The following is a 71,657-nucleotide window of genomic DNA, read 5'->3' on the forward strand; positions in this document are numbered from 1 at the left end:
AACCATCTCTTCTCCAGGCGAAACATACTTAGCTCCCTAAGTCGTTCCTCATAGGACATAGTTTCTAGACCCTTCACTGTTTTAGTCACTCTCCTCTGGACATGCTCCAATTTGCTGGCTTTCCACTTGTAAAGACTTCCTTTAACCATGGAAGACCATTCAGTTGAGGGATGGCCAACGCTGCGTCAGAAATGGTACAGTCAGTTGGTTTTTAAAAATGCATTTCAGAGGCCTGCGAACCAGCATGGCATAGCTGTTTGAGCATTGGGCTATGACTCTGGAGAACAGGGTTCAATTCCTAGCTTGGCCACGGAGTCCATTGAGTGACATTGAGCAGATCACCCTCTGTCAGCCTCAAGGAAGGCAATGGCCAACATGGCTATGTCTTTGAATTCTGCAAATCTCAGCATTCTGTAGGATGCACCTCTGGCCATTAAAGTGATGTCAAACAGCATAGTTTTGACTGTGTAGATGCACCCAGATCATAGAATGCATGTCTGACTATGCCTGGCTTCTCCTTTCCACTGTATAACAAACTCCAGAACATGATCACTCACCTAAGGATCCCACAACTTGCATCCCATTAACCAGGTCATCCTAGTTGGTTAGGATCAGATCCAAAATAGCTGACCCCCTTGTTGCCTCTTCCACCTTTTGGACCATGAAATTATCTCCAAGGCAAGTGAGGAATTTGCTAGACCTTGAGGATCTGGCTGAGTTTGACTTCCAGCAAATATCAGGGTAGTTGAAGTCGCCCATCACTACTACATCTCCCCTTTCTGTTCTAGAAAGGCATCATCCAATTCCTCCATCTGACTTGGAGGTCTGTAGTAGATTCCCACCATAACATCCTTGTTGTTTCCCTCCCCTTTAATTTCTATCCAGATGCTCTCCACCTGGCTTCCAGAATTTAAGTCCTGGATCTCTTCACAGGTGTAAACATCCCTGACATATCATGCTGACATATGTGCTTCTCCTGAGGCAGGATCTCAGCTGTGGCCCTAAAACTGATTTCTTCTTGGAGGGGAAGAATTGCCCAACTCTTCACTTGGAGTTCCCTAGAGCCATGGCCTTCTTAGCAACATCAATGGGGATCTGCAGTTCAAATTGTCTACACAGGCTTTCTATGTGACATCATGGGGAATTTAAAATGCTAGCCTGGCATGTGGGCAGAGGGTGAGGGCAGGAGTTTGGTCAAGCGTTGGCAGGCTGCTTGATTGTGCCAGTCGTAACCATTACAATATCTTCTTGCAGTTGCGCCACATCAGAGGCTTTACTGGCATCCTCCCAGGATGGTCCCTCCAACTGTGAAGCACTAGGTCTATGTACTCTGCTCCAAGGAAGACTTGACTTGGTGGCACGCCTGGAACGGACCCGTCTGTGCCCATCTTGGCATTGGCCCACAGCTCCGTGCCCTTGAGGAGTGGCACAACCGAACCTTTGGGGCGACTGGGAATCCTGCACAGACTTTGCGTGGGCATCTCAAGCGAGCAGACATTACCCTCCAGAGAGGAATAATGCCAGTCTGCGTTGCCCACAAGTGGTTTGTTCAACGTAGCTGTTTGCTCCTGGAAGGGAGTGCGGCTTGTAAATAGAAACTTATTCTCATTTTCTCATCATAGCCCAGTTCCATATTGATGTAAAGATATATTTATGGGCGGGTATGTTAACAATGTCGTCTGGCTCGCTACTCAAAATAGCCCTATGGTATTTTGTAGACGTCTGGATGTAGTAGGAGGGTTGAGAAGCACCTGTATGGACCGGTGAATCAAATCGGGTTGAGTAACACACAGATGGGCCACTTGGCAGAGAGGGTTGGAGAGTAAGGATGGGCACACATTTCGTTTTCGGATGCCAGGAACTTAAGATATAAAACAGGGGCATAGAAAGCTTGTTCCAAAAGAGCCAATAGATATTTTCGTTTTGGCCGTCTTACCTCGATCAGGCCAAGAAAATGTGACTTGACCAGGGTTAGGGAAACATAGAGGCAACGTATCTTGGCAGATGGGTTGTAACTAAGAGTGGGGTGAGTGTTTTTACACACCGTAAGGTGGAGCATCTCATGCCTCTCACTGAATCATTGAGTCTAAAGGAACTGAACTTCATATCTGCTAAGAACGGATGTTCTGCACCTCTGCTCTTTGTGGGTAAGTTTTCGGGGATGGCAAGTCTCCCACCTAAGTTTTAACCAGGGCTGACCCTGCTTAGCTTCCCAGATCAGATGGCATCCAGTGCCTTTAGAGCATTTAGGCCACAATCAACGTTTGTTTCAACCGTTCAGGCCTTTCCCTACAATTAAATAATTTAAAACGAACGATTTTCTTGATCTCATCCAATTTTGGTTCAACTAGAACCAACCTGCCCTTGATGCTCAGTTTGAATCCCTTCGTCGCCCGTTTTCAGAAGCCAAACTCGCTGCTGTCACCGTGATTTTCTCAACATGCCATGACTTTCGCAAATGACTTTTATGAAACTGGAACGCTACTATAGTTGCCTTGCGGAGTCGGGAAGGAGAGAAATTGCCATGTTATCTTGTGCATATCAAAATGTATTTATATTTATATGCGTATATATATATATATGTATTGATACGTTATGAAACCCTTCTACCGAGGTCTTTCTTTCAGTTGGTCTCAAAGGTGCCACAAGGAAGGTGCGTTTGTGAAACCCTGCCAATGGAGGTGGCAAGACTTTTGCAATACACAACGAAACACAAAATAGGAAGGAAAATAAATTGGGCTTTCCTAAATTAAACAATTTTTTGTGGGTTTTTTGGGTTATGCGGCCATGTTCTAGAAGACTTTATGCATGACCTTTTGCCAACATCTATGGCTGGCATCTTCAGAGAATGCTGGCATGGAAGAGAGTGGGGTATTTAAATGTAGGGCATACTTTTTAATGGGGGACACACGACCAACTTAAAAAAACGAAAGGGCCATGTCTTCCAGTTTGTTATTCAGGGCAGCAGGGTTTAACCCTTCAGGATGCCCAGGACCAAAGCCTTGGCTCTCCTGCCTCATCATCATCATCATCATCATCATCATCATCATCATTATTATTATTTATTATTATTATTATTATCATTATTGACCAAAAGATGCCAGCCCTGAGTTTCCTAAACCCAGGAGCCAAGAATCCTGAGCCCTTTGGAGCCTGAGAATAATGAGCCTGCAACGCTCCCTTTCCGCCACCAGAGGGCGCCCCAAGACAGGGAAGAACCATAGCGATATTAATAAGCGCCAAGGAGCCGAAGTGAGAGAGAGGCGCAGGGGTCGAGCAAGAGATCGAACTAAGGAGAACCAGGATGGAGAGCGCGAAAGCGCCTGAGAGCGGAGTTGCGAGAGGAGTTCTGCCATTGATGCCTCGCCTGCTCCTCCTCACAGCAGCCACAGGAGGGCGCCCGAGAGACGCAGTGAGAGCGAGCCAGGAAGGGAAGGAGCCTGGCTGCCGCTAGAGGGCGCCCCAGGACAATAGGGATTCATGGAGAATGGGGTCCCTGCCCCTGGCGCCCTTAGCAGAGAGACTTAGTTTTGGAGGACTACAGTTCCCATCACCCCCAACTAACCCACATGGCCCTGGCTCTGGAGGAGTCTGGGGTTTTCAAGAAAGGAGCTTGAGGAGAAAGGGGGCCAAGGGTGCAGACAGGCTGCATGGCCTGCGGATGATGGGAATGGGACTTCTTAGTTTTGGAGGACTACAATTCCCATCACCCTCAACCAACCCACATGTCCCTGGCCCTGGAGGATTCTGGGGATGGGGCCAAGGGTGCAGACAGGCCTCCCCCCCACCTCTCCATGGCCTGGGGATGATGGGATATATATAATTAGAATAAATACAATATGAATAATAATAAATAATTATATATGTGTATGAGCGATGACTCCCTAACATCTCCTCCTGCGCATGCGCAGCAGCCAGAAGAGGGCGCCTGGGAGAGAGCGAGAGAGAGAGCGAGGAGGAACGGGAACCTCGAGGGGAGAAGTCGCCCTTCCTGCTGCCGCCAGAGGGCGCTCCAGAGCAATAGGGAAAGTAGGTGGGGCACTCTTAGCGAGTGCAGGGACTGCGTTTGGGACTGCAATTCCCATCACTCACATGAACACACACATTGGGGAGCATTTGCCCCTAAAGAAACATTATATATGTGTGTGTTTATCTCTCTGTGTGTATATATGTACACACACACACATATATATACACACACACACACACACACACATATATTTAACAGGTTTTGCTGCAGAATGGGCCTTTCAGGAGAGCCCTGGGAGGGAGGGATCTATCTCTCTGGCTCGATCTAGAGGCTGCATTACCCTGAGGACCCACCTCAGTGTCTCTCTCTCTCTCCTTAGTTCGATCTCTTGCTCGACCTCAGTGTCTCTCTCTCTCTCTCTCAGGATGGAAGGCAGGGTTCAGTCTTTGTGGCCCCAAGCTCTGCTTTTGTTTCCATGAGTCCAAGGCACAGAGGGAGCCTTGGGTCCCCAACTCCATGGAGGCATTAGTCTTAGTATGGGGGTCTTGGTATCCACTGGGGTTTGGTTCCAGGACCTTCCATGGATCCCGAAATCCATGGATGCTCAAGTCCCATGATATGCAATGGGATATTGTTGTTATTTTTATTAGGGAAACCTTCAAGACTAAGGCTCCCTAAAACTGGTGGACCTCTGCCTCTGGGTTCCCAGGAGAACGAAGAAGCAGTGGCCAGTGGGCTTGACAAAAGGAAGCTCCCAGAAGGTCCATGGCTTCAGACAGCAGCTTTTCCCCAGTGTGCCTCTCTCCATCTTCCATTGAGGCCAATGCTGCTAGAAAGCCTTACAGCTGGATGGAGGAGGAGGAGGAAGAAAAAGGGCCCTTGGCTTTGTCAAGCGAGGGATGCCTCTGCACTTAGCACTTCCATGTGTGTGTATATGCATAATAAATGCATGTTTTGCTGCAGATTGGGCCTTTCAGGGGAGCCCTAGGAGGGGAGGGATCTGTCCCTCTGGAATCGATCAATCTCCCAATTTTCCTCCCTGGATCGATCTAGGGGCTGCAGTGCCCTGAGTATCCACAAGAGGGCGCCATTGTATCAGGAATGTTCTTTATTAGCCACATCTTAATAAAACCGAAGTCTATGGGGACTCATCTGATTTTCCCATTGGCTCCCCATTCCTGAGGGGGTGTGGCCTCCATCCCTTGACCTGGACCTTCCTCCACTCCCATTGGCTGCCTATTCCCGTGGGGCGTGGCCTCCTTCTTTGCACATCTGAACCCTTGGCCCCCTCATGCCCCTTTCTGGAAATTCCCAGAATCCTTGAGCTCTCCAGGGCAATGGCCATGAGAGTTGGGGGGCGATGGGAATTGTAGTCTGAGGACTCTCGCTGGCTCCTGTGTGTGTATACAACACAACCACGAAGTCATAAAACACGCACACTCTGCCTCTGCTCAGCCCCCTTCCCTTCGTCAAGAAGGGGATGAAGAAGAACTTGGAGCAGTTGAAGAGGAAGGGACAGCGTTCTGCGGAGGGAGAATGGCCTCTCTCCCTCTCTCTGTCCCTCTCCTTCCCTGCTGCACCTTCTTCAGAGGAGCCTGGCCAGCGAGCGATGGACGGAGAGGGGCTCCAGATGACCAGCTCCGGGACTTTCCTTTTGGGCGGGGACATTCCCTAAGCCCCAAACCATGCAAGTCCCGGGTAAAAGGAGGACATGGCAACCCTACTCCCAAGACACTTTAGCCCACTATCTTCCCATAGATGTCCACTCCTGCCATTTTATTGTCATCATTTCACATCTGGTCATAGATAGGTAGCCATCTCTGATACAATGCACAATGTGCAACACGCTCATGTGGTGGGTAGACTTTGAGTACTCTCCGGGGAGGTAAGGAATCACAACTCCTACATTAGCCCCCATAGGACATCCATATACATAAAGGAAAAATATAACGTTGCATAGTGTGTAAGTGATGTAGGTCTCTGGCATCATAATGTCACGCATTGCAGTCCACAATGCAAGATCTCATCTGTGGCCTTCAAACTGACACTGAGCAATTATTCTTTTGGTGGATGTCCAACCGTCTAAAAAAGTGTCATTGGAAATAATGTTCTTCCTCCACTTCACCCAATGTTGTCTCCTGTTAACCGTCTGCAAAGTGTGGTTTGATCCAGGGGCTGCCACTCGCTGGCCTCAGCTTTGGAGCAACACACACAGAAAGGTGCATCCGCAGTGCAGCTCTGTTGCATGTTTTTCCACATCTTCAGATTGTAGCTCCCTAGAACCCGGGTCCTTAAAAAACAGGGGTCTACTTTCAACATAGAAGTAGCTTTAGAAGCGACAGCACCCAGGTTCACAGTCTCAGGTGCTGTGCATTGAGTCATATCCAAAAATGTCTGGTGTGATCCTTCCTATACGTCTGTTTCTATGCGCAGCCTCTCCATGCGCTGCACATTGCGTTCCACTGCACTACGATTGGTGATCTCCTGAGCGCAGCTTTGAGGGAACCAGCCTTTTTCCCCATCACGCAGACGCTCTCCTAAATACCAGCCTAGGTAAAAGGAGTGAAGAAAGGCAGACATATCAGCAACAAGAACGTAGTGCTGCCAACTTCTTTCTTTCAGTTAGTCTCAGTGGTGCTACAAGATCTCGATACACACTGACTCTACAGACGAACAAAGCTACAGTGGTGCCTCGGGTTACGCCATTCCTTTCGTAACCCGAAAATTTCGTAACCCGAAACACTTTTCCGTTAGCACTGGAAAGCCTATAGCTGCACTTTGCAGCATTTGAATTTCGCGCCGAAATGAATTTCGTAACCCGAAAAATATTTCGTAACCCGAAACAGTTTTTGCCAATTCAACTTTTTCGTATCCCGGAAATTTCGTAACCCGATCATTTCGTATCCCGAGGCACCACTGTATATCTTTGAATTCTGTACTTAAACACATCATTCCCTGCTTACCTTGAATATTACTTCTTAATTTTTAACAAGCAATGGGTCTATAGTTTATGGTGCATGTGTTGGAGTTGGGGAGAAGTGGTAAGAAGGAAAGGGAGATGCAGGTCAGCAATAAAACTATACTGAACCAGTTGTAGGATGTCAGGTTCTTGGAAAGCCTTTTCCAACCTGGCAGTTTCCAGGTTATGTTGGATTTCCATCATTGTCAATAAGCCTGCTATGGAAAACTACAATCCACCTGGAAGAAGATGGCAGCCTTGCGGAAGTGAAGTCCAACGTGTCAAAAAGGATCGAACAAAACGCAGCCCTGTGACAACCTTCATGCTATTCTCTGCAAACTACCACAAATCGGTCCATGCAAATAAATAAATGCATACAAATATTTCAATGGCCAGTGTTGAATTAATGTCTCCATTTCTAAACCCCAAGTTAACACTTGATCATGGAAAAGATCATGTCCCTTGTAAGGCAAGGGTGGCACAAAGTGGTTTCATCTCCTTTGACTTACAAGGGACACGTCCTTTTCCATAAGCAAGTCTTTGTGTATTCTGTAAGGAAACAATAGAGGATTATATATCCTTATAGTTATTTAGTAGAACGAGAGAACATTTCTACCAGCTTCATTCCCAGGGCTTGAACTTGTCCAACTTTGTTTTACAGCAACAATTTAGGGTTGCAAAAAATGTGCCATTTCAGTGTGCATTCCTGGTGGAAAGGCATCTTCCGGTGTACTTTCGAATGCAGTACAAATACCAAATTCCCTTACCCCAAGGAGATAATATATTAAACTGCTAGAAAATGACAAGGGTCAAAAAGCATCTTCTGGCAAGATCAAATAGCAATAGCTTTTCGGGGGTTTTGGGGGCTATGTGGCCAGGTTCTAGAAGAGTTTATTCCTGACGTTTTGCCAGCATCTGTGGCTTTGGCATCTTCAGAGAATGCTGGCATGGAAGAAAGTGGGGTATATATACTTCCATGCCAGCATTCTCTGAAGATGCCAGCCACAGATGATGGCGAAACGTCAGGAATAAACTATTCTATGACATGGCCACGATCCTGAACCCCCCCCCCCAAAAAAAAAAAAACTATCCTTGCTCTTGTCTGGTTTTAATCTCACAGTCAGTTGTGAGTTGGGTGGGCTGAATAATGTGACTGAAGGTTATTTTCTGAGCTTTCAATGCAACATTCGCATCTCATTCTCTTACAATACAGAGGGAACATAGAGCCAAGGGATCCTATCTAGGCTCCCAAACCTGGGCCGTTCTCCTTCCTCCATAAACTTGGTCAGGTCTTTTTCCAAGACGTACTCACCTCCTCTCTGGCAGGACCAAGACAAACGGTCTGCTGAAGGAAATCTCATCGGTTGCTTGGCCAGATAAGCCCGAGTTATCTCCACTTGCTTGAGATCTTGGGAAAAAGGAAACAAAGGGGGGTTAAAAACAGCGCAGAGGAATCTAAAGAGCAAAGAGGAGAGAATGCAAGCACTTCTTTTCCGTCGTCGTTTTAAGGCGAGGGGGGCATCCGAAACATATTTCTAGTGGTTCAATTGTATAAACCCAATCGTGGAACCAGTAACAAAATTGATAGACTATGGGAATATGTTGCAAAGTGTGCACAGAATCTGTTGGTGGCATCATCATCATCATCACCATCATCAATTTATGGTTTGAGCATTGGAGTATGACAGTGTCTCTGGGGAAGTCACAGGCTCTCAGCCTCAGAGGAAGCAATGGCCAACTCCCTCTGAACAAAACCTGGCCAAGAAACCTATGCTAAGGCTGGGGACTTGAAGGCACACAACAGCAACAACACTAAAAACTGTGAAGTCGAAGGCTTTCATGGCTGGCATCCAGTTTTGGGGGGTTTCAGGCCATGTTCTAGAAGAGTTTGTTCCTGACGTTTCGCCAGCATCTGTGGCTGGCATCTTCAGAGAAAGAAAGTTAGGTGACTATCCCTCCCTGCTAATATCCTAAGAATAGAAGTCAAGGCACTTAAAGGAGAGCCATTGACATTGGCATGCCTGGCATTCTTTGAAGAGCAGCAGCCACCAACCGAATGGCGAATGGCTCTTCTCCTTCAGGTAAGAGGTTAAGTTGGACTACGTTCAGATTTAATTCCTTTCCTTAAATAAAGCCAACTTACAAATAGCGTTGGCAGTCAAGGTGTGGAATCTATGCCCCTAAAGATGATCCTGGACTGCAACAACCATCAGCCCCAGCCAGTATAGCCAATGGTGAGAGATGACGGGAGCTGCAATTCAACATCAGAGGGACCTTGATATTCCCCATCCCTGCTTTAAGTTCTCTAGAGTTGGAAGAGACCCCAAGGGCCCTGATCCAGTCCAACCCCATTCTGCCATGCAGGAACTCTCCATCAAAGCATCCCCATTGACAGATGGCCATCCAGCCTCTGTTTAAAGACCTCCAAGAAAGGAGACTCCACTACAATACACTTGTAAGCCAGGTTTAGAAATGCTGCCCCAACTCAATTTTCTATTTCAACCAAACAAGAAAAGAAAAGCCTGTTTTCAAACCCAAAAGCTGTACCTCCTTTGTTTGCAGCGTTAGTCTCCTTGTCTTCCCTATGCATCAGTGCCATGACCCACCGAGCGCGATCGCTCCTGCCAAAAGCAAAGGGAACAAGTGTGTTATTGTGGATGTATAGCGACCCTAAGGAGAACCTATCATGGGGGGTTCTTGGTAAGATTTGTTCAGCGGAGGGTTGCCAAACCTGCAAAAGTGGGTTTCATGGCTGGGCTGGGAATCGAACCCTGGTCTCCAGAGTCATAATCTGACATCCAAACTGTCAGAATATGCCAGTATGCATAGTAAGATGTGACTGGATGAAGGTGTAGTAAATGGCAGGTGTTACCAAGGTAAGGTAAGCCTGCATTACCTTAATTACTAATTAAGAGAGCAATTGGCCATTTAGTCCAGGTGGCTATGATAGCCAATCTGCAGACTATAACTGCTGTGGATGTCTGCTGAGAGTTTGGAAGTATAGTATGTGTTGTTTATGCTGGCTGAAAACATAGAGGGATCTATGTTACTCCATGTTGGTACATGCTGCTGGGAATGGGAATGCTATTGCTATCCATGCTGGGTTAATATGTTGATGTGCAAGAAGCTATGCTATGTGAGGTTGAAGGCTTTCATGGTTCTGTGGCCATGTTCTAGAAGAGTTTATTCCTGATGTTTTGCCAGCCTCTGTGGTTGGCATTTTCAGAGAATGCATCTCTAAAGATGCCAACCACAGAGGCTGGTGAAACATCAGGAATAAACTCTTCTAGAACATGGCCACAAAGTCTGAAAAACCCACACAAAACTAAGCTATGCTATGTTTATGTTTTGCATTTTTATACTGAGCCATTCTGCTATGTTTTTGCTTCAAAGGTTTTATGACTCTGTGATGGTTTTCCTCAACACCAACACCAACTACTATGCCACCCAAGTATATTAGTAACAAAGCAAAATGTCTACCCTAGAAAACCAAGCAGAGAATGCATTTTTGGAGGGTGCTGGTGGGGACCACAAACTAAAAATATTCTTGTTGGGTTCATATCAGACCTCCTTCTAAGGATATAGATCCCTAGAGTTGGAAGAGACCGCAAGGGCACTCCAGTCCAACCCCATTCTGCCATGCAGGAACTCTCAGTCAAAGCATCCCTGACAGATGGCCATCCAGCCTCTGCTTAAAGACCTCCAAGGATATGGGTCTCGGCAGATACTACCTGGTGATTCTGTCCCAACACATGGTACTCACAGGGTTTCTGCAGCCAACACAATCACTTCTGGTTTGCCTTCGCTGTCCCTGTTCATGGCCACCCGGAAGAAGTGGGCACCACGGCAGATGCCACTTGGGCCTGGCTTGCCCGACGGAGAAGAAGGAGCACTTGGGTTTTCCATTTTCTCCACTGAGAGCTGGTCCAGCATGGCATAGTTGAGGACTGTGTAACTTTCCTCACTGCAAGAAGGAACAGAAACGGGAAAGGATATCAGACAGAACTAGGACAACTGATAGAATTAGAAAGCAAAATGAAATCATAGAATCATAGAATCATAGAGTTGGAAGAGACCACTAGGGCCATCCAGTCCAACCCCATTCTGCCATGCAGGAAATCCAAATCAAAGCATCCCTGACAGATGGCCATCCAGCCTCTGTTTAAAGACCTCCAAGGAAGGAGACTCTATCACCCTCCGAGGGAGAGCATTCCACTCACGAACAGCCCTTACTGTCAGGAAGTTCCTCCTAATGTTCAGGTGGAATCTCTTTTCCTGTAGCTTGCATCCATTGTTCAGAAATCAGAAAAGTATACAGTTTGGCACAAGGAAGCAGCATCTGGATGGTTATGGTTTTGCCCCAAGTACCACCAATGCCATTCATTATGTAAAGTCGAAGACTTTCATGGCCGGCATCCATGGTTTTTTCTGAGTTTTTAGGCTCTGTGTCCATGTTCTAGAAGAGTTTGTTCCTGACGTTTCGTCAGCATCTGTGGCTGGCATCTCCAGAGAAGGCTGGCATGGAAGAGAGTTGGGTATATATATTGTTGGTTCGGAAGAAGTAATTTACATGTTAATCTCTGTATTGTTCTGTTGCTGAATGGTAAGGTCTACAGGGTGTCTATTGCCATTCAACAGAACAATAGACAGGTTAACATGTAAATCACTGCCTCTCAACCAACAGTATATATACCCAACTCTCTTCCATGCCAGCGTTCTCTGAAGATGCCAGCCATAGATGCTGGCGAAACATCAGGAATAAACTCTTCTAGAACATGGCCACAGAGCCTGAAAAACCCACAAAAAGCCATTTGTCATGCTTGCAACTCAGACTATACAAATACTATGCCCACCGTATTCTACTAACTCCCTGTTTTGGGACTTTGAAGCCAGTATGAGATCTCGGTTGGCACCCTCTTTGTACCCCGTTCCACATTTTATAAAGGGGGCACGCGTACACAGCCTTCTTGACCACAGATATCTGCCTGCCCACCAAATACCATCTTCAGAAGAAAGGAAGTTGGAAAGCTGCCTTTAACCAATGCCCATCTTGCCCAGTAAGGTCTGTGCCAACTGGTGGCAAACCACAATGTCTCAAGTAGACAAAGGTCACTCCTCCAATCACCCGAGCCTTTTAAACATCTGCATTCAGATCAGGACTTGAATCTAGGGGCTTTTTCCCAGCAGAGAATGTGGTTCTTTGATTGAGAGTTCCTGCATGGCTGGGGGTTAGACTGGATGGCCCTTGGGGTCTCTTCCAACTCTATGATTCTACGACTGTCCCTCCATAAGGATTTGGGTGGACACCAGACAGAAGAGGGAGATGATGCTCCTTCATTAGAATGCTTTCACTCCAGGCCTAGCATCTAGTCCTGTCGTCTGGGAGGCATCATGCAAAGTCAATGTTGTACAGCGGACACAGCATTGGATGGAGACCTCTAATATTGGGTACAAATACTTCCTAGGCCATGTCTAGGAAAGCTCATGCTACCATCTTGTTTCTTGGTTAGTCTCAAGGGTGCTACAAGATCCCTTTGCATACTAATGCAGCTATGTCTTTGCATTCTCCCACATTAAATAACTGTTCAGGAATCAACGGGCCACAAGTGGCCTCTCCGTCCACAGACGGTTCCCACATAAACCAGTCCCTTGCCATTCCAGAGCAAATGTACAACAAGCATTCCCAAGGCAAACTAAAAGCACTCCCCCAAAATGACATTTCTGTCACCCTGGGAAGAGCAAAGAGGAAAATAGCTGCAGAAGAGAATGCGGTTAGGGACCGGAAAGCAGTCAGCAAATGCTCACATCCAGTTCCAGGACACTCTCCCATAGTCTTGCAAAATACAGCTGCCAAGGAATCCAATGACCCTTGCATTCCACCACAAATTCCACAGCTCCTTATCATCATAAAATATACATGTTTCTCTAGTGTCTATGCCTTAGTATGTGTCCAGAAAAATGTCCTCCGTCACCCCAAATACTCTGTGTCTTCAAATGATGAATCCAGTGGACAAGAGGGGCTGGTAGCTGCACAGACGGATGCAACAGAAGTAAGTCGAAAGGTCAGAATGAAAAGAAAGGCATGGATTCCTTTGGACACTGTTTGGGGGCAAAGAGGGGCAGACCTCCAGGGTTAGGAACCTCTGCCTCTAGTTAAGTCCATACATGATATTGCTGTCTGGGGCTGATGGGAACTATAGTCTGCCTCATCTGGAGGGTCACATTACAATTCTAAAGTGGAGATACCAAGGCATTTTGGATGCAAAACTAATTTCTATCTCCTCGCCCAACAACACAGATAAGGAGCAAACTGAAATGGGTCTTCCCCAGGCTACCAGAAATACATTGGATTCTTGGATCCCACTCCAAATATTGTGTTATTTGAACTTGACTCTATCCACTTGGAAACAATGAAGACAAATGTGGCTGCAAGACAGTTGGCCCAATGCTTAAACAGCATCAAAATCCAACATACAAGAAGAAAAGTGCCTTCCCTTTTGGCTCCTGCAGGCATTTTATCTGAAAGGGGAGAATCAGTTTTCCTTCATGCCAGGGACCTCTGGGACATGATAGATAGGTTTTCCCCATCACAGTGTTACGTTTCACCCTCCCCGAAATGATCTGCAAAGCCTTTTTCCACTATTTCTTCTCCTGTGCATGGACGGAGTTCAGTTGCTTTTGAGCCATTGTCTGGAAAACCTCAAATGAATGAGAATTTTGGAAGGTGATGCATGTCATGAAAAATTCAGTGTCTTGACAAATTGGTCCTTAAAACACCTAAGATTTCAATTTCTCCAGTAAGGGATGAGAAGCATGTGGTGCTCTAGACATTGTAGTCCAGCCGGCAAGGCCTGGATCAGGAATAATGGGAGCCATAGTTCAGCACCATCTCCAGAGCCATAGGTTGCTGAACCATACCCGATTCTAAGGACCTTATCACACGCAGGGATTTACATGGCGAAACGGCATCCAAACGTTGCAGAAGTGCCAGGGGTGTGATCACCCATCATGCTTCTAAAGTGTATCTGAGTCTTCTCACTATGTTCTCATCATGGAATTATTCACTGGGAGCCATTTCCTCGTGAGCGATTCCATCATAGCGGGAAGCCTCAAATACACTTTAGAAGCACGACGGGTGATCACATCCCTGCAACGTTTGGATGACGTTTTGCCCACGTAAGTCCCTGCGTGTGCTAAGATCCTAAGTCCTGCCCAATGCATTTGCCATGTACACACTCCCTCACTCACATGCAACCTTGCCTCTCAGCCTAGATCATCTTCCAGGAGCAAATACTAGAGGAGAAATTTGGGGTAGCAGAAAATGTGGACCACAAAGAAACAAACCAGAGTCTAAGATTCCTGTTGCCAAGTGCATGAAGTTAAGCCTATTGAGTCCACCCTGAGCCATTTTACTTTGAAGAAAATTCTTGACGGACCTTGGCGGGGCAAAATGTTGCCCAAGAGTTTCAATAAGACCATAGAATTGGAAGAGATGCCAAAGACAATCTAGTCCAATCCCCAAGAGGAGCCATTGCTGAGCAACCTTTGGGTTCAGTCTATCAACCAACTACAAACTCACCTAACAGTTATATTTCTTGGTACTTATGTCAGGCTTAATGGGATATAGTTATTTGGGTCCTCTTTTTCTCCCTAGTTTTGCTCTAGTTACGTCTTTACGTTTTATGATCATGTCCAGATCTTTCATAGCTGCCTTTCCCAATCCTAGCCTTCTTCTGATTTCTGGACTGCTCTGATCAATATTCGAAGATGTCCTTCTCTTTCGCTCACCTCTTTTTCTTGGTGATGATCAGGACGTCATTGAACACGAAGAGGTAGCAGTTTCCGCGTCCGGAACCCTTCCGGAAAATCCCACCTTCTTCCACCAAAGGAAGGGAGAGTTCCCCTCTTTTCAGAAGCCACCGAGAAGCAGAAATCAGTGGGAAGTTCTAAGGAAAACACAGCAATGAGTATGTGGCTGAGACTGGCCCTTGGCTATGCCAAAGTCGCCCATCTCTGGTTTAGATCTTAGTGATATCTCACCTTGATTTTGCCAAACTCGAGCTGCTTTTGTAGGGTGTACATCTGCTCCGTCCTCTCCATGGTATGCGCACCTTCGTTGCACTGCTTGACAAGCTGGGAAGCAAGAGATGCAAACACATTTTTATTTACACACATTTGTGTAGAATCGCATTGGCCTTTTTAGCTGTTGCATCACACTATTGACTCATGTTCAATTTATACATCTTCCATGGTCAATATTTTGTTTTGTTTTGTTTTTTAATGTTCAGCATTAATCCAACCTTGGCCATTTCCTCCCTTCCGTAGCTGCTCCAGGTCTTTGCTTGTTTCAGTTAGGAGCATTTTGTCACCTGTATATCTTAAGTTGTTCATGTTCTTTCCTCCTAGCTTCACTCCTCCTGCCTCCGAGTCCAAGCTTGCTCTGCATGTGATATTTTCTCTACACAGGTTGAATAAATAGGGTGATAGTTTGCAGCCTTGCCTGACTGCTTTTCCAATTGGGAACCATCCTGCTTCTCCATATTCTGTTCTGATGGCAGCCTCTTGTCCTGAGTATCAGGACTATCAGATGCTACAGCATTCCCATTCCTCTAAGTGCAAGCCATAGCTTTTTGTGATCTATGCAAAGCATGTCTGCAGACCCTGAAATGGGTGCCAGAGATGTTCAGGACACATTGCACCTCTGCATAGACTCACTCAACAATCATCATGTTTCCTGAACATCTCCTACTTCTAGCAAATCAGTCAACTACCTGGAAATAGCCGACATTTCTGCACCTCGCGGTAGCAGATCTTTTACCTTGCTTATGGCCTTCAGAGCTTGGGTGGCAGCTTCATAAACTGCAGTGTTCATCTGCGTCTTCTGGCAGACAGTCTGAAAGCAAAGAGGACATTCAGTGCTGCATTTTCACATTATAGGCTGACAAAGTTTGAATTGGGTACATGTCCAAAACTTGACCCAGCTTTCTAATCTGTTAAAGTCATTTTGAATTTTGGTCCTGTCCTCTGGAGTATTAGCTATTCCTCCTAATTTGGTGTCATGTGCAAATTGGATAAGCATGCCTTCTATTCCTTCATCCATTGATAAAGATGTTGAATAGCACTGGGCCCAGGACAGAGCCCTGTGGGACCCCAATGGTCACTTCTCTCCAGGATGGAGAGGAGCCATTGCTGAGCACCTTTTGGGTTCGGCCGGTCAACCAATGACAAATCTACCTAATAGTTCTATTGTGTAACCCACATCCAGCAGAAGGTGACCATAGACTCACTCTGGAAGATCTACAAATGCCTAGAGAAGTGTTTTTATTAGGAAATCTCTAGGTCAGGGGTAGGCAACCTTTTTGAGGCGGGGGCCGGGTTGCTGTCCCTCAGACAACAGGGGGGCTGAACTCAAAATGGCGCCTGGAGTGGCGCAAAAGCTGCGGCGGGGGCGGCAATCAGCGGCAGGACTGGGCTAGGGCTGGTCCCAAGACCTTGCCGGGCCGGATCCGGCCCGTGGGCCGTAGGTTGCCGACCTCTTCTCTAGGTCCTCCAGTGTTACTTTCTGACCAACTTCTGGCAGAGATGCACTGGCAGACGTAGCTATCCATAGAGAGAACATATTAACCAAATTCACGGATCATCAAAGCTGCAAAAGTCAAGGTGGCAAATGTGGAGGGCTTTTAAAAATACACGTTCCAAGTTTGGTTCCTGTTGCTTCGACTCACATCCATGAGAAGAGGCAAGCGTGTCACTCTCTGCATGGGGAGGATGAGGAAGGAGATCAAGGGAAGGCTGCCGCATTCTGGCTTCTGCTCAATCTGCTTCAAGGTCTCCTTAAAAGCAGGGTTTGTGGCTCTGCAACAGAACGGGAAAACAGGGTGCTATAAATAATGTTCTTTCTGTTCAGATTGCCATATGCATTTCTCTGCACCTTAAAAAATTAAGCATCAAGACCAAATGTAACTCCATTCAAAAGCATCATGGAGTTGACAGGTGAGAATGAATACCTGACTCCTATGGAACTCTCCTTCCCAAAGACGCTCATTTCACCTCTCAACTACTAGCTTTCAGAAAACTGTTCAAAGGAGGAATATACCGTATGTACTCTACTACAAGTCGACTTCAAGGATAAGTCGAGGATACGTTTTGGGGTTCGAGACATGATTCAATTATGGGACATCTCGACTTGTACAGGATTAACAGCCACTATGCTGCATCTACCCTTATAGGGTTGGAGATATCTTTTTAAAATGGTGACCTAGGTAAGGATGTTTAGGACCAAGCGAAGAAGGCTGTGGCCACTCACAAGAGCTTTTGAAGGGTCCTCTGCTGGTAGACTTCGTTGGAGCAATAGATGATGTACGGGTTGAAATGTTTGGTGGCGTGATCCTCCACGATGTCGCTGATGTCCGGGATCAAGACATGCTCCTGGTGCCTCTTTTCCAAGTCCTCAAAAAAGCTGGAGACACACAAAATAAGACGGGGAAGTAAAATAAACTGATTTACAGGGGAAGGTAGAGCTTGGGAAAAGTTACATCTTTGGACTACAATATGCCAGCCAGCAAAGCTTTCCTCCCCTTGAGATTTACCTCTTGCTGACAGCCAAGATGTCCCCAATGTTGGAGAAGAGGTGATGATGGTCCGTCTGGGTCATAGTGTCCTTCAGTGCCTCCGACTTCAAGAAGTGGTTGACCAGGATTTCTAGACTCCTCATGTAGGAATACTCCGAAGTGACAATCTCAAAAATGGCCTGCGTAACACAAATATAGACAAAGAGGTGAACATGACTCTGGGGCTACTTTATGTTTTGCTGTTGTTCACAATGAGAACTCTTTGGCGGAAGACCTGACTTGGGAAGGGAGGGACGTTTCTCTTAAACACAGACGCTATTTAAGCAGAGGCTGCGGAGTGACTTTTTACAGTTGCCTCTTCGGCAATTCAGTGATTTTATTAAAGGATGGTGCATTCGCTTCCATGCAAAGTATTTAAACAGAGCCAAAACAGACATCTATCATGGGTATGAGTATGTGAAAGAGCGTAGATGAGTGTATAAATAAGTGGATAGTGATAGTAAGGGTGAAACGGACGAGGAAGGAGTGAGAGTTATAGATGGAATTAGAGGGAGGAAGAGAAAAAATGAGGGAAGATCAAAGAAGACAAGGTTAGAGAGAAGGGAAGTTCAAAGAAGGGAAGGTTAAAGGAAAGAGGATAAAGAAAAAGAAAGAGAAGAGAAGTGAGTAATTTCTTCTTCATTCTGTTTTATAAAAAGGATATTGGAGAATAGGTAGGAACAGAATGCGATTGGTATGAAAGGATACAGCTGAAAACAACAGAATAGTAATTGCCTTCTAATACTGAATGGTTGATACATATGTATGTTGGATCCATTCTTTCAATCCTTGAATCATACTTCTCTCTTTGTTTATATATAATACTTTACGTCTCAAATAAAACTCTTGTTTTCTCCTATATATATATTTCAGGGAATTTCTGAATGAATATATATATATATATATATAGAGAGAGAGAGAGAGAGAGAGAGAAACAGCTTCTTTCTCAAGAAGGGACTGTGCTCAAGACGCAGCAAATGTCTGAAATGAGTCTGTTGCTATTCTAGTTCACTGCTCAGCTCTCTCTCCTGAATTGGCATCTCCAAGCATTGGCACACCTCCTGGCATTGGTTTCTACCCAAAATGGACAGTTAAAATCTTCCAAGTAGCTCTCTCTTTGGAAGAAGTTCTGCACAATGGACAGTCACCCAGAACAGGCCAATTCTCTGGGTTTCCTAATATTTGCAAGTTAAGAAAAAACCAAGTTCTGTGAACCCAATTGGGTTCTTTGTTTGGTGCCCACGGCTTCCCTTACCTCTTGCCTCTTGCGTTCTTCTGGGGAGATGAACTCCAGGATGCCTGCTTCCAGCACCTGCAAAAGACAAGCCTGAGTGACTCACAACCCTTGTACTATACTGTCATAAGAAGATGGTTTTCATTGTTTCAAAACTGTTATTGTAACATTATTAATCAATTTTATATGTGAGCTGCTTTTTGAGTCCCTTTCCAGGAGAAAGGCGGCATAAAAATAAAACAAACAACCAAATAAATAAGTATGATAATAGTGGTCTGAGCACTCAAATTGCAACTTTGGAGACCAGGGTTCGAACCCACACTCAGCCACAGAAATCCACCGGGTGATCTTGGGCAAGGCACACTCTCTCAGCTGCATGGGGGACACCTGATTGAATGAAACTATGTGTGAAAGGGATCTAGGAGTCCAAGTAGACCATAAGGTGAACATGAGCCAACAGTGCGATGCGGCAGCTAACAAGGCCAATGCAATTTTAGGCTGCATCAGTAGAAGTATAGTGTCTAGGTCAAGGGAAGTAATAGTGCCACACTATTCTACTCTGGTCAGGCCCCACCTGGAATACTGTGTCCAGTTCTGGGCAACAATTGAAAAAGGACATTGAGAAACTGGAGCCATGTGTCCAAAGGAGGGCGACTAAAATGGTAAAGGGTCTGGAAACCATGCTCTGTGAGGAATGCCTTAGGGAGCTGGGGATGTTTAGCCTGGAGAAGAAAAGGTTAAGGGGTGATATGAGAGCCCTGTTTAAATACTTGAAGGGATGTTATATTGAGGAGGGAGTAAGCTTGTTTTCTGCTTCTCCAGAGAATAGGACCTGGAGCAATGGATGCAAGCTCCAAGAAAAGAGATTCCAGCTCAACATTAGGAGGAACTTTCTGACACTGGCCTTGTAAGGTGTTTTCTTCTATGATAGCTCCTTGCTGGGGCATTTCCCTTCTCCATGTTATTGCTCCATCTATGGCCGAAACAAAAGGCAGCACTGTGTTTTCAGCAAACCTGATCAATCCTGCTCAGACATTTGCACCTGAGAGGTGGAGGTACTATTCCAGGAAGAAATCTTTAGACTTTATGGAGGCGAGGGGGAAAGGTGAGGAAAGGCAGGTATGGGTCAGATAAGAGGCAGGTGAGCCTCAGCCACAGCCACTCCTTAAGTCACATCAGCTGAATGTTGCACCACAATTGTTTCAGTTATGGCTCCCGAAGGGAACTTCCAAAGAGAGTCCCTGCAACAGCCAAGCCGCGCCTATGGGAAGGGCAGGGAGACAGTTGGGTCAATATTGACTAAAGGAACTGTAGCGCTAACAGGTTCCCAGTTGGATTCTGGGTGAGAATAAAGGCAAGCTGTGGCTTGGACTCAAAGTCTGGAAGGAACACCTGTGTTGACAGCACATTGCCTACATGCTGAGGTCAGAGCATGGAAAGGTTATGTTTTTGCACCTTGTTGTTGTTGCCTGCCTTCAATTCAATTCTGACTTATGACAATCGTAACATGAACCATGTGTTTTCCTGGAAAGATGTGTTCAGAGGGAATTTAGCCCCTGTCCAAAACACACTGCCAAAATAATCCAGTCTGACACCACTTTAACTGCCCTGGCTCAATGGTAGGGGATTCTGCAAACTATAGTTCTGTTAGTCTTCTCTGTCAGAGGGCTCTGGTGCCACGACAAACTACAGTTCCCAGGATTTCCTAGCACTGAGCCAAGGCAGTTAAAGCAGTGTCAAGCTGGATTATTTCTGCACTGTGTTTCGGACCCTAGTTCAACATTCAAACCATTTTGCTGTAATGGGTATCCCATTTTAGCATTACCGTTCCCAGAATACCTTCTAGTTCTCCTGGAACAGTAACAATGCTCTCTTGCTGAGATAATATAAGTTGAGTTTCCCTTATACAAAATGCTTAGGGCCAGAAGTGTCTGGGATATTTATTTGGATTTGGGAATTCCTGTATTTGCACATTACATACAGAATGAGATACCTTGGAGATGGGACTAGGCACAACATTCATGTATGTTTCATATATACCCGACACACATTGAAATTCCAAACAAATCGTTGTAAAGGTTTAGTTTTTTGGGGGGTGTTTTCGGGCTGTTCTGGAAGAGTTTATTCCTGACGTCTCGCCAGCATCTGTGGCTGGCATCTTTGTTCTCTATACTTTTAACTCATAGAAAGGGAGCCATAAGGCTGATAGCCAAGAGCATAATGTGTCCTGGAAGCACTGACCTCCATCTATTTGCTCATATATTCAGCTTTTAGGGTGAGCACAAACACCTGCCAGGATTTTGTAGGTTCCTTGGTATCATTGCCTTTGATTCATCATTTAGATCCTTTGTTACATGCCCTTAAGTTTTACCCTCGACTTATCCACGGTCGACTTATAGCCAAGTATATATGGTAAATACAGTGTGCCCTTGCTTTACGCGGGGGATCCATTCCAGACTCCCCGCGTAAAGCAAATTCCGTGCATGCTCAAGCCCCATTTAAAAGAATGGGGCTCGTGCACGCGGCAGTGCGGCAGCGCACACACACCACAGGCTCGTGCCCCATTACTCCCAATGGGACGTGCCGCCCCTTCCTCCCCGAGTGGCGCACTGTATCAAGTGACCATTTCAAATAAAATCCAAGGCTTGCTTTTTGTAAGATGGCTTCCCTTGTTATCAGGTTACTCTTTCTGCCTTACCTCGGGAAGCTGGCTCCAGGTGACATGCGCAGGGCGATAGGTCCTCACCACAATGACTGAATCGGGGTTCGGGGGTTCCTCGGGGATGGTTTCTGTCTCTAGAAGATCATCGTCTGACTCGTGACTGATCGAGTTGAGCCCCTTTTCACGGATCTCTTGGTACAGGCGGGGGTCTGGAGAGGAGAACCAGGACAGAGAAGTGACCTCAAAGTCTTGGAATGTCTCAGATTCCAGAGGGACAACAACTTGCCTCTTCTGCTCCGTGAGATTGCATAACTCATCCACCTTGCAACCTCTCCGTCTTGCTGAGATCATTTTCTGCAGTCAAAACGGCACCGTTCATACCAAAGAGCCAGGAAACTCAATGGTTATCTTGACTCATTGTTCTCTCTCAGCCTGACCTACCTGGCAGGGGTGTTGTCAGGACAATGTGGAGAGGGAGGAGAGCCATGTACTTTCAGTTCGTTGCAAAAAGGTGGGGTAGAAAATACTAAATTAATCAATGCATACGTTGAAATAAAACAAAGAAAGAGGTATCAGTCAGGCGAGGAGAACCGCAATGTTTGCCAAAGTAAGGTTGTGTCTCCCTTATCCAAAATAATAATGATAATAATAATAATTTTAATTAATAATTATAGATCGAGGTGGGATTACAACCAATTAAAATACGTACGGATCATAAAAAATAATCTTAGCAACACTAAATACTAAATGCTTGAGGCTGAGAGCATATGACTTGTCCAAGATCATTCAGTGGGTTTACCTTAGCAATGAGACCCAAGTCTAAACATAGACAGGTGTTTCTTATACACATAGCCTGAAGGTATGTTTATTCATAATTTCTTTAACAATTGTGTGCATGAAACAAAGTTTTTGTACATGTATAAGAATTGTGTCACTGTCTCAGCCACCCATGTTCCAATTCCAATCCAGTTCCAAAATTCCAGTTAAAGTGGTGTCAGAGTACAATAATTCTGCAGTGTAGACACAGACCCCATTTTACAGGGCTGAGAGAGCTACTCATTCTCAATGAGAAAATATCAGCAACTGCAAAATTGTACACACACACATACACACACACACATCTCACATCTGTCCATTCACTGTCCAGCTCTGTCCAAGATCCAAGCTGCACACTCACCATCCTTGAAGGAGCCCCCGTGCCGCTGCATCCGTCGCCGACCAAAGGTTCTCTGTCAAAAGCCACAGAGAGAGAGAAAGACCCCATTAATGATGGACATGAACCCTTTTTGCAAGAATTTCCACCCTGCCAGAACTATTTCTCTGCCCTTGCCATGCACATCTCCGCTGCGCCTTCACCTGGCTGAAAACAATCCTTATGGCAATGGGATTTTCCTGAGCAACCTCTCCAGCTCTGTTTTGCTGAAGCAAAATTGCAGATGGGAAAAATCTTTGATTTCAGGATTACTGCTGGAGTCTGCTGCTAGAATTGGAATGTGGGATTACATAAGCGGAAAGCTAATGTCTCGGCCCCACATGCTCTTTATCCCTTTGGCTCACATAAGTCAACATTTCAGTGCTGTTTTGTGTGTGCAACGTCAAGTCCCTGGTTGACTTTGAGTTGGACGAGACTTTCAAGGACCATCCAGTCCAACCCTCTGCCATGCAGGAACTCTCAGTCAAAGCATCCCTGACAGATGACCATGCAGCCTCTGTTTAAAGACCTCCAAAGAAGGAGACTCCACCACTTTCCAAGGCAACGTCTTCCACTGCCTTAACAGCTGGAAGTTCTTCCTCATTTTTAGATGGGATCTCTTTTGTCATTTGCATCCATTGCTCCGTTTCCTAGTCTCTGGAGCAGCAGAAAACAAGCTTGCTCCCTCCTCAACATGACATCCCTTCAAATATTTAAACTGGGCCATCATGTCCCCTCTTGACCTTCCCCAAGCTAAACATACCCAGCTCCCCAAGCCGCTCCTCATAGGGCATGGCTTCCAGACTTGTGGCAACCCCATGAATTGCGTAGGCTTTCTTAGGCAAGGAATGCGTAGAAGTAAAAGGTAAATATAAGGATATTTATACAGTGGGCCCTCTCCTTCTGCGGGGGTCCATTTCGGATCCCGAAAATCGGCCTATGCTCAAGCCCCATAGGAAATAATCCTGTGCGATAAACTTATCTATCAAGGAAGTCACCAGCCTGAGCCTGCAAGACCTGAGCAGAGCAGTGGAGGATAAGGGTCTTGGAGATGATGATGATGATGATGATGATGATGATGATGATGATATGTCTCATCCCTCCCACAACCTCTTTTCATCGGAGCAACCGAGTTCACTAAGGACGTCAAAGGTCTGACCAGGCTAAGAGCGAGCCAAGCCTCTTTGCATCCAGTTGCTCCCAAGAGTTGCTTCCCCCAACCCACCCTACATACACAAGCATTTCCAACCGGCATACAAATATCATCACAAGGAAGGAGATAATCCAGATTTGGACAGAGAAAAACTACTCAGGGAGTTATGTCGCAACAACAGTTACATGTGTGGCTAGACAAAGTGCTTTTAAAAGACTTCAATAGAACAAAGAAACAAACGCAAGACATTTCTTTGGCTAAGTTGCTTAAGCTGTAAAGCTTTCCAAAGCAGAGAGTGGTAACTTCTGAAATACTAGCCCTCATCATGACAGTTCCTGTATGCTGACACCCAAAAATAATAGTTTTTGTTTAATGTCAATGTATTTTTTCCTTTTTAACTTCCACCAAGGACCAGGTCTTGCGCTTGCTTGCTATTGAACTGCAAGAGGGATAACTCATAATTGCAAGAGGGATAACTCATAGCAACAGTTTCACAGTTTCCCTGCTAACTTTGAAACTCATGAATTCTGGCTCTAATCCCCATACCTAGGATTGACCAGAATGGAGACTGTAGTCAAGAAATACGAAGAATAGGAATGGGAAGGGCAGCCATGAAAGAACGGGAAAAGATACTGAAGAGCAAAGATATACAACTGAGCACCAAAGTCAGAATGGTCCAACAGGCCATTGTATTCCCCATCATCCCCAGGTACGGATGTGAGAGATGGATAGTGAAGGAAGGAGACATAAAGAAAACCAACTCCTTTAAATTGTGGTGCTGGAGAAGAGGACTTAGGATGCCATGGACAGCCAAGAAGAGACACAAATGGGTTCTTGAACAGATCAGACCAGGGCTCTCCTTGGAAGCAAAGATGGTCAAGTTGAGACGATCATAGTTTGGCCATATCAAAAGAAGGCATGGATCACTAGAAAAGACAATAATGCTAGGAAAGGTAGAGGGGAGAAGAAAGAGAAGAAGACCACAAACCAGATAGATAGAATCGATCATGGGGTTATTATGGGCAAAGGCTTGCAGGATCTGGGAAAGAATGCAGCGGAGGATAGGGATTCTTGGAGATGTCTCATCCACAGAGGTGACATGAGTCAGATCCAACTCGAAGACAGCTAACAACAACAACGGTACACAGAAGTATCAATACCGCAGTGTCTGACATACATTTTCTGGGGTGGTTACATGTGCCATGACCAATCTGGGCTCTATGGCTTGGCTTGGCTATGAAGCCTTTCTCTTGGACCCACCATGAGCGATGGTCCAACACCTCAACCGCGGGGCCTTTTGGATATGGAACAGGGCACTACGCATAGATGTCTTTAACCGACCAGCTATTTGGAACACAAAGAAAATGTCTTTGACTGTAAAGAAACAGGTTTCCTTGGCTGCCTAGTATAGCAGCTACTCACCGGGAAAGGAGGAAATAGGAATGACCATTGTAGCCAATGTAGCCAATATAGGAAAATATAGATATAATTATGAAATTGAAAACTTTCATGGCCGGCATCCACAGTTTTTTATGGGTTTTTTGGACTATGTGGCCATGTTCTAGAAGAGTTTATTCCTGACGTTTTGCCAGCATCTGTGGCTTTGGCATCTGCAGAGAATGCTGGCATGGAAGAGAGTTGGATATATAGACATATAGCCATGGATCATGCAATCTGTGGATGCAGAATCCACGGATACAGAGGACCGATTGTATTTGTTATCACTGTTGTCACACAAGTGTTCAGAGCAGAGGGTCAATGGAGGTAACTTCCCTTTGCAAACCTATGAAATTCAAGTAGAACTATTTTTCCCCAGAGCACACCTGTTTTTCCCTCTTGATACACACTTTGTATTGGCTGTTCTTTTGCCTTCTTTCAGTTTTGTCTCTTAAGGGACAAGGAAAGAAACCTCTCCGTGATCCCATGTCCTACATACCTCCCTTTGCCTGGGACCTTTGTCCCAAAGGCTCTGAAGTTTACTCTACTACACATCTGAAGAGCTGGAAGAGAATACATTTCCACAGTCCATGCTGGGGAAAATGGCCTTTAGAGACATCTTTATTAGTAATGACAGCTGAGATGTTCCAGACGATCCAGGATGAAGGATTGTCAACCTTCCTTTCGGTTGATCTTCTATAGCGGTCTCGAAAGCCAAAGCAGCTGGACCACATCTTTTCTCAAGGATGAGCCTATGACCTGGTTGATATCACTACATAGGCTTCCCTCTCTCATAAAATTTCTGGGAAGACCAGATGTATGGACTGTGGGCAAAAGGAGACCGCTCCGTCTTCTGTTTCCGAACAGTTCCACATCTCAAAGTTTCGTTCAATCCCGCCAGTCTTAAAAGGGAGTCCATTAACCACTGGTTCCCACACGACAGAAGGATAATCCACATCTCCAGGGTAGGCTTTCTGGTCCTGGGACTGAAAGAGTTTCATTTGTTTGTGTTTAACTAAAGGACTCTGCCCCTGGCCATGCATCAGCCAAGAAGGATGATAATTAAAGCCAGCTGTCAAGTTCTTCAAACATTCATCCCATCAAAAATAGATGCAATGCAAGTTTAAGGGATGATCACAGAATACCAAGCCTTGCTTTGGAAAGATGAAGTCATTGGTCTGAATGATCTGCCCCACTCATGACGTCAGAATAATGCCTGGGGTTTGAATTCCGGAAGTTGCAGACCAACCAACCTAAGTGGCTGCTTAACTGTTTTTCTAAAAATCAAGACTTGAAAGCGGCAAAGAATGATCTGCCAATGCAGACCTCACAATTGCAGCACTATAAGCGCCCTCGCCAGTCCTTGCTTTAAAAACTCCAATTAGAGTCCTTCCACCTTGATGTCCCTTCCGTTCAATGCTCCAGAGTCATTTGGAGCTTGTGAGAGTAGAGAGATCTTGTTGCACCTTTGAGACTAACTGAAGAAGAAGTTTGGAAGTAGAGCTGTTCGACAGTGGGACATACTCCCTTGGAGAGCGGTGGGAGGTCTCCTTCTCGAAGTCTTTAAACAGAGGCTGTGATGGCCGATCTGTCAGGGATGCTTGGATTGAGAGTTCCTGCATGACAGATGGGGTTGGACTGGATGCCCTTGCGGTCCTTCCAACACTATGCCCGTTACAACTGCCAAAACTAAAGCTGCTTTGGCTCTCTTTGGAGGTAGCCTATTTAAATGACGCATGGGTCCTAAGAGTCCGGAGGTTGTGCCCAAAGCCACACCCATTCCTAAGCATGGAGGGCAGCTTTGGTGCGCTTCCGATTCTAGGATCATCATCATTTAAACAGCATACCTCCAAAGAGACCCAAAGCAGTTTATTTTGGCGTCTGTAACAGCCTATGATTCTCTGATTCCATGGCACATGAGCGTTTCATAGACTAGACTAGTCTACTTCCTCAGATGCACTTGGACCCTTGAGGCTACCTGTAGGCTATTCCTCAAATGCATAATGCAGAGATTGCTGCGAGAGGATGCTTGTGGCTGGAGCTGAGAAGTTGCTTTCAAGATAATGTGACAACAGTACACAAAGCTCTCCCTCTAGAGACACAGTTTACTATGATGACCAATTCAAACACCATGATGCCAAACAACATGAAACTAAGAACTGTTCCATCCATTCCAGCACTGTATTCTCAAGGCAACTACCTCTGAAATGAAACAGTCACAGCAGAACTACTGTCGGCCCTAGGTTTGTGCGATGTTGCAATTCCTCACCTTTCTAGTGTGGAGGCAAATGGAGGGGGAATGTAATGATGTGTATGTCTGCGGCACAGGCAAACGCCACCATTCACAGCCTAGGGGGCGGAATATAGGGGAGTTTCCATTTTCAGGGGAGGGTCACAAATGGAGCCCTAAAATGGAGGGCTGACTGTAGTTAATTAAGTTATTAATCAATTGGATTTTACAGTTGGCCCTCCATATCCACTGATTCCTCATTCATAGATTCTACCATCCATGGCTTGACAATATTCAAAAGAATATAGATTTCAAAAAGCAAACATTGATTTTGCTATTTTATACAAGGGGCAACATTTTGCTATGCCACTGCATATAAAGGGACTTGAGCATCCACAGATTTTGCCTCTGAAATATAGCCTATACTGGTATTTCTCTTTCACTCTCCCTTCCAGGTCCTAACCAAACTTGACCCTGCTTAGCTTCCAAGAGCAGATGGGATCTGGTGACTTCAGGGTATATAGCCCTGGTGCTACCTTATTGAAATTCTTGTTGCCTTATTGAAATGTTCTCACTTCATTGCAACAAGAGTAGGGATGCTTTTGGGTCACAAGAGGCCGACTAGAGAAACTTTTGCAATCCACACAATAACAAACTTGGGAAATGCAGTGGGTGAGTAACTATGGAGTTACCAATCCCTGCAGTATCCTGAGTTGTATGGGAGCTCCTTTGGTGTTCAGTCCTCTCCCTTCTGAGATTTAGCATCAAATGAGCTCCTGCAGAGGCTGGATGGCCATATGTCGGGGATGCTTTGTTTGAGAGTTCCTGCATGGCAGAATGGGATTGGACTGGATGGCCCTTGGGGTCTCTTCCAACTCTACGGTTCTATGATTCTATGCTCAACTTGGAGCAATCATGGGAGGAGAAGAGTGAACTCAAGAGAGGATTCAATGCTGCTTAAGTCATGGATCCACCATCCACCCAATTACAGAACTTACCTTGTTTCTTCCAGGACTTCGAGCTCCCTGGGCTATGACTTCTTCAGGCGGAGGTTTCAAGCTACTGACGGCCTTTGGCGGCTCAGCTTCCTCGCCATTGCCCAAGCCTTTCATCGCAGCCCGATAAGACATATTGCGCAGGTTGCGCTTCAGCGTCCCCTCACCAGAGTCCTCAAAGTCCAGATCGTCGAGGGAAATGCTGGGGGCCGACATGCGCTTCGGGTCACACCGAGTCATCTCTTTGCTCAGGACGGAGGAGGAGAAACTCTGGTGCCGGGAGGGGGCTTTGGATTTCGGACCCTCGGCCAGGCCCTTAGGGATGAGCTGCTGAGTGCCCACCTTGAGAGCCACGGGGCTTTCAGTGCTGAGGATGATCCGCCGGGGCCCAATGGGAGGTGAGGAGCGCTCAGCCAGAAACGCAGCGTTGTCCAGTGGGGCCAGAGAGCCGTACTTCCCATGTGGGGAGATGGCAGCATTGCTGCCAGCATGCAAATCCGAGCTAAGCTGGCGATCGAGGAGGAAAGTCTTGTCCCCCAGGGAGGGGTTTGAATGCCTCTGGGACATGATGATGCTCTGTCCAGTGCACAGAGAACAGATTTATGAAGCCTACGGAGAAGACAAAGAGAGAAGGCATCAGGGTTTCGGACTGTATACATGGGAAGCAAGCGGCCAAAACATCCAAGTGATAAGGGAGGACTTTTTTCTCTCCACGCAACGTTCCATCTTCTTCATTCTCTGTCTAGCTGGAATTTTTCCCCCAGCTTTGGGAGGATGCTGAAGAAGGGCTGGAGAAAGAGAGATTTTTGGTATTGGTTTGCCTGTAATTTGCAATTTTTGAAAGAGAAGTGTCCAAAGGCAGGGGATGCCTATACTTATCATTTACCTTTGGACGTGGCGCAAACTCCAAAGGAGTTGAAACGGCATAAAACTGCAAGAGGGCAGAAGTCAATTGTCAAAACTAATCAAAACTGATCAATAGAAGTCCACAAACAATTATCGTACTATTGACTTCTAATCAAGAGAAGCCAATAATAATCAATAGTGAGCTTAATTCTTCTGGACTGCTTTCCCCAAAAGCTCCCGGGGCGAGGAGCAGTTCAGCTTTTCCTCATCTTGCTCTCTCTGCCTCTTTCTCTCCAGCAACAAGATCCCAAGCATAACATCTGCACAGCATCCTTAATATTCTTTAAAAGAGTTGTGGGAATATGCAAGCCCTCTCTTCTTCTGCTTCTTGTCCCATGTTTAGTGAATGCGTGGGCAAAGTGCATCTCCCCAGATGTTGTTCGACTGCAGCTCCTAGCATGCCTCACCACTGGCATTGTTGACTGCAGCTCCTACTAAACTCCTGGGCTGCAGTCCAACAATGTCTGGAACACCCCATAGAAGGTAACAGCCAGGCAACCGTGTCCGGAGTTGAAGCGTTTTGCAAGGGCTGACAAGGAAACACCCGGGGAAGTTGCCGAGCAATGAATTGAATCCAAAAGTCAGTGTGGTGTAGCTGGAATATGACTCTGGAGAACTGGCTTCAATGACCTGTTCAACTATGGAAACCTACTAGGTGACTGTAAGCAAGTCACACTCTCTCAGCCTCAGGGGAAGGCAATGGCAAACCCCCTCTGAACAAATCTTGCCATGAAAACCCGATGACAAGTTCAGGTTTAGGGACACCGTAAGTTGGAAACAACTCAAAGGCACCCAACAGCAGTAACAGCAAATTTAGTCCTCTAACCCATTTAACATTGTTTGGTGTTACATATGAACAAAGGTTCAGATTAGTCAAAGTGTTTTATATGGGGTTCATTTTTAAAACAGGAGCCAGTTTGATGTAGTGGTTTGAGTGTTAGACTATGACTCTGGAGACCAGGGTTCAAATCCTGGTTCCATCATGTGAACCCATTGGTTCCCCACATTCTCTCATGCTCAGAGGATGGCAATGGCAAACCCTCTCTGAAATAACCTGCATGAAAACGCCATTATAGGGCCTTAGGGTCCCTATGTCAAAATGACTTGAAGGCACACAACGAAAAGAACAACAATTTCAAAAAGAGATGAGCATGAGGAAGGAGTTAAGTTGAAGTCATCATCATCATCATCGTCATCATCATCATCATCATCATCATTGCCATCATCTCACGTAAACAGAACAATGCAGATGCATTACGGCCTCATTCCCACTACCTTTTAAACTGGATCGCAATTTGGTTCAAAACGGTTCAAACGACTCTGGTTCCCACTTAAATTGAATTGCTGAAGCGATTTAGTGAAGGGGATCCATGCACCATTTAACCCACATCTTTTTGATGCCAATTTTTTCTGTGTCTTTTTCGCTGTATCAATTCTGCGCAAGTGTGATCGGAATCGATTCAAATTTTCCCCTTCGGACGGCTGGAACCGAATAATTTTGAATCGGTTCATTGTGAATGCAAACCACAAGTGGGTTATTTTGATGCCTGAAAATGACAGAAAATGCTATCGGGGCAAATGTAGTGGGAACCACGCTCTGATGTCAAATCAATCCATCGATTCGGATCGCACACTCATTTATCTGTAAGTGGGAATGGGGTCTAAAACCACTTATTTGCCCAACAAGGCTGCAAAATAAACAAGTATTATCATCCCAATACTGTCGCCTGAAGGATGAGAATGAAAGAGAAGGCAAAGGTGCAAGGTTCGGATTGAAGCAAACATCCAGCTGGAGATCTTCCACAGAAATATAAAATCATTCCATCAAAGCAGAGCGGAAAAAGCAGCTCTTTTCTTTTCTCATGGCTGTTTTAAAGTACACAGAGGTCACAACAGCAATCCTGATACACCCACATGAGTGTGTGGGCATGCACACACATGCACATAAAAGCAGTCCAACCAGTCGGCTTGGTTTCCAAAGTTCACCTCGGAGCCGATATTGTTCTCTCTACAACAGGTTGCTTTCAGTCCTTTTTTCCAAGGGCTATTCTATCTGCATAGAAACAGAGCTACCAATCCAGACAACTTCCACAGCGCTCCCAGATCCACCCTTCAGGATCACAGTAAACTTATGATGATCCAAAGGATCACAGTAAACATCCCATTTCTAAAAAACTGTTTATCGCTTCCTGCAAACTGCGGTCGCAAGCCTTGAGCGCCAACAGGACCGGAGCCAAAAATGGGGCCGCTGAGAAACCAGAGGGAGATTTCAGCACGATCGAGACTTGCAAAAATACAAACAGCCTTTTAAAAGAAAAGAATGTGCATGGAAAAATAAAAACTCTAATCCAGAAGGATCACTATTAACGACTTTATTAATGTCCTACTAATTTCTCAGAACTGGGACTCAAGGGTTTGACTGGGAAACAAAGAACATTGTGTGTCGGTTCACAAACAAAGTGAGCAACCAGAGAGAAGGAGATATGGAAAGGAGCGTCTTGGGAGAAGTGCATGGATGGTGCTACTTAGTTGGTGCAAATGCTCCACTAATGCGTGTGGCACTTAAGTAACTGTAGCAAGACATCCCAGGCCTCAGTTGTGAAACTTAACATTGTTGTTGCTGTTGTGTGCCTCCAAGTCATTTTTGACTTATGGCGACCCTAAGGCAAACCTATCGCAGGGTTTGCTTGGCAAGTTTCTTTGGAAGGGCTTTGCCACTGCCATCCTCTGAGGCTGAGAGAGTGTGAATCGCCTAAGGCCACCCAGTGGATCTTTATGCTTGACTGGGAATTTGAACCCTGGTCTCCAGAGTTTTAATCCAACATTTAAACCACTACACCATGCTGGCTTTCCCCATGCAGGTATTTGTTGTGGCGGTGTAGCTTCAAGTCATATCTAAGGTGAATCTATCATAGGGTTTTTGGGCATGATTTGTTGAGAGGAGGTTTGCCATTGACACCCTCCAAGGCTGAGAGAGTGTGACTTGCAGAAGGTCACCCAATGGGTTTGCTTGCTGCTGCAAACCACTCCTTTCCAGTTCCTTTTCATCCATCAAAGGCCCCATACAGACAGGCCCAAATAAAGCTGCTTTGGGTCACTTTGGAGGTATGCTGTTTAAATGATACAGGCGTCCTAAGGTTCCAGAAGTCGCACCAAAGCCACAGTCCAGTCCTTAAGACTGGAGCATGACTTTGGCATGGCTTCTGAACTCTTAGGACGCATGCATCATTTAAACAGCATACCTCCAAAGTTACCCGAATCAGCTTTATTTTGGCCTGTCTATATGGGGCCAAAGAGTCCACATCCCAGTTGGATCTTGCAGGACTAAGGAGGGGTTTCTGTCCCTTATCTCCTCCTTTCTCTCTATTTGCTGTTATCTTTCTCTTTTATATCTCCTTTTCCATCAAAATCCCAAAAATCTACAAACACATAAGCAGCCCCTTTCTTGGTGAATCCTGGTCCAGGCAGGGAAAAAATCCCAAGGCTTTTCCCAACCGCTTTGGAAAATGCACTTGGTTAAAGATGGGCAACAGTAGTCCTCCAGATGGTTTTAGCCTACCATTTCATAAACTCTAACCAACACAGTCAATGTTGGGGGATTATGGGAGCTGTAATCCCAAAACCATCTAGATGGTTTCGACCATAAAACCCACTGGCCAAGTCCTATGCCATGCTTGCTCCTTCATCAGGGATTGGTGCTAAAGATAAGACAGGAGCTGATGTTAACCACAGGGCTGCATTTTGGTGCTATTCCTCTGAATGCAGAAGGACATCTATGCATGCAGCCACTCCTTCTTCTGGCCATGGGTACTTGGGAGACAAAGCACTTTAGAGTCCAGGAAATTTAAAGTCCATTAGCAAAACAAAGAAGTATTTCCAATGAGGTCTAGGATGTCTCAATCCTTTGTGAGGCCATAAACCCCTTTGTTAGGCAGAGAGCACTGAAACTCTCTGAAAGCCTTCATGCTTTTTGCATTAGAAACATTTTAGGCGCTGTGCCTAGAGAGCTCTTGCAGCACCTTTGAGACTAACTTGGCAGCATGAGCTTTTTTAGGGGCTGTAGGTAAAACAAGCCAATTGCAGTCCCATTTTATGGTTTTACTTTGGATGGACATATCTCAAATGGTAAAGTCCCATCACATTGGCTCCCTCTTGTTTGCAGCATGTGGTATCTTCACATCCAGGAAACATATCCGGGGTGAAGTTGAAGGCTTTCCTGGCTGGGATACATAGCCTTTTGTGAGGTTTTCAGGCTATGTGACCATGTTCTGAAAGAGTTTATTCTTGATGTTTTGCCAGCATCTGTGGCTGGCATCTTCGGAGAATACTGGCATGGAAGTGAATGGGTTATATCTCAGCTAAGGGCACATAGTGTGTTTGTGTATATACAGTCAATCCTCTGTTTACGCGAGGGATAGTTTCGAATATATTGAAGCCCCATGGGCATGAATATAGGTGTGCGGTTGCAGAAGTGTGCATGTGCACGCCTGAGGCACACACCCCATTATTTCCCCCTCCGTTTGTCCCTCGCACTTAAGTGAGGGGCAGTTTTGAAACCTGCGAGAATATAGGGATACACATACACACACACACACCACTCACTTCCATGCCAGCATTCTCTGAAGATGCCAGCCACAGATGCTGGTGAACTGTCAGGAATAAACTCTTCCAGAACATGGCCACATGTTGGCCATATAGCAAACTACAATAACATGCAAAATCCACAAAAATCTCTACCTACCAGGTATAGAGATATTACCTTCTGGGATTACAGCTCCCACAATGTCCCAGTCAGCATGGTCACTGGTGCGGCATCTGTGAGTTGTTGTCCAAGCAAGTGCCTTTCCCAAACTCTGCTTCCTCTGCAACCAGGATGCAACATCTAGAAGTCCTTAAGAAGCCGCCCTGCAATTCAAACAGCCAGAAGAGAGAACCGTGGCATCAAAGAGACTGCAAAGAAAGGAAACTCCACCCTCCACAGCGCTGTTTACTTTCCATATAGTTGCTTGCCCTTCCACCATACACACCAAGGTAGCAAAACACACCTTACACACCAGCATCATTGAGGATCATTTGTGTGCCTGTGTTGTGTGCCTTCAAGTCATCTCCGACTTATGGCGCCCCTAAAGCGAACCTATCATGGGGTTTTTGTGGCAAGATTTGTTCACAGGAGGGTTGCCATTACCTTCCCCTGAGGTTGAGAGAGTGCGCTTTGTCTAAGGTCACGCAGTGGGTTTTGTGGCTGAGCTGGAAATCGAACCCTGGTCTCCAGAGTCATAGTCCAAAACTCAAACTGCTGCGCCACGCTGGCTCTCTTCCTTGCACTCAAAGAAACCTTGTTTTACACTACGAAAGCTCATGGTGCCAACATCTCTATCGCACTTAATCTCAAAGGTGCTGCAAGATCTCTCTGCATACTAATGTGAGCGTAACTCAAGGACTGGCTGAGAGCAGCACATGGGATGTTTGCTGTTGTATGCCTTCAAGTTGTTTCCCAATTTATGGTGACCATAAGACAAACCTATCATGAGGTTTTCTTTGCATGATTTGTTCAGAGGAGATTTGCCACTGCCTTCCACTGAGGCTGAGAGAGTGTGACTTGTGTCGGAGACCAGAGTCTGATCCTCCACTCAGCCATGGAAACCAAATGGGGGACCTTGGGCAAGTCACACTCTCTCAGCTGCAGGGGAAGGCAATGGCAAACCTCCTCTGAACAAAATATGCCTAGAAAATCCCATGATCTTAGGACCGCCATTAAGTCAGAAATGACTTGAAGGCACACAACAGCAACAACAACAAATGCACCAGAAATGAGGATGGTGGCAGACAATGGACAATGGCGTTGGTGCAAAGGATATAAATGCTGTAGTGGTGTAAGCTGGGGGAATCTAGTGGGGCCCTCACCAGAAGACCATGCAGATTCTACTAGATACATAAGAGTTGGAAGAGACCCCAAGGGCCATCCAGTCCAACCCCATTCTGCCGTGCAGGAACTCACAATCAAAAGCATCCCTGACAGATGGCCATCCAGCCTCTGTTTAAAAACCTCCATAGAAGGAGAGCAGCCTATTCCACTACTAGCTGAGCATCCCATAGCCATTGGTGCCACCACTGGCATAATGTCCTCACCCTGAGCTTCATTCGGTGGAAGCATCTGGTACAATGACCTGTGAGCAACAGCTTAATCCAGGCCCACAATGTAGGCAACATAGCCTAACTGAAGGCTGGCTTCAAAGAAACTGGAGGCTCAGATCCCAAGCCATGCTCAGCTCTGAGGCTTTCTGTGTGGTCTTGCAACACTGATGTAAAACAATAAAATAGATAAGAATAAATGGTTGACAATTCTTCCCCGAACCTTGAAGAAAAGGTGGAGCATTGCGGGAAGTTTCAAGGTGGAGAGAAACAGATACAGTCGAACCAGTTAAAGAGAATCTGTGTAACAAGTTGGGCTTGTCACAGTGTTTGCCTTCAGGCTTCCATCCAGCCATGCATGCCCTCTTCTAGAATGTGTTCCTGTATGCGTGCATTCAAGTCATTTACAATTTATGGCGACCCGAAGGCAAATCTCTATCGTGGGGTTTTCTTGGCAAGTTTCAGTGGAGCTTCCAAAGCTTGCATCATGTATTTTGCAGATGATGGGTGGCTGGATAAAGGTATCACCATTTTGTGGATTTTGGATAGTATTGTATTTTGCTATACAGCCAACATGTCTGACAAACACTGACCATAGAGTTGTGCTGGAGGAGCTACAAGGCCTAGTAGAGTATTCTCTCTACGAATCTCTAGGTCTTTAAGTGGAACTTTTAGTTCAAGTTGACCATAGAGTTGCACTGGAGGACCTAGATATTCCTAGAGAGAACATATTAATCAAATCCGTGAATAGTCAAATCCGCAAATATCAAAGCTGCAAATATGGAAGGATAAGTGTAACTGATTTCTATGCAAATTCTAGCACAGATACCAGGCACACGCATAGTGACTTGCTTTGCATTTTCACACCAGCAGGAAAGCTGAATCCGAGGAGCATGGAGAAATTCCAGACCCAGGATAACAAAATGGCAATAAAAGCAGAGGCAATAAAAAGTCAATTAGGGGTATCTAAATAAAGGGGGAAATTTACAGTGGGAACAACATAGAAAAAGTTTTGAGAGGGTAAGCAAAGAAGTCAGTGCAAGACTAAGAGCGAATAAGAATGAATATCTGTATAACAACATATAATTTTGGAGATCTAGTGTGGTGTTGTGGTTTGAGCATTGGGCTGTGACTCAAGAGACCAGGGTTTGAATTTCGGCTCAGCCATATAAACCCACTGGGTGACCCTGGGCAAGTCACGCTCTCTCAGCCTCAGAGGACTGAAGAATCATGCCAAGAAAATCCTATGATAGGTTTGTCTTAGGGTCGCCATAAGTCAAAAGCAATTTGCGGGCCATGGGACGTCAAAGGCTTCCAACAGTTGTTTCCGGAAGATGTCACAGCCCTGTTTGAACATTGCCACACTACAATCTACTTGGATTCTATGAGCAGAGAGATGGGGTAGCCTTGGGAAGCCCCCGACCCCCCGTGAAAGCCAACTTTTCCATGGGACACTTTGGAAAGCAAGGCCTGAAAACAGCACCGGAAAAAGCCCACAATGTGGTTCCGATACGCAGATGGCGCTTTCACCATTTGGAGCCAGGGAGAGGAAGATCGGACTGTCTTTCTGAACCATCTGAACAACATCCACCCATACATCCAATTCGTGATGGAAAAAGACAAGGAATGACCATTGCCACTCTTGGACGTCCTGATCATCCACAAACCGAACCAAGGTTTGGGCCACACACAGTATGCAGAAGACCTATAAACATGGACAGAGACCTAGACAAGAAAAAGAGGCACAAGAAAAAGTCAAGGGAAGGAAAGGAAAGGAAAGGAAAGAAGGGAAATGAAAAGAAAGAAAGAAAGAAAGAAAGAAAGAAAGAAAGAAAGGGAAAGAAGGAAGGAAGGAAGGAAGGAAGGAAGGAGAGAGAGAGAGGGAGGGAAGAAAGAAAGAAAGAAAGGAAGGAACGAAGGAAGGAGAGAGAGAGAGGGAGGGAAGGGAGGAAGGAAGGAAGGAAGGGAAGAAGCAAAGAAAGAAAGAGAGAGGGGGAGAGGGAGGGAAAAAAGAAAGAAAGAAAGAAAGAAAGAAAGAAAGAAAGAAAGAAAGAAAGGCAGGCAAGGGAGGCAGGCTCACCGTGCTCTGTAGCGTTTCTTCCCAGGAGTGCAGAGCTTCCAGCCGGGCGGGCAAGCAACTGCCTTACCTCCTCCTGCTTCTCCTCTTCCTTCTCTCTCTCCTCGGTCCCTTCAGCCCGGGCGAAGCCGTCTCCCTTGGCCGCCCTCCTCTCCCTCTTTCGGGGGAAGCCCTCCTCCAAGGCGCCCTCCTTTCTTCCCCGGAGCCCAAAGGGCGCCACCTAGTGGCCCTTGCCGCCCCACACCTGAGCGGCCGGCCTCACCTGGGCTGCAGTGACGTCACCAGGCGTGGCCCCGCCCTCTCTGAAAGTTCTGCCTGTTGCTGCTGCTGCTGCTATTGTTGTTGTTGTTGTTGGGTGCCTTCAGGTCCTTTCTGAGTTAGGCTTTTCATGGCAAGTTTCTTCATTGCCATCTTCTGAGGCTGAAAGAGTGTGACTTGAAATCCTAGAGTGGGAAGGGACCCCAAGGGCCACCCAACCCAACCCAACCCTCTTCAGCCATGCTAGAAGGTAGAAGGCAACTCTTAGAACTGTAGGCTCCATGAGTTGGAAGGGACCCCAAGGGCCACCCAACCCAACCCAGCCCTCCTCCTGGCATGCAGGAATGCAGAGAATGCTAGAGATGGAAGAGACCCCAAGGGCCATCCATCCCAACCCAACCCCTTTTGCTATGCAGGAATGCAGAGAATCAGAGGTTGATACACTTAGAAGAGGCCCAAGGGTCATCCAACCCAAACCCCTTCGTCCATGGAGGAGGATAGAGGATAACCATAGAATCCTTCACTTAGAAGAGATGCCAAGGGCCACCCTTTTGCCACGCAGAAGACACCATCAAAACACTCCCAACAGATGGCCATCCAGCCTCCGTTCAAAAACCTCCAATGAAGAATCAGAATCATAGAGTTGGAAGAGACCCCAAGGGCCATCCAGTCCAACCCCATTCTGCCATGCAGGAACTCTCAATCAAAGCATCCCCATTGACAGATGGCCATCCAGCCTCTGTTTAAAGACCTCTACTACACTCCATTGAGGGAGTGTGTTCCACTGTCGAACAGCCCTTACTCTCAGGACATTCCTCCTAATGTTGAGCTGGAATCTCTTTTCCTGGAGCTTGCATCCATTGCTCTGGGTCCTATTCTCTGGAGCAGCAGAAAACAAGCTTGCTCCTCCCTCAATATGACATCACTTCAAGTATTTAAACAGGGATATCAATAAATTACCCTGATTTGCATTATATAGCATCCAATCTTCCTTCTGCTGTCGCAGCCTGACCTCTAGTGGATGCTAAGGTCCATTGTTCTGATCCTGGAAGGAAAAGAAAAGTTGGGGAGCAGGGGGAGGCATTAAAAAGATGAAATAAAAAGACTTGGCTAAGCCTTGAGGATGCAAAGGAGCAATAAATATTTCAACCTGTTGTAGCGTTTGCCATGAAAGACTAACTACAGTGCTTTTTTGGTGGGGTTTTTGGGCTGCGTTGTCATGTTCTCCAAGAGTTTATTCCTGACGTTTCTCCAGGATCTTCAGGAATCAACTCTTCTAGAACATGGCCTGAAAAACCCACTAAAAACTATGGATTCCGGACATGAAAGAGGGGACATTTAGTACATTTATTTACCCCGTTTCCCCAAAAATAAGACATACCCATAAAATAAGCCGTAGCAGGATGTCTAAGCATTGGCGCAACATAAACCGTACCCTGAAAATAAGACATAGCGATGGCCCAGCGCGGCCCTCTGTGGTCATTATTCTTGTTTTCTTTACGTTCGGCGTTTCTTCATGCTCTTCCATGCCGGCAAAGGAAGGAAGTAAGGCTGACAATAAGGGTTCATCTGATCCGATGTTAGACGATATACAGTGGTACCTCGGGATACGAAATACCCAGTGGATATGAATGAATGGCATGCGGGGTTCTCATCCTCCCAACAATGGCCCTTTTCTTTAAGGACCTTTTTCGGTTTGGCAGAATTCGTCTCCATAATGGCTGCATCCATCTGTCTCGCGCTGCTTCCCATTCAAAAACTGTGTTCACTTCAAGATCCAAAATCGGTCCGGAGAGCTGTTGTGTCTTCTCTGACGTTGGAAACTGGGGAGGATGGAGAGTCTTAAAAGGGTACCTCTATTCACCGTTGGGATGCTTGTTCTCCCAAATGCATCTCGGCCAACGTCCAAGCAAGAAACTGAAGCCAAGGGCAAAAGCCGGCCGAGCATCCGAACATTTCAGATCCTTGTTGTTGCCGTTGTGTGCCTTGTTTCCGACGTATGGTGACCCTAAGGCGGACCTATTGTGGGGTTTTGTTGAAGCACGTTTCTTCTGAGGTGGTTTGCCATTTCCATCCTCTGAGGCTGAGAGAGTGTCACTTGCCTGTGGTCACCGAGTGGGTTTCCATGGCTGAACTGGGATTCGAACCTTAGTCTCCCAGTGTCCTAGTCTAATGCTCAAATCATTAACCTCCTAATCTTTTCTTCTTCCAGAGAAATGTACCCGGTTCCATAAGTCGTTCCTCACAGGGCATGGTTTCCAGACCCTTTCGATGACCCTCTTTTGGACATGCTCCAGCTTCTCAACATCCTTTCTGAATTGTTTTGAACTGGACATAGCATTCTAGGTGAGCCCTGACCAAAGCAGAATAGAGTGGTGTTATTACTTCCTTCAATCTAGACACTATACTTTTATTGATGCAGCCTAGAATCACATTGGCCTCGTTAGCTGCCGCATCACATCACAAGATGTCTAGGTTGATCAGCGTTCTTCATCACAGAACCATAGAGTTGGAAGAGACCTCAAGGGCCATCAAGTCCAACAGAAAGACTGGGACCTAGACCTTCTTTGGAGGTCTTTAAGCAAAGTATAGATGGCCATCTGTCGGGGATACTTTGATTGAGAGTTCCTGCATGGCAGAATGGGGTTGGACTAGATGGCCCTTGGGTCTTTTCCAAGTCTAGGATTCTATAAAAATGTTGTTGGATTGCATCTCCAGTCATCTCCAAGCATTAGTCATGAAGGCTGTGGGTGATAGAAACTAGAGTCTGACCATGTGAGGGAGGCTGTAGCTTCCTCTTCCATAGACCTGGTACCCAAATGTATGTATTATACATGGCATATGTATGGCGGGTTACATACCGCCATTTCGGATGTCCTCAGGACGTCCCAGTTTGAAAAAGGGGCGTCTCCTCTAGATGCCCCTACTTCTATTATGGAAAGAGTCCGTAACAAATGGTGGCGGCCATTCCACATGGCCGCCACCATTTTGACGTAGTGGACGCTGTGCGTCCGCACATCTTGCCCCACAAGTGATGCTGCGAGTGTGTGACTAGCGCCTCACGACGTCTTTTCCAGGGCCCAGGAAGGAGCGCGATTTTTGCACTCCTTCCTCAGAGCGTCCGGGAGCTGCACGGTTTGGCCGCTGCGGCTCCTGAATGCTGTAAGCGGCGGCGGTGGGAGACCGCTGCAATCCGTCGGTATGTAATGCGCCTATGTCTCTGCCTGGCTTCCACTCCACTAAATGCATCTGATACTGTATTAATATTCAACATATATTCAGTACTCACATATAAAAAATAAACATGACAAAACATACAACGCATATCCTATACTTAAAATCTAAACATAAAAAAGACTTACATTTAATCAACTTCCTTTCTTTTCAAGATGCTTTACTATAAGTTTCTCTCCCAAAAAAAATGCACTAAAAGTTTTTTCTACATGATTTTAAGACAACTGCTTTTCGAGAAAGACCGGATTCGAAACACATCCGTAAATAAATAGCATTCCCACTTTCAAACTACGAGAAATAATAATAATAATAATAATAATAATAATAATGAAGAGGAGGACTAGCTGTTAAAAAAGCACACAGGTTTTATTGCATATCAATCTCATGTATAAATCCGTCGTAGCATTGGAAAGATTACATTTGGTATACATTCCTATTCTACAGCATTAACCTCAAAAAATCAGCGCTTTCTAGTCATCATTTTCTTTTTTAAAAGGGATTTCTCTACATCAGATCTTTTTTTTAATCACAAGCATCGAAGCGAAATTGGTTTTCATTATATTCTACGTGTCTTTTCTCTTTCGTTTGTTCGTTCTCTCATTCGTTCATTCGCTCGCTCGCACTCGCTCTCATTCTCCGCAAGTTCATTTATTCTCTCAATACAAAGCGGTTTCAATATTAATTAATAACTGCCACTTATTTGAAATTTTCCTTGGCAGTTTCGGAGGCTTCTAGCCCCAAAATGCGGACAGTAAAATAATAATAATAAAAATAATAAAATAAATTTAAAAATCCCCCGTTTCGAAACGACGTCCGAAAATAACGAAAACCTCTAATCACATAAACATAAGTGCGTCTACTGAATTTTCTTTCCTTTCGGATAAAAAGTTCACAAACGGACACGATAAATGACCGCTAAATACAAGTCATGTGCAGGTTTTGTTGTTTGTTGTTGTTGTCGTCGTCGTCTCCTTTTACTTATAAACACAGAATAGAAGCGATATACAATCCGGAACGCGAAAGGACTAGCGCCTTTCTCTTTCCGCGATGTCTTTAAAAACACGATTTGAAAAATCCCAGACGTTTTACAATCGATTTAAAAACGAAACAAAACGAAAAAATAAGACTATACAAGTTCTAAAAAGAAATAAAAATATCCTATATTGTAACAACGGAAGGGAATCGGGACGGAGAGGAATGAGGACAGATACACAAATCATAATCCTTGCTACCATTTTTATACATATATATACATATATATATATTATATATATAATATAAGTATATTTTTAAAAAATCACACATTAAAATTTACATCTTTTTTTTAGGCAGGCAATGGGCATAGAAAGAAAATTGCATTTTGATGCTCTGAAAAGACAGCGGAGACAACAATATCCATTGAAACGTAGTGGGTTTCCCTGCAAAGAATCTGGTGACTTGGAGTTTACTCAACGGTGCTATTGTGTAATGTGTAGGGACCCACAAATGAGTAAGACGGACCCAAAATATAGCTAGGTTGCCTTACCAGAAGCAACGTAATACATACTAACATCTCAAGAGCTTACTCACTCCGTTAAGGTATTAAGTCCAGAGTAAAATGACTTAAGTGCGTGGGTTCGGGGCTTTCTATAATTCATTCCTTAAAGAGAAGGAATCAGTATTAAACTAGATAGTATCTCCTTATATATGACTTCTCTGAAAAGGTTTTTGTAGCACCTTTGAGACTAATGGAAAGAAAGAAGTTGGAAGCTCTCCTTCAGGTGCATGTTTTGGAGAAGTTGGCTGAAGTCTACGAAAGCTCATGCTGCCAACTTCTTTCTTTCCGTTCATCTGAAAGGTGTTACAAGATCCCTTTGCAGACTGGTTTTGCAGACTAACATGGCTTTTCTGAAGTATGAATTCAAAGACATAGCTCTGTTAGTCTGGAGAATCAATATGCAAAGGGATCTTGTTGCACCTTTGAGACTAACTGAAACATAGAAGTTGATAGCATGTGTAGGCTCAATTCTATAAAAGCTCATGCTACCAACTTCTTTCGCTCAGTTATTCTCATATATTGCTTTTCCAGACTAACATGGCTTTTCTGAAGTATGAATTCAAAGACACAGATGTATTAGTCTCAAAAATCAGTGTGCAAAGGGATCTTGTAGCACCTTTGAGATGGACTGAAAGAAAGAAGTTGGCAGCATGAGCTTTCGTAGACTTGAGCCTACGCATGCTATCAACTTCTTTATTTCAGTTCGTCTCAAAGGTGTTACAAGATCCTTTTGCATACTGATTCTCCAGACTAACAAAGCTATGGCTTGTTACAGACTGCCAAAATAAAGCTGCTTTGGGTCTCTTTGGAGGTGTGGGTCCTAAGAGTCCGGAGGTTGCGCCAAAGCCACACTCCATTCCTAAGCACTGGAGTGCAGCTTTGGTGCAGCTTCCGGATTCTTAGGATGCATGCATCTTTTAAACAGCATACCTCCAAAGAGACCCGAAGCAGCTTTATTTTGGCAGTCTGTAACAGGCCTATGTCTTTGAATTCATACTTCAGAAAAGCCATGTTCATCTGGAAAATCAGTCTGCAAAGGGATCTTGTGGCACCTTTGAGATTAAGTGCAAGAAAGAAGTAGGCAACAGGAGCTATCCCAGATTCAAATCTAACTGAAAGAAAGAAGCTGATAGCATGAGGTTTTGTAGACCTGAGCCTACTTCATCCATGCATCTGAGGAAGTAGACTTAAGTCTATGAAAGCTCATGCTGCCAACTTCTTTCTTTCAGTTAGTCTCAAAGATACTGCAAGATCTCTTTTCTAAAGGTCAGCGGGACTTACTCCCAAGAAAGTGTGTCCAAGGTTGCATCCTTGGGTTCCGGAGTAAGAGATGCTCCCTTTAAGAAATGGCTTTAGGATTGTCCGTTCTTCTCCGAATGGGACAATCCCATCTCCCCACCCAAGCTGCCATTTTGACTTTTAAGGACGGAGGAACCAGGAAAGACACGCAGGAAAGAGAGAAAGACTTTGATTTCGGGAGAAACAAAACCTTTTAATCACAGTTTCTGTTAAATATAAAGGAAAAAAATAGTTTTCCATGGCTTTGTGAATGTCACTACTGACCGTTACAGAAGAGAAATGATTCTTTGTTTTGCCCACATATCATTATCAGCAGAGGTGCAGACAGTCGACACCGTTCCTTCATATTTGTGTGTGTGTGTAAGTTTCTACATCGTGATACATTTTCCCCGCCCCCCCCCCCCCCCGACCACGACAAAACAAATAAAAAGATCCAAAAATAAAATAAAACAGCATATTAAAACAATGAAGGTTTAAGTCAGTAGCTTGCAGTACATTTGGAGAGAAACTCATTCCAGTGCTTCTAATGCTGCATTTCATTTGCTTTCATTTCGCTTACAGCTTTCATTTGTACATGGACACAGTTGGCCAGAAACGTCTTGGTTTGCCAAAAGCTCATTGAGAGGACTTTCCTCCGCAACCTCCATTTTGCAAAGCCCAGGGCTTTACGCCAGAGAACCACCTGGAGATCATGTCACCGAATAAGTGCTTTTTATTCCCCATCGGGATTTGTCACCCAAAATGCAAGGGCAAAGGCGATGTGCGCCGCGACACTTGCCTTCGCCTTCTCCGTCGCATGTTCACAACATCTCAAAACGGAATGACTGAATGGGCAGAAGGTACCGCCATCTTATTTTATGCTGCTCCAGAGACTAAAACACAGACCAATGAATTCAAATGACAAGAAACAATATTCCACCTAACCTTCAGAAAGTTGAGGGACAAATTGATAGTGAAACAGGTTGCCTTGGAAAGTGGTGAACTCACTTTCAGGGGAGTTTTAGACCTGAATCCCACTACCTTTTAAACCAGATCGCAAATTGTTTTGAACCGGTTCAATTGACCCTGGTTCCCACTTGAATTGAATGGCTGAAGCACTAGACCCATGCGCTAGACTCATTTAACCCACGTCTTTTTAGCGCTGATTTTTTCAGCTTCTTTTTGGATACACCGATTCCGCGCAAGTGTGAACCAGATGCGAATTGGAATCGATTGAAATTTGCCCTTCAGCCGGATGGAGCAGGTCCATTTTGAACCGATTCATTCGTGAATGTGAACCACAAGAGGGTTATTTTACAGGGAAATAATGCGATCGGGGCAAATGTAGTGGGAACCATGCTCTGCTGTTGAATCGATCCATCGATTCGGATCGCTCACTGATTTATCTGTAAGTGGGAATGGGGCCTGAGTTGTGTATTTTTGCATGGCCCTTGCAGCCCCTTCCAATTCTCAGATTCTATGATTGTAAGTCTATTGTCTACATCAATGGTTCCCAAACTGTGGACTTCATTGAAGACTTCATTTCCCAGAAGCCCCAGCCAGCTTGGTCAATGGTCAGGTATTCTGGGAGCTGAAGTCTAAAACATCAGAAGGAGCAAAGTTTGGGAAACACTGGTCTATACCAATGGTTCTCAACCAGTGATTTTTTCCAGATACGATTGGACCATAGCTTCCATCTCTCCCTAGCATTGCTTTTGGTGGTGAGAGGTGATGGAAGTTGTGATACAACAGCATTTGGAGGGTCACATCTTCCCGACCTCAATTTTGAATTGAGTGGGCACAAGGTCCCTAGGACTTCCAGGATGATTTATTCTCAATCCTACTTGGAGATGCTCAAGAATTAACCAAGAACCCTTTGCATGGAAAGCAATGTGCTTTACTGCCGAGTTATATCTCCTCCCTAAGTGCTGATTTGTCGCGTGATGGAGGTTTAAATACAAAGGGACTCTTTCTTTTCCTTTACTAGAAACACATTTTGTCACTTGCAGCTCTTCCTCGCATTTACTGTTAAGGATACATTCTCACTTTTGAAGCGGTCATCCTTTTTGGCTAGCTGGCTGGCTCCTTTTCTGACTTGAGAAGTGCTAAGGACTCTTGTTTGGTTTGAGAGGAACCCATCTGCTTTGATGCTCCACAGATTCACAATTTATTTGTGTACAACACATTTATGGAATTGCTTCGTACGGGTGCAGATTTGCATGCAGCCACCTTTGGTGACCATTGGAAGCCCGACAATTGGAGGATATAGCCATAGGAATGGGAAACTGGTAGCATGAATGAAGAAGAGAGGAAAGTACCTTCAACATGTGAATGTTTTTGCTCAAAGCCAGTCTATCATATCCCTTCCTGCTTCCAGAACCTAGTGATAACTTCAAAGAATTGCAAGGAGTATGAGCATTTCCCCAACTATATTTCTTGCTGTCCCATTGCTCCCCAAGCTTTTGGTCATCATGGCACATCACACCTCCTGGGTGATATTTTTAGAAAGCCTACAAAAATGGGGATAAAGTCTCTTTGCCCTTGGTCCCAACACAAGAAACAGATTGCCATGAACTAGCTAGTCTTTCAGAAAGGCCAAATGAGACCAGCCTCATCCTCAGTCAGATGCCTAGCCAAGAGAAAGGTCCGATAAGTCCATCCATCTGTGGATGAGGGGATTGCAATGGTGGCATTCCTCCTCCCCAAAAAACTATTACATTTTCAGGATTGAGCCCACCTTGAATGCATGTTTGATCAGCAGAGGAAATAGATGTCTCTCTTCCTTTCATCTGTATGGTGGCATACGGTATGCCATTCCCTCTGGAACCAGATGAATCTGGCATAAAGCTGCACATTATGCTCTAAATTATGGGTTGCAATTTCACCATCGGCTCATGAAAGGCATTCAGTCTGGTTAGATGGGACACTGTCCCGCCTTCACCCAGATGCCCTCAGTTGCTGGCATCTGAAATGGCATCTTGCAAGGAAATTTTGGGTATTCTTCCTTTTATTTCCCCCTAACAGTGCTTCCTCTTCCTCAATCCAGACTGCCATTTTGGGAAGGTGGAGGGTTATCTTTAACAAACGCACCATGTACTCTCAGATCCTTGATACCCTGAAGCCAACTTTCTTGGTCAAGGCTGGTGAGAGGAGGAGGACTATCCGATGGTTGACAGAGTGAGACAAGCAGAAGGTGAACATGCGATTACTTATACCAAAATGGGAATTTTGATCCAGGACATATGCATGGAGTAGAGTGGGCCCAATGTTGGACAACATCTCAGAAACTCTCCTCATACCTTTGATGCACACAAGGAAAAAGGTAGTCGATATGAAACCTATTGACCTCTCTCTCTCTCTCTCTCTCTCTCTCTCTCATCTAAGTGTGATGCTGCATTGTCTACCTAAAAACCAGCCCTTAACAAATGGGTTTAATATACTAATAGCAAACTCATCTGCCAAATGCTGATCTGGTTAAGAATCTCTATCCACTTTTCTCACATCCTCCTGATCCTGGTATTATTCAGGTGCCTCTGATTTTAGTCGGTGACAGAGATATACAGATGGGTTATTTCACAGACACAAACCAATGAGAAGCTAGTCAACATAAAACCTAGTGAGCAGGTCCATCTCAAGCCATTTTTAGGTCTCATTCCCACTACCTTTTAAACCGGATCATGAATCGGTTTGAATCAGTTCAAATGACCCTGGTTCCTCCGAGAGGGGGGCCATGCGCTACACACATTTAACCCACGTCTTTTTGATGCCAATGTTTTCTGCTTCCTTTTCAATAAATTGAATCCACACAAGTGTGAACCACAAGTGGATCGAAATCGATTCAAATTTGCCCTTCATCTGGCTGGAGCAGGTCCATTTTACTTCATGCCTGAATGTGAACCACAAGTGGATTATTTGGGAGGGGAAAATGCAATCGGGGCAAACGTATTGGGAACCACGCTCCGCTGTTGAATCAATCCATTGATTCAAATCGCACACCGATTTATCTGTAAGTGGGAATGAGGCCTTATATTTAAGTGCATTTTTGCACAGAAATGGTGTCTCCTGCACACAACAAAACTTTCTGTGCAAAAGTATTTCTTTGTGCAAAAAGCGATGCCTTTTGTGCAAAAGGAAGAGGGAGAGACACACAGAAACAGAGAGAGAGAGAGACATAGAAAGAGTGCAAATCAATTTAGTTCTCAAGAAAGTCTCAAACTCCCTCCCCTCCTCAAAAAAACCTTGTTTCATTTGGTCCAAATACGTTCAATGACTTTGGAAAGCTGACTGACGGAAAAGGAACGGAGCATCCTGAAAAGGGGCATGACTGGCTCCCTGAAATCCTTATTGGTCCCACTAGTCTCTGTTTGAAGGAAACAAGTCGTATTAAAACCAAGTTAAATAATGTCAGATTTGTTCCCCCCCCCCCCTTTTTTTTTTTAAAAATGAGTGCAAAGAAAGGAGAATTTAACAGACTATGTTCCACTTGTTGGGTTCTCGAAGGGACAAGGAACTAAAATGGATGGTGACTTTCCGTAAAGCATCTGGGACAACCATATCATATGAATTGCCGTCTTGCTAAGTGACCTATGCAGGTCCATCTCAAACCACCATAATACCAATGCACATGTAGGTCCTCCAGTGCAACTCTGTGGTCAACGTCCAACAGACACTGACCATAGAACTGCGCTGGAGGAGCTACAAAGGCCTAGTAAAGTAGTCTCTCTAGGAACCTCTGGGTCTTTAGTTAAAGTTGACCATAGAGTTGCACTGGAGGACCAAGATATCCCTAGAGAGAACATATTAATCAAATCTGTGAATATTGAAAACCGCAGATATGGAGGGATGAGTGTACTTTCCTCTCTTTTCTTCTTCAGTAGAGTTGCTTTCAGGTGATGCAGATTTATGTAGGCTTGACTCAATAACTGACGAAAACTGACTCGGATTTCTTTGATGGAGGGGCATCCTTACATGCAGCCCATGAAAAGGTGGCAAGGAATGGAGGAGGGTTCAAGAGCCTTCAAAAATGTTTATTTGGGATGCCAAATAACACAGGTTTTATGTGCCGATCTGGTCAATTCTGTCGACCAGAATTCACACAGAGTTATCTAACTCAGTTGAAGTCCCTCCATGTTAGTGGCTAGATCCACCTTCTGTAGTCATGAAGACTAACCTCTATATAGCCTCTTTAAAACCATGAACAATTTGCAATCCTGAGCATGATGATCTGGAAACAACACAAGCACACAAACACACATACATGCTATGAATTCCTAGCATCACAGGGATGAGGGACAAAAGACAGTGCTTCCCAATGCATTTGAAAGGTTAGCAAAATACTGGCCATATTAGGATAATATGTGCATTGGAATAAGATTACCTACATTAATAGTGTTCCATCAATAGCATCCCACCAGCAGGAACCTGGTTTTGTTGAGGAATGTCCTGCAGTATTGGGAATATAAAACAAACAAAACGAAAGACAAAAAGTAGGCCGACAGAGATATTGCATGGCTAGGACCCTGCATCTAGCAACCAGGGCTATGGCGCCAACCCTAATACAGTACTGGATCGGAAGACGCCAGCCTCGGATGCTGGAGGAACGTCAGGAATAAACCCTTCCAGAGCATAGCCCGAAAAAACCATAAAACAACTATGGACGCTGGCCGTGAAAGCCTTCGACTTCGCATTCTGCATGCAGAGGTTGAAAGGGATGGCTAACACAATTGGCATGGATGGTGCCAACCAACTGTCTGATGGAGACCCTTCTCTTCTAACATGACCCTTCTAACAGGCAATCCAATGGCCCTACAGACAGGCCAAAATAAAGCTGCTTCAGGTCACTTTGGAGGTATGGTGTTTCAATGATGCATTATTATTATTATTATTATTATTATTATTATTAACCTTTATTTATGAAGCGCTGTAAATTTACACAGCGCTGTACATGCAATCTTTTTAGTTAGAGTCTGGAAGCTGCACCAAAGCTGCACTGCAGTCCTTAGGACTGGATCATGGCTTTGGTGCAGCTTCTGGACTCTTAGGACGCATGTATCTTTTAAACAGCATACCTTCAAAGTGACTCAAAGCAGCTTTATTTTGGCCTGTCTGTATCAGGACTAAAGATGGCTGTGTGGACTCTCCCTTGCATGGGTGCACATGTGCAAGCACTCCCTGCATACATGCTCAGCCCACATCCTATCACTGTAAGTGAGATCCTTAATGTACGAACAGTAAAGCCAGAAGGAGATGCAGCAGTGCTCCATGTCTGTAGCGCATCATTCTGGGTTTCAGTTTAAACTTGAAATGGGTTCTACCCAAAGAGCAGAACCAAGTTTAGGTAGAGGGTCCAGCACCACAAACCACTCCTTTAAAGTCTGGACTAAATTTCAGAGCGGATTCAACAACTGCACTGCCACTAGCCCCCAGCCAGGGATTTGAGGTACATTGTGTATGTGTTTCTAGGGGCTTTTCCAAAACAATCCAGGTCTTGCAATACTGTGCGGCTTACTTTAAATAAACACTGTCCAGGCAATGATAGGGAATGGTACAAGACACAGGCTGCCATCCAACAACCCCTTGGCATGGCAGAAATAGCCGCATGTGAATTAATGCTGTCCCAGCACTATGCAACTCCTATGCAGAATAGCAGCATTGCCCAAGTCATGTCAACAACTGGGTGCAACCACAATGCGCAACTGTAATGTGTCGCTGCAATTCACAGTGTGCGATTGCAGTGCACATGTCCAACTTCTCTTCTGCTACTTTCAGCAGAGTATGTCTGTTGTGCATGGGAAATAATTCACCCTGCATGCGTAGCATGACTTGCACATGGGTATCTCACTAATAGAATGCCAGCCATCATTTGGTATTTATGTTGTGCATGCATCCTGCGCATGCATGCACCTGTGTTCCTTTTAATGACACCTTCAGAGACTCAGTGGTAGAGGAAATAACACTGGTTTTTGCCGAACCAAACTCTAAAGGCAAATAGAAATAAATAGCATGCTTAATTCTAAACGCAAATGCCAAACCAGTTAAACAAAATCTATGATTGTCTGGGAAACTTGCAGCCAGAATAATGCTCTTATTACTCGGGGGGGGGGGGTCATTTGGCACATTAATAGCGATGACAAAAATGAAAAAAAAATCAATTATTGATCATGGTTATTGATCATACAACATACAGCCTCAATTACACCATTTTTGGTCCTTCACTAGTTATTTATATTAACATTATTTCTTCACAATAATGATATCTAACGCAAATATATATATAATAAAATACTGTTAAGGAAGAAATAAAATAAGAAAAAGGTATGTTCTTTCCCCCCTCCATTAAAAAAAATTACAAGTTATATACAGATCAAAGAAGGTTTCCATTGCCCCGTGAAACAGCCCAATAGGCTTTTAAAACTATTATTACCGTAATCGTTATTAATATTAACATCTTACACCTTGGCCCCAATGGGAATACACAGCTCACCTGAATGGGATGCGTTTGGTTGCTATTGTTGTTTCGGCTTTAGAAGTAGAAACAGAAATGCCAAGCTATGGAACGTTCTCCTTCATCTCAGAGGGCAACTTCTCACAACAGACTTGTATCAGTTCATATATAAGGGATATCGGTCCCATGTCTGCAAAAGCAGTACGGCACATTTCTTGGGCAAGGGCTGGCAAGTGCAACCCAAGGGGTTGGTAGTGTCCTGTAGGGAGATAGGGCAGAACGGGTGCCCTTGGTATGGGTTGGCATGATGGCCAAGAAAGAACTGTAAGTGACCTGTGTGGTGCCTTCAAACGTTCTCCCTGTCCTCCAGTGAAGAAGGAACTGGTGCTTTGCACTTGTAGGGAGATGCATTAAACCCCATTGGGTGGATAAGTGGAACACACAATGCCACAAAGGATTGTCAAAGTATCTACTTCCAACACGACGGGCACCAGAGTCCCTTAACCTAAGCAAACACTAGAGATTAGGAGTCCATGCAAGTTGCCCCACCTCAAGACACCTCCCAGAGTTTTCTCTTGGAAGCTCAGTGCAAACTCTCTCTTCTTTTCTTGACTCATCTGAGATGAAGAGGTTTCAATATAGTGGTGTGGACATGCAAAAGAGGAAGGGAGAGGGGTTCTCTATAAATATGGAAGGCACAGGCTGACATCTCTCAGGTTATATGCTCCTTAGAAGTCAAGGGAGCTTTGTGCATGACGGTTCTCCAAACTCTAGAACAGTGGTTCTCGACCTCTGGTCCTCCAGATGTTTTGGACTTCATCCCCCAGATTCCTTCATCACTGGCCATGCTGGCAAAGGCTTCTGAAGGCCAAAACAGCTGGAGGATCAAAGGTTGAGGACCTCTGCTCTAGAACCGGACTAGGGTCCCATGGAATGAAATGGCATTGACATAGTTGGAATCCATGAGTCTTTCATGCTGGAGAAGAATGGATGCCCATTAGCATGATAGAGAGATAATATGGCTCCTGGGTGAAGTCCAAGATGTGCCAGGTGAGTTCAGTGCCTGGTAAATGAAGCTCTTAAATGGATCAGGTAACAAGGGATGAAAAAGATTTGTCTCTCAGTCCTTCACTCTGCAGTTACTCAAGACTAGCCAGAAGGATGATGGATTTGCTTTCTCCTTGGCCTGACAAACCTGGGTGCAGGACATCCAAAAGAGCTCAAATAATGTGTTGCCTATGTAAGTCTTGAAAATGGGCAAGTTATCTGAAACCAGACAACCATAATTTGATGGCGAAAGAAGGAGGGTCAGTAGTGGTAGAAATGTATCTGAAGCAACATGAGCAGATCCAGATACATTTGCTAAAATATGGATATCCTATCCACGCAGGACAGAGGAAATAGCATGTATTCTGTTCATCTTAATATATATATGTGTGTGTCATTTTTCATCATAAAGACAATGGGCGGATGAGTTAACAGACCACAAAAGACGTTGTCTCCCAAGATGGAGGTGGTCTTTCAGCTTAGAGTATGCTGAAAGTCAACCTACTATGCAGATCCTATGCAGATCTCCCCTTCAAGCACCCAATAAATTAAAGATATAGTGAGATTTAGGGGCTTTCAAAGAAGTATGTGGGTTTTTCATATGGCTACCTTCTGTTTCATTGACCGTCGGGCAGAATGAGGTGCCTACTTTGCGGAGCTGATCTTTGGATGAAGGAGTGTTTATAAGGACAGAGAATGGAAGGGAAGAGCATTTCCTGCCTCAGTTTGCTAAATAACTTGGCTGGCCCTGTATCCTGTGTACCTTTACTTGGGCAGGGAGAATGAGATTGCCATTTGAACTGAAGATCTTAGACCATTTGTGGTCCAAGACTGAAGATGCAAGCTATTTAAAAAGTTATCTTTGGGGGCAGGTTTTGAAGAAATGTGAAAACGTCCAACATTTTAAAAAATGGAGTCAACTGACAGTGTGTATGAGAAGACCCCATGCAAGGTGGGTCCTGACACAGACAAGGGAGTGACGCTTGGGCATTCCTCCATGTCTGCACATTGTTACCTATGGCCATATATACAGACTTTATTCAAGTCTATTAGCAGTCCTCTCCCTAAGGCAGTCCTGAGAAATGTAGTTCTGCAAGGACTTCTAGCATGCCTTGACCAATCTAGACTGCCTTCAAATGCTTTTAAGGAAGCCCAGGCAATGAAACAGGAGCAACACAGATTTAAGTTGGTTGTGTAACTAGGCCTTCCTGAGAAGTAAGCCTTGGAGGGTAAAAAATCATTACGACAATGTCCATGGGCACCAAGTGAAGAGTTTTGTGCAAAGAGATGGTCTAACTTAGTGCGAGATTGTGGGAAGACAGAGAAGTCCCAAGTCCCCAAAAGGTGTGTTTCTTAGATAGGAATTACAGGTCGAGTCTCTCTTATCCAGACTTCTGAAATCTGAAATATTCCCAAATTTAAAAGTGTCCACATTGGTGGTTAAGAGAGAGACATCTTTGCTTTTTGACGTTTCAACGTACACATACTTTATTAGAACCATTATCTATAAATCACCTCCAAGCGATGTGTATAAGGTATGTGCAAAACATAAACAAGTTTCATATTTAGACTTGGATCCCTCACGATTGTAAGCCGCCTCGATCCGGATGGAGAGGCGGGATGTAAATAAAATGTTATTATTATAATTATTATATTATTATGGTGTATATGCAAATAGTCCAAAATCCCCAAACCTCCAAAATCCCAAACGTCTCTCTTCCCAAGTGTTTCCGATAAGGGAGACTCAACCTGTAGGTGTTACAAAGGATGTAGGGCTATTCCCGAAAACAGTGAGTTGGATCCATACTTAGCCATATTTAGATGAGACCCATTTGTGCAAGCTCTAACTCTGTAGGTCCTACCTTCTTGTTTTCCCTATATCTCCCACCACATCAAGACAAGCAAAATAGAGGGTCTTGGGTCATTGTATCGCATGGACTTTTCTGCCAGTGAAATGAAGCTGAGGAAGAGAGACACACAATGATATGAAATATCATGTCCTCACCTACCGCTCAACACTAGGAGAGAGGAGATAAAATGGGTTTAATGCTTTCCCCAGCAGATGCACAACCTAAGCTCTGCACCATTTAGTTCTTGTCTTAGAAGCAGCTAAAGAGAGGCCTTGACCAATAATGATTTTCTCCTACCCCATTACTCAAGATTACCACAGATTTCCCCTAAAATAGTGATTTACAAGAAAAAAGAATGCACTGACTTAATCCAAGTGTAACTAAGGCTGGACGCACAACAACATTCGCCACAAGGACCCAGCATTATTATTTCTGTGTCTAAGGACTCGGTCTGAATAATGTTTGAAAACATTGGCGTTGGTGTCGGGGTGGTGACTCAGAACCAAAAATATGAACCTAAATTAAAGTAGGAACTAGTAACCCAACCCAACTGAACCCAACCCAACTGAACTCAACCCAACTGAACTCAACCCAACTGAACCCAACCCAACCCAACTGAACCCAACCCAACTGAACTCAACCTGATAGAACCCAACCCAACTGAACTCAACCCAACTCAACCCAACCCAACTCAACCCTCAACCACTTCTTGATATTATTTGCATAAATATGTCCTTGCTTGTCAATCAGAATCTAAATGTTGGAATATAGAAAAGAGCACACCTTGGTTTCTAAAAAGTGGGCTGGAGTAATAAGGTTGAGGGTATGATGGGATCAATGTTGACCACTCCCTTTTATTGTGTATGGAACGTGAGCTCCTCAGACATTGGGCTTGTGGTTTAACATTGCTGGTGTTAGGCCAGTGGCTTAATGCCCAGTGGGTTTCGGCTGAAAATGCCTTTCTATAAGAGGGGCCAACAGTCCATTGGTGAAGGCGAACCGTGGAGCATTTTCCTTAGCAAGCATTTGTGGTGGACACTCTTACTTTGGGTTTAGATCTTCCAGTGGTAAGCCAGTCTTCAGTGAGTAGACCCAATTCGCGGATACCTGCTAACACTAACATTCAAGGCAGATGGGAAGACTCTTTCTCAGGCAAAGCATCTGAGCAAAGTAATAGGATTTTGTTTTTAAATAAGACTTGTAATGTTTCTTGGGTTGCGGAGATAAGTAAGGCTCTGTACATCCGTAATTGGTGGCCATTCACTGGAAGAGATGAGTTTCCTTCTCTCTCTTTCCCTCTTTGTCTTTTCCCATGGAAACGTTTCTGCTTTGAGCTATATGGCAACCATTACGGACCACTGCTATGCCCTATGGACAACCATTATCCTATCCACGCAGGACAGAGGAAATACCATGTATTCTGTTCATCTTAAAAATATATATATATATGTCATTTTTTCATCATAAAGACAATGGGCGGATGGGATAACGGACCACAAAAGAAGTCGTCTACCAAGACGGAGGTGGACCTCTCAGCTTAAGAGTATGCTGTTGCTCTCACTAAGAGAAGTGACAACAGACATTCAAAGGCTGATGGCCTTGGGTTTATAGGGTTACACATATAGGATTTTTTAAAGAAAGAAATAAATTTGAACTATCAGGATTTTGCCCCGATACATTTAGAGATTGTTGCTCACAGCAAAGCCTCTTTTGGAAGGGTTCACACTATAAATGTACACGGACCTCAGGGCACAGAATTTGACACTTGTTTTAAAAGGAGAGGGGAAACAAAGCAGTAGAAAGTCAACAGTGTTCTAATCTCAGTGGAACTCCAGTGACTTCATTAGAATAAGACCTGGCCTAGAAAGTCTTCTCCTTTAGCAGAACTTGATATGAGGATCCAAAGGACTTCAAGATTAGTTAAGTTTTACAAGTCGGTTCTTGCTGGCTCAGCAACGTGGTCCGTGACGCGAGAGGGGACAGTATTTCCATTTGCGGACGACAAATGCACCTGATATTTTCCCACGCAGGGAGCAAATTTCACTCCTGGTTATGTGCCATGCATCGGAGACGGCAGGGTCTGGAGGCTGCTGGGTGGTGTGGTGTGTCCGACGTTTGACAAAATGGGAAATGAGTCATCGGCGAAGGGTTTCTCCTCCTGGTTGGCAAGCCCCCAAGGGCTTTTCCATCAGTCTTTCGCTTGCCAGGATTTCTGAGAGCCCCCGGATGGCACCTCGGCCTCTTTGCTGGGATAATTCTGGCCAGGTGCCTCCTCGGACCTCTCAGAGATGACCGATGGAGTTGAAGCCTCCCGGCTCGGAAGCCGCTCCTGCCATGTTCAACCAAGCATCCAGAGAGTTCTGGGAGGAAGGATGGAGCGGAGTGTTCTCAGAGAGGGACAACATCATTGCATAAGCCTATGACGAAAGAAAACACAGCAAGAGAAAGAAAGCATCAATACAGGCCAGTCTGATCCTTAACGGCTGCGAGAATCCCAAGATGTAATGCCTCCCCCTTCACTTCAAGTGAGGATTGCGAAGGAATACATCTTGCGAGGCACTCTCCATTTAACATATAGGGGCGAGGAAATACCAGCAGTTTACCCCATGTTAGGTGTTAAGATGGTTCACTTCACATGTATTTACCGAACCATTATGCCTCAGGCTCAAGCACTCTTTCTCCTCGACATCTATGATTGGTTTGCACATGCACAAATGGTGGCTTGTGCATGCCAGCATGCTCCAAACTAGACTAATAAACCACCATTGGAAGTGGGCCTCAAGGCTAACTCCTGGAATCAGAGGAAAAGGAGGAATGGATGAACTTGGGTACATAGTGGGCACGCACAATGCCCATAGATAGCAGTAAGCCATGGTTAGGGATTACATCTGAATTGGTTCAGCCTTCTCACACTCCAGGGCCAATGTGCTGAGCATAGGGCGGACAATATGGGGATTATTTCATCCAGAGATAGCAATTTTTTCCTACATCTGTAGGCTCCCTTCAGCATAACAAAGGCCAAGATGGACCAACAAGAAATATAGATTGTACTGGTTGAGTGTCCTTTATCCGGAATCCCAATATCCAAAATATTCCAAAGTCTGTCTACATGGATGGCTTAGATAGTGATGCATGTGCTTTCTGATGGTTGGATGTAAACTCACTTTGTTTCATGCATGCCATTATTACAACTATTGTATATGAAGGTGCACTGTTGTTCTTGTTGCGTGCTTTCAAGTTGTCTCTGACTTATGGCGGAACCTAACATGAACCTATCATGGGGTTTTCTTGGCAAGGTTTGTTCAGAGGAGGTTTGCCATGGCCTTCCGCTGAAACTGAGAACATATGACTTGTCTAAGGTCACCCAGTGGGTTTTATGGCTGAGCTAGGAATCGAACCCTGGTCTCCAGAGTCATAGCCCAAGTCTCAAACCACTACGCTAAGCTGCTATATGGAGCAAAAACTGTTTAGACTTGTGTCCCATCCCCAAGATAACTCATTACATATACGAGAATACTGCAAGATCTGAAAAACTCTGAAATCCAAAACACTCCTGTTCCCAAGCATTTCAGATAAGGGAGACTCAACCTGTAGTACACTATCAGTAGTGTACTGACAATTGGATCTGGACATCAGCTGGGAATTCAGGTTGCATTAAATAGAGCGTAGTCCCTTTCTAGTACAGAAAAACTCATTTCTAGCTGGGGTTGGTCATCGTGGAATATGGAGAGAGAGAATGGGAAGTTTCCTCAATTGAGAAAAGAGCAGAATTGGCTTCAGAGTGAATAGAACAAAGTACACTGAGCTTTGGGAGTGAAATCGGAAGTATGTCTAATTGTTTATTCTGCTGGGTTATGTATTGATTATTATATTGTGCTATGTATTTTTATTTCTTTTATTGTAACCCCCTTCGATCCGTAGGGAGAGGTGGGCTAAAATTATTATTATTATTATTATTATTATTATTATTATTATTATTATTATTATTATTGAAAAAGGACACTGACATTGCAGAAACAGCAACAGACAGCACGACATCTATAAATCATTAGTACAGTTTCAGCTTATTAGTTCGACAAAAGACAAGAGGCATGCATGGAAACAAGAAAGGACCCCTCGCTCTTGCTCTTGAGCCCCAAAGAAGGTGGAAACCAACTTCCCCCATGAAGGAAACTTACAGGGACATCTATGCTCTATGGCAGTGATGGCGATCCTTTTAGAGACCGAGTGCCCAAACAGTAACTCCAAACCCACTTATTTATTGCAAAGTGCCGTGTCCCTCTGGCTTTCTAGTAACAAACTCTGTGCTGGGGCAACAGCACATGTGCCCACAGAGAGGGCTCTGAGTGCCACCTCTGGCACGCGTGCCATAGGTTTGTCATCACTGCTCTATGGGTTGCTACCACTTTCTGAAGGGTTAGATACTGACACTTTAGACAGTGGCATCTTACCAGAAAAATCTCGGTACTGTTGTTATCTGGGAAAATTTCCCCTGACCTCCATCCCCCAGAATTCCTTCTCACCAGGGTCTGAGTGGAGAGCCATAGCAGATATACAAGTATAAAAGCCAATAAACGCTTTAATGTGTGATGCTGACTTGCATCCGCACTGCAGGAATAATGCAGTTTGATGTTGCTTTGACTTCCATGGCTTAATGCTATGGGATTGTGGAAATAATGGCAGGGAACGGTGGTCATCAGAGTTTACGGATTAGCTTTTCTTCCGATATAAAGTCAAGAGAGGAGAAAGAGGCCTAGGCTGCAGAAATAATGCAATAGCTTTGCACGCTATTTAGCCTTCAGAGAGCTCTGGCGCCACAACAAACTATGAATCCCAGGATTCCACAGCATGGAGCCGTGGCAGTTAAAGTGGCGTCAAAGTGCATTATTCCTGCAGTGCAGATGCAATCCAGCATCACACGTCTGACCTCAAGCCTATATTGGCCCTCCGCTCAGGCCCTGGCGAGAAAGAAGTCAAACTGCATTATCTCTATAGTTGTTTGTGGGTTTCTTGGGCAATGTGGTCATATTCTGGAAGAGTTTATTCCTTCCTCCAGGTCTCTGAAGACACCAGCCACAGATGCTGGTGAAACGCCAGGCATAAACTCTTCTAGAACATGAGTGCATTGTCTGAAAAAGCCACAAAAAACTATGGATGCCAGCCATGAAAGCCTTCGACTTCACATTGCATTATTTCTGCAGCCCACATTTCCTTCTCATCTCTTGAGTTTATAGAGGAAGAGAAGCCAATCCGTAAACTTGGTGACCACCATCCCCTGCAAATATTCCGATGACCAACACCCTGCAATGAATATTTTCTAGTTGCCAGGCCATCTCTCTCCTCAAACCCCAGCTCAACACAGACAGAAACCAAATGGGGTTAACCCCGCTGTAGCACTAGAGGAGAAACTAAGGAAAAGTCCCAACAGATACCTACCTGATTTTTAGCCTGCCTGTATAGAGTTTGTTTTATTGCCTCAGAGTCTAAGGTGGAATTATACACATCTTTAACTTCCAAAGCTTCCTCGGAGGCCTTGCGGAGATCCAGCCCCTTCCCAAAATGCGGCATCTGCTCCAAATCTAACAAGCCGGCTTCGTCCTCCTCAATACACCTGTACCAATGACCAGGAGGGGAGGGGAAGGGTTGACCTGTTAGAGCATCTGACCGTTCACCGTTGGCGAAAGGCGAGGGCGACCCAAGGCAAGGGGCGGACATGCACACACCGACCACAGAGCTGCCCAAAACGAGACATGCAGGACGTTGGAAAAGGAAGAACCACATTGACAGACAGGAGGACAGATAAAGAAGGGTGCATAAGACACAAGGAACAAAAAACAGCACAAGGAGGGCTTGGTTGCATGAGTCTGGATCCCTGGTGCATTTGCTGAAGCTCGCTGCTGCTGGCATTTGTATGTTGCGCTTCTTGGCTCAGGGACCATCAACAGGAGACTTGGGGCTGAATCCTATCTTAGGCCCAGTTGGGTGCCTTCAAGTAATTTCCAACTTACGGTGACCCTAAAACAAACCTATCATGGAGTTTCTTGGCCAGATTTGTTTAGATGAGGTTTGCCATTGACTCCTTCCCCCAAGGTTGAGACGGAGTGGCTTGCCCAAGGTCACCCACTGGGTTTTATGGTCAAACTGGGAATTGAACCCTGGTCTCCAGAGCTGTAGTCCAACACTCAGACCACTACATCACACTGGCCCTTAGATAGATCCTCTGAAAACGAATGAGGTCTGGTAATCCTGAGTTACGTCAGTCCCACTGAGGTCTTCTCTAGATGGGATGGGAGATGTAAAGTATACCTAGATCCAGTACAGACTGGTGCAAAGTGCCGGCCTGGGGCTGATTTTAGGGCTTCGTAGGGCTGGGTGTCCATATGCGCCCAGCCCTACTAGCGCCACCCATGCACCATCTTACACCATATAGGGTGTGTGACAATGACTCATGGGTGTCCTCATGCCCAAATAGTGCTCACCAGAAGTTGTGGTGTCAGGGCGCAGAAGTGCTATTATGGCACTCCTAAAAAGAAGCCGCTCCAGGCAGCTTCTTTTTAGGGAGCAATTCGGTGCCATGCCGTGCAGTTGGCGCGGCACCAACAAGGGGTAAAGATGGGCGGCATGGAGCCACCCTTCTGTATCCCCCCTTACAAATGGTCTTGGCCTCATTGAGAAAGGGTGTCTCAAAATATCAAGACCCACCATGGAAAACAATGGAACAGACCAAAAAACTGGAAGACGTATTCACAGTAGAACAATGAAAGGAGACAAAGTGCAATATTCTGGTCCAAAAACATTTGTTTCTTAAAAGGTCCAACTGTGAAGAGGTAAGTCCAAATTACTTACCTCCTTCTGTTTTTGCAAGTATCAAATCAAGTACTCCTTGGTTTATAAAACTGATGATATGCACACATTGTTTTACATTTCTTGTGATGTCCTGAAGGGACTAGTTTGGCTGGAGGAGCTAGGGAGCGATGGGATGCTATCATGTGAAATATCATGGCTAGCTATCGGTCGCCTGGGACAGAAACAGCCTGGATCTCAAGGGAAGTTACTTTTTCCGTGGCCAAAGGAGTTGAAATTTGATTGCCTGGATTTCACGACTCTTTGTCTCCCAAAGCTTGCATGGCCAAAGAGGAGAAATGGCGTCTGCCTACATTCTTCAAGACCATCTTAACTAAGAATGACATAACAACATCTTGACAAAATGTAGGCCTGTGACTGTGGTTTGTGGTCATCCCCCTCCCTTCCTGATTTTTTAATACCTTTGTCTGATGAAGAAGCCAGAGGAGCTTTGAAAGCTTGCATGGTGTCTGGATACTTGTGGGTTTTTCAGACTATGTGGCCATGTTCTAGAAGAGTTTACTCCTGACCTTTTGGCAGCATCTGTGGCTGACATCCTCAGAGAATGCTGGCACAGAAGACAGTTGGGTACAGTATATATATACACCCAGCTCTCTTCCATGCCAGCATTCTCTCTGGTGAAACGTCAGGAACAAACTCTCCTAGAACATGGCCACATAGCCCGAAAATCCCACAAAAACTATAGATGGCAGACATAAAAGCCTTTGCCTTCGCATTGCATGATGTCCTTTGTGCATTTTCAGTTTCCCCAATAAAGGTATTGCTCCTTTGTTTGGAGCGTTGCATTTTGCTGCCTTGTCAATACAGCTACCCATGGGTCTGTTTTCTGGTATTAATGTTACGCTATGCCAAGTGCATGCTTCATGGTCACCCCAGGATTCATCCGCAAAGGGGTGGGAAAAGCAGGCGTCTCACTGGCAAGGACTGCCCTACTCACCGTCGGGTGCGATCAAAACTCATAGTGAGAGATGTGGCCTCCTCCTCTTCCTCCTCTTCATACCCTCCTTGCGGCTCCGTTGTGGGCGACCCCGTCTCGTCCTGCGACTTCCCCGTCAGGCTGTCGTCGTCTTCCTCTTCCAGTTCTTCCTCTTCCTCATCCCCCTCTTCCACTTTGTCGTTGGCCAGGCCATGGCACTGGGAGCCGCCATCAGGATTTGGGATTTCAGGCCTGCAGGGAATGATCAGAGAGGATTAGTAGATCGGATGACAAATGGAAAGCATGGTTTAATGTCCTCTTGGAGCTCACATCCATTGGCATTGCTTCCCTTCCTTTGGGTTACCATTGTTCGTAATGACGAAAGGCTGCAAAACTGGGAAAGGAAAACAAAAAACAGCACATAAGGAGAACATGCCAGAGGCTTGTAATATTGTGGCACGGTATAGGAAAGCAAAAGAGACTAGATACCCTGTTTCCCCGAAAATAAGGCATACCCATAAAATAAGCCGTTGCAGGATTTGTAAGCATTTGCGTAATATAAGCATTTGCGCGGAAGGGAGCAAAAAGATTGGGGCCAACGGTCCTAAAGGAAATGGAGTCGCAAGAAATTCAGGATGGAATTCCGGGTTTGGAGAGTTATGAAGATGTTCCAGAAGAAGACGACTTCACGCTATTTGAATCAATGTAGATGGTTGCACCATACTTAATAAAAATAAGACATCCCCTGAAAATAAGCCATACATGAAAAATAAATATAAGACAGTGTCTTATTTTCGGGGAAATACAGTACTCTATAGGCACCAGATCCCACTGGATCCTCGAAACTAAGTAGGGTCAGCCCTGGTTATTACTGAATACAAACCTCCTAGAACCATCAGTCCAGATTTCCTTTCTGTCAGTACCGGCCTTCTTATAATTAGCCTTATAATTAGAATTAGAATTAATTTTAATATATATAGGTAATAAAATGCCGATCATGCTTCTTTTCCATTACCCCGCAGGTGCGAAACATCGCTGCCAGGGCAGTTAAGATATTGGCAGCCACATGTTGTCCTTCCCTCCTGTTTTCTTTCCCCAAAGGAGGCTATTTTCCTTTAATTTTCTCCATATTTCTTTCTTTTTAAAGCTTAAATTGCACTAGGATAACTCAGGAATTGTGTTAAAAAGTAGAAATAAGATTAAAATTAATGAATCTGGTAGGGCACAGGCTCAGTATTGCAGAAGAAAATGCAATGGCAGAAACAGCCCCGATTGCGCTCTTGTGGTGAAGCCTCTCCGAAACGGTTGTTTCAATTTTTATGAACTGATGCGATTGCAGCAAGAATGGGGTTCATGCAATAATGTCCTTAGAGAAGGACTAAAGGAAATAGTGCTCGATGAGCTGCAGAAGTCTGTTGTGGAAGCCAGGTACATATGAACCTGAATAGCATCACTCATTTCCCAACTTTAAATGCTTGGCTGCCCATAGAGCCCAGTGCTGACAGCTTGCCATGGGTAATTCAGATGATATCTTTTGCCGCAGGCGCTCCAGAATCCAGGAACAACATCGTTCCAGACAGAAAATAAGCACTGACCCCTCCCAAGGGCCATCAGTAATGCCTTGGTTAGCGTCTGACTGGAGCACCACTTGGCGCATGGAATTCCTGGTGCAAAAGCATAAATAAAATAAGAGACTAAAATGCCCACACGTTCACATTACGCGGCATTTGGAAGCATCAGGACAGCCAAAACCTAATTGCAACTGGCACTGCGCACTTGGGCGCTGGCCGTGCACAATGTTAAAAGGGGGCCCTATTTATTTCTTTCCGCAGTTCTTTGGCAGATTAAATATCCATCGCAGGCAGGGAAACGCACCCGGTTCCTGCAAACCCTGCATCTTGTCACATAGTCTAAACAAGCTATAAGAGACTTCTCTCTCTCTCTGTGCGTTTTCAATGCTCGCAAAATGCGATTCTCCCATAGGATCAATTATGCCAGTCAGCTGAAGGATTGCCCCTTCAGTTTCTTCTACATGCGCATATGTGTATATAACAAAATTAAAATTGTTCGAATGGACAAGTTGGCAATGTTGACTGAAGAGAAAGCTTTGATTAATTTTAAGAATGATTGGGAGTTGTTTATTAATTATTTGAAGTTAAATTGAGGATATGAATCAAATGCAGGTTTTCTTAAACAGAGTTTGCATAGCCAGCCCTCTGTATCCGTGGATTCTTTATCCAGGGATTCAAGCATCCACGGCTTGAAAATATTCAATATATATACATATATAAACATTCCCAAAAGCAAACCTTGATTTTGCCATTTTATATAAGGACAACATTTTACTCCAAGTGGTGTGACAATGGCACTCCATGTCTGCCACCATGGTGCATCCCTTCCAGATGTTGCACCATTCACTTTCCTCAGTTAGGAGCCACATTCTGTCCTGTATAATTCTAGTCTAGTTAATGTACATCCATACATATGCTGACAAGGGGACAGAAGCAAAATCATGCCCATTCATGCCATGTGACTGCCTGAGAAATGGAACTGCAGCGGATGGACCTAGCGCACAAAGGCAGTCTTGGAAGAACAAATGATATGGAGAGCCTATTGATAGGTTTTGCACGTCAACGAAAAGGGACACTCCAGTAATGGATGGAATGCAAAGCAGCAACTGGACAGACATGACATGCCCTGGTCAGGCCTCATCTAGAATACTGTGTCCAGTTCTGGGCACCACAATTCAAAAAGGATGTTGAGAAACTGGAGCGTCTCCAAAGGAGGGTGACTAAAATGGTGAAGGGTCTGGAAACCATTAAGCCCTATGAGGAACAACTGAGGGAGCTGGGGATGTTTAGCCTGGAGAAGAGAAGGCTCAGAGGTGATAGGAAAGCTCTGTTTAAATACTTGAAGGGATGCCATGTTGAGGAGGGAGCAAGCTTGTTTTCTGCTGCTCCAGAGAACAGGACTTGGAGCAATGGATGCAAGGTACAGAAAAAGAGATTCCACCTCAATATTAGGAGGAACTTCCTGACAGTAAAGGCTGTTTGACAGTGGAACACATTCCTTCCTTGGAGTGTATTGGAATCTCCTTCCTTAGAGGTTTTTAAATAGAGGATGGCCATTTGTCAGGGTGCTTTGATTGAAAGTTCCTGCATGGCAGAATGGGGTTGGACTGGATGGCCTTTGGGATCTCTTCCAACTCTATGATTCTGTGACATTGTGTGATAAGTACTGATCAAAGACACTTTTATCCGGTTAAAATTCTGCTTTTCTAGCCTTGTGTGATGAAGTCCACTGGCACTAAAACTGTGTATAGCTACATCCAGTGCAGTACTAGGCATACCATCAGCCCTCTTTATCCACGGATTTTTTTATCCATGGATTCAAGCATCCATGGCTTGAACATATTCCCCCCCCCCAAAAAAAAATTATAAATTCCAAATAGCAAACCTTGATTTTCCATTTTGTACGAGGGACATCTTTGTGCTCTGCCATTATATTTAATAGGACTCGAGCACCCATGGATTTTGTTATCCACGGAAGGTCCTGGAACCAAACCCCAGCGGATAACAAGGACCCACTGCATTTACTTGAATGCAATGCCCGCTGTGTTCAGTTGGACTTGCATGCACATGAGCACAGGATTAAAATGCAAAGATGTCTTTCCCCCAGCTAAAATCCCACTTTTTTAGCTTGTGTGATAAAGTCCGTTGTCCATTGGGGATATAGGGTCTTGGCCAGTTTTATTAAAGAATACCCTTAAGAATACAAAGGTGGGCAACTGCCCCATCCCCAAATAGCAAGATGTTAGGTGTTGTGCATAAATGTTACTTGCAAATAATAATAATAATAATAATAATAATAATAATAATAATAATTTGTTTTATTTATATACCGCTATTCCAAAGATCATAGCGGTGAACAGCAAGTAAGCTAGTAAGCTAATTATGAAGTTACGGCTCCCATTATGTTACTTAAACCCTGCCGCTGCCCATATATTCTTCCTTCAGCTCCTTTGCTATACCACCCCAGTTTCCAGATCCGGTGTCCATCCCACTTGCATACCTTTTATCTGCTAAAGCCGCCGATTGGTTCATCTCGCTATTTGCAATAAAGTTTCTGATTTCCGAGAAATAGGAGTCTTCTTTCTCATCTAAAAGTGCATGGTTGTCTGGTTCGGAGATCGGCGAGGAGGCATTGTTCCCCAGGTGGTTCGTGATGACGCCGGTGTGCTGGCTCACTGGGGTAATGGGGGAAAGGAGAATAAGGGCACATTAGTGGCGGCGGCGGCGGGGAACCTTCATGCCAAGCAGAGCTACCTTGCTGTTCCAGAAAGTACAGAAAGGATTCAAACCGCTCAGAGAGATATTATCATCATTACGCCGTCTAATAGCAAATTCAGCTGGCTGAATGCTGGCAGGACTGGCGTCTAAATGGGATGTAAAAGGGATGTATTATCATGCTGGAGCCAGCATGGTATTGTGGTTTCTGTATTGGGATAAGACAATGAGAGATCAGGGTTCAAATTCCCGACCGGCCATGGAAATTCACTCAGTGACCTTAGGCAAAATCATACCCTCTCAGCCTCAGTGGCAGCAAGGACAAACCCCTCTGAACTTAAATTTGATGTATATTATTACTCATCCTAATATGTGATAACCCTTGTTTGAGGGATGTCCCTGCTGTTTTTCATCACTGTTTTATAGTCTCAATCTTAACAAAAATACCAGGACATGTTTTATATTGACCATCAGCCAGGGATTACAGCCAAGGTGGCAAGTTTTTGCGCCGCAGCAATAGCTTGCCGAAGTATAATGGTGTGTAAACTTACAGCGCTTTATAAATAAAGGTTAATAATAATAATAATTCTCATTTTCATTTTAACAATCTTATTTACTATCTGAACAGTTTCTCATCATATAGTTTTAGAATATATTTAGGTTCTGAATCGCTGAGAAAAGTGATAAAATTTGATATACAGTGGGTCCTCCCCTAATATGGATTTCGGATCCCTCTGCATAAGGGGAAACCCATGTGTGCTGGAGCCCCATTGCAAGTAATGGAGCTTGTGCCTGTGGTGCATGGTGGTGTCGCAGTGCACCTCGAGTATGCGCCCCATTACTTCTTCCGGGGCGTGTGAAAAGCTTTTCAGCATGTGCTGAAAGATGCGTATGCCGCGCCCGCATAAAAATGCAGGCACACTGTACAATAGTATTTACCCCAGTATCTGATAACCCTTATCTGATGCATCCCCATGCTGTTTTTCTTTTGTATTCGCATTGCTTGCACTGTTTTTGTATTGGTCATTGTACTATATTATATTGCATTGTATTGTTTTATATTGGTCATTGGCCGTAATAAATTTCATTCATTCAAACTCCCTCTGGACAAATCTTGCAGAGAAAACCCTGCAATGGGAAACATATTCAGATGTTGGCCGGGCAGCAAAAAATACAACAAAATTCAAAATCTGCAAAAGAGTGATACTTTTATAGGCCAAGCCAAATGCAGAAAATTCATCCCGCCAATTTTGGAAGCTTCCCTGGCTTCTTCCTCTGGCAAAGATGTTAAAAACTATACAGGAGTAATGTGAAGTCGAAGGTTTTAATGGCCGGCGTCCATATTTTTTTGGTGGTTTTTTTGGGCCATGTGGCCATGTTCTAGAAGAGTTTATTCTTTAGGAATAACACAACTATGGTGTGATACATACCTCCATTTTGTAGCATGGCGGCGGTGGCAGTAGGGTTAGGAAGCGCGCACCATACGCATGCTCCCTAACCCTAGTATGTACTAGGTTTAGCCTAGTATGTACTGGGGGCTGAAAATGGTGGCGCCCTGTCTACACGGGTGCCGCCATTTTGACATGACGGATGCCTAGCGTCCACACGCTGCGTTGCGCTTGCGATGTCACAAGTTTGCCATTTGCGCACTCAGGCGTTGCAAACGTGATGCAAAAAGAACCCACTTTTTGCGGGTTCTTTTCCCGCCAGCGGAAAAGGAGGTGGCAGCAGCTCGCCCTTTTGGGGCGGTCTGTTTCGTGCCTATAATAGTTATATTTAAGGGGGGGATTCAAGAAAGCATATCTTCTCTAGCATTATGAAAAAGGAGCAGAAGTAAGCATTAGTGTTCCGATGAAAGGGAAATTAATTGTTTAAAATTAAAAAAAGAAAACCAATATGTAATTGAGTTAAATGTTCAACATTGATATTGTGATTATTAGTAATGTATATTTATAGGGAATGTTAGAAATGTTAAAGAGAGGTTAGAACAACAAATCAGATATCACTCTCAAACTAATATGGAATATTAGTCCTCAACCGATATCTCAACTAATATGGAAAATTAAGGGAAGTAGATATGTATAAGTAAAATATTTTGTTATGAATTATACTGAGTCCTTTGACTTTTTTCCTTTGAATTATATAATGTGAATAAATGTAATTTAAGAATTATTTTTGGATAACCTATATGAATTTTCGTGCAGACTTTAAAAACAAAGTGATACAGAAAAGGGTCGCAATGAACGGAAAAGCTGGATCTATGAGAAACTGACATTGACAGTATTCATGGGGTAAACTCACAAATTGTATTTCCCACATATCCTTCTGATCCGATGATTTATTCTATCTTATTTAAATTACCTGGGACACTCTCATGTTCATGTTTTTTCAGATGCCGGTCAAGATTAGTCTGCTGGCCAAAACACCGGTTACACAGATGGCATTTGAATGGCTTCTCCTTGTTGTGAATGTTTCGAACGTGGCGCTGGAGATTCGATGAAATGCTGAAGGACCTGTCACAATATTTACACCTGGGAGGAAAATAAAAAGAACACTGCATGAACAAAGAGGAGTAAGCAGGGAAAATAAGATGCTGGAATAACCATAGAGACAACCAGTGGGTAAGAAAATAGATGCTCAGGGCTCCTGGTCCCTCTACCACCTTTGAGACTTAATAGAAAGAAGCTGGTAGCATTCTATATAAGCACTATAGCATTGCAGCTCTAAATCTTAACCCTAGTTTTGTTGTTGTTGTTGTGTGGCTTCAAGTCGTTTCCGACTTATGGGGACCATAAGGTGAACCTATCACCGGGTTTTCTAGGCATGTTTCTTCAGATACGGCTTGCCATTGCCATTCTCTAAGGCTGAGAGAGTGTGACTTATCCAAAGACACCCAGGGATTTCATGGCTCAGAGGGGATTTGAACCCTGCTCTCCAGAGTCCTTAATCCAACACTCAAACCACTATGCCATGGTGGCTCTCTAGCATTCATTTGGGGGCTAACATTTGTGCATGAAAAAACAAAGATGGAGTGGAAGATGTTATGGTTGTTGTTATGTTATGTTATGTTATAGCACAGTATAGTATAGTATAGTATAGTATAGTATAGTAATGGAGCAGAGATAGAAATGGTGTCAATAGCAGTAACAATAACAATATTATTCGTGAACTGAAAAAAGGATGGGGCTGGTAGAAATGCAAGTTTACCCTAAATTCCTGAAGAGGGCAGTATTGAGGCGCCCAAGAATGAGGATTTCACATTGTTGGAAGTTAAGCAGAGGGCACAACCAAGCTCTAGTCTGGCATATTTCTATTATAGTGCCAGTTGGTCCTCAGCAATACCAAAACATACCCTCTGAGCACATTTACTCAGCTTTCTCTGCACAACCTGTCAAGGCGAAAAGACCTCGTTGTTGTTGCTTGCCTTCAAGTCATTTCTAACTTACGGCAAGCCTAAAGCGACCCTATCGTAGGGTTTTCTTGGCAAGATTTGTTCAGAGGAGGTTTGCCATTGCCTTCCCGTGACTCTTCCTGGGAACTGGGGCAGTGATGGGACAAGTGGGAGAAGAAGAAGCGGTGACTTGGGATGGGACCCACCAGAGACCATGATGCAGCAAGCTTCTCCCCTCTTTCCCAAGTTTGGAAAGAGGAGGAGAAGGGTTGAAGGCCTCCAAGTCTCATGCCCTCCTTGAGCAACTCTTGTGCCGTGGCAGCGACATTTTGCACCTCTGAGATAAAGAAAAAGAAGTGCAATTGGGAGATTATTGATGGCTTTTCCACATTAATGAAAAGGGACACCCTAACCATGCTTGGGAGACACCGCAGCTAGGGATCAAAAGTGATGTCGTGTGATAAGTAATGCCAAACGCACTATTAGACCATTATAATTGTGGTTTAAAATCCTCGTGAGATAATCTCCTAAATTATTATACAGTATGCCATTCCAGACCCCCTCGCATAAGGCAAATTATGGATTTTGACTCCAAAACCTACCCTTGACATATACATGAGGTTGACTTATAGTCAACTATATACGGTATGTTTCTGCGTTAACAACAATGACTCCATCCTAGGATTTGCATTATTGGAGCACGACCAAAATGGTGAAGGGTCTGGAAGCCATACCTTATGAGGAAAGGCTTAGGGAGCTGGGTATGTTTAACCTGGAGAAGAGACGGTTAAGAGGTGATATGATCACCCTGTTTAAGTATTTGAAGGGATGTCATACTGAGGAGGGAGCAAGCTTGTTTTCTGCTGCTCTAGAGACTAGAACACAGAACAATAGATGCAAGCTCCAGGAAAAGAGATTCCAGCTCAACATTAGGAGGATCTTCTTGACAGTAAGGGATGTTCAACGGAGGAACAAACTCCCTCGGAGTGTAATAGAGTCTCCTTCTTTGGAGGTCTTTAAACAGAGGCTGGATGGCCATCTGTCAATGGGGATGCTTTGATTGAGAGTTCCCGCATGGCAGAATGGGGTTGGACTGGATGGCCCTTGCAGTCTCTTCCAACTCTAAGATTCTATGATTCTATGAGTAAGAACTGTTCAGCAATGGAAGACACTCCCTTGGAGTTTGGTGGAGTCTCCTTCTTTGGAGGTCTTTAAGCAGAGGCTGGATGGTCATGTGGTGGAGATGCTTTGATTGAGAGTTCCTGCATGGCAGAATAGGGTTGGACTGGATGGCCCTTGGGGTCTCTTCCAACTCTATGATTCTATGATTCTAAGGAGAAATGTTTAGATTCCTCAGTTAGAGAGCTGTACAATGTCACCAGAATCATAGAATCATAGAATCATAGAGTTGGAAGAGACCCCAAGGGCCATCCAGTCCAACCCCATTCTGCCATGCAGGAACTCTCAATCAAAGCATGGCACATGGCCATCCAGCCTCTGTCTAAAGACCTCAGACAAACTACAGGTTTCCTTAGGATACAGCCGTGGCAGCGACAGGCTCTTGGTTATGCCTGGTGGCGCTTTAAATTCCACCAGAGCAACGTAGGATCATGACTTGAATTTGCAATGAAGAAAGTCATCGACTCCAGCTCCAGTTGCTCAGCCTTGCCCTGGGCTTTGTGCTCTGTCACCCGCACACATCTTTGGGACATGCATATGTATGTGCTTGATTAATCTCTCAGATTAAATGGGTCAACAAAGAAACTACTTAAGCCGTCAAAAGGAAAAATGGCCTAAATATACGACCTAGAAAGTTGTGATGGGATTCTCCCTATCCAGACGAAGCAAGAAAGCTTTCCAAACCAATTTCTTTTTTAACGTGCTAAACTTAGAAGCCGGAGTTGTGAACGGAGCAAAAGAAAATAGGTAATGACCCACACTCTTTGCAAAACGTGGTGCAAACTCTCCGGAGAGCCATTAAACTATAGAAGATCG

At 44.8% G+C, this 71,657-nt stretch overlaps 3 protein-coding genes across 8 annotated transcripts in view; 1 reads left to right on the forward strand and 2 right to left on the reverse strand.

The window, feature by feature from the left end:
• The window catches only part of MEGF6 (multiple EGF like domains 6), a 136,577-nt gene extending 133,843 nt beyond the window's left edge, over positions 1-2,734 (forward strand). For all 3 annotated transcript variants that reach the window (XM_042478729.1, XM_042478727.1, XM_042478730.1), the window contains one exon: positions 1,255-2,734. Coding sequence is in view for 2 of the 3 variants with exons in the window: in XM_042478727.1 (XP_042334661.1) it covers positions 1,255-1,319 (65 nt within the window). In the remaining variant the exon portion in view is untranslated. The remainder of the gene's footprint in view (positions 1-1,254) is intronic.
• Positions 2,735-5,715: 2,981 nt separating this feature from the next.
• Positions 5,716-37,929, reverse strand: ARHGEF16 (Rho guanine nucleotide exchange factor 16). The gene is made up of 16 exons (XM_042478743.1): positions 37,561-37,929; positions 34,108-34,253; positions 28,446-29,051; positions 22,613-22,664; positions 21,472-21,644; positions 18,795-18,851; positions 17,519-17,679; positions 17,236-17,388; positions 16,655-16,784; positions 15,748-15,822; positions 14,970-15,062; positions 14,718-14,875; positions 10,693-10,893; positions 9,477-9,550; positions 8,242-8,337; positions 5,716-6,519 (listed from the first exon to the last, which is right to left on the reverse strand). The coding sequence occupies exons 3-16, from the start codon at positions 29,007-29,009 to the stop codon at positions 6,380-6,382; spliced, it is 2,127 nt and encodes a 708-aa protein (XP_042334677.1). The 5' UTR covers positions 29,010-29,051; positions 34,108-34,253; positions 37,561-37,929; the 3' UTR covers positions 5,716-6,379.
• A 16,923-nt stretch (positions 37,930-54,852) lies between these two features.
• The window catches only part of PRDM16 (PR/SET domain 16), a 228,737-nt gene continuing 211,932 nt past the window's right edge, over positions 54,853-71,657 (reverse strand). For 3 of the 4 annotated variants that reach the window (XM_042478732.1, XM_042478731.1, XM_042478735.1), the window contains 5 exons: positions 68,633-68,802; positions 66,057-66,231; positions 62,007-62,237; positions 59,642-59,816; positions 54,853-56,622 (listed from right to left, as the gene is read on the reverse strand). In XM_042478732.1, the coding sequence (XP_042334666.1) occupies positions 56,488-56,622; positions 59,642-59,816; positions 62,007-62,237; positions 66,057-66,231; positions 68,633-68,802 (886 nt within the window). In that variant the 3' untranslated portion in view covers positions 54,853-56,487. The remainder of the gene's footprint in view (positions 56,623-59,641; positions 59,817-62,006; positions 62,238-66,056; positions 66,232-68,632; positions 68,803-71,657) is intronic. The other variant, XM_042478734.1, reaches the window with a different exon arrangement.

The sequence above is a fragment of the Sceloporus undulatus genome, chromosome 7 (genome assembly GCF_019175285.1).
Source record: "Sceloporus undulatus isolate JIND9_A2432 ecotype Alabama chromosome 7, SceUnd_v1.1, whole genome shotgun sequence".
Taxonomy (NCBI): domain Eukaryota; kingdom Metazoa; phylum Chordata; class Lepidosauria; order Squamata; family Phrynosomatidae; genus Sceloporus; species Sceloporus undulatus.

Bases quoted from the DNA above. Each gene is read 5' to 3' on its own strand.
- ARHGEF16 (XM_042478743.1), bottom strand. From the start codon at position 29,009: ATGTCCCAGAGGCATTCAAACCCCTCCCTGGGGGACAAGACTTTCCTC. The intron at 17,389-17,518 runs GTAAATCTCAAG...GTGTGTCTCCAG, and splicing joins ATCTTGGCTGTCAGCAAGAG to CTTTTTTGAGGACTTGGAAA. The intron at 8,338-9,476 runs GTACAGCTTTTG...CTTTTTCCCAAG, and splicing joins TAACGCTGCAAACAAAGGAG to ATCTCAAGCAAGTGGAGATA.